This window comes from Hetaerina americana, unplaced genomic scaffold (assembly GCF_022747635.1).
Source record: "Hetaerina americana unplaced genomic scaffold, ioHetAmer1.1.p SCAF_1, whole genome shotgun sequence".
In the NCBI taxonomy this organism is placed as follows: domain Eukaryota; kingdom Metazoa; phylum Arthropoda; class Insecta; order Odonata; family Calopterygidae; genus Hetaerina; species Hetaerina americana.
Genome location: NW_027286069.1, coordinates 53228142 through 53300230, shown reverse-complemented (window position 1 = coordinate 53300230; position 72089 = coordinate 53228142). Strand labels below are relative to the sequence as shown.

Genomic DNA, 72089 nt, shown 5'->3' with positions numbered 1-72089 from the left:
TGTTTTTATCAGACTTTTATCTTATCTTCATACAGTATGTAATTATAAAAATATATTTAGCGATAAAAATGAGTGGATAGGTCAACAAATGCTGATATTTTATATGTAAAATATTTACGGTCAATGTAGTAGGTTTAATTTATTTATTCCAATCTTATGTGACCTTTGAGGGCAAAATTTTTAAAATTTTTAATTCAAGTCATTATTTCAAATACTAAAAAGTGAATTTTCGTTGGCATTTTGGCAAACATTTTTGCGTCGATGTAACATGATATATCGCGCTATTCCGCATGAAGGTCAATGGAATTTGAGATGCACAAGGCCATAAGGAAAAAATAATGAAAATAACACGCAACTATATGCCACGCATCATAAACTCCTTCTGAAGTGTTGTGATACTTATCCCATCCTTTTGGTTGCAAACAATATTTTCTTCGCTAGATAACGTCCTCCCAGTTGAAATATCCCGTGAGAAATATTTTCAGCCAAAAATAATCTTGACTATTCATCGATAACTCAAAGAAATGTTATCTAATTCTTCCCTCCCGATCTTCACTTTCTTGTCCTTTCTCAGGTTTCAGGTTGAGGTTTCATCTTAATTTCTGGCGATGATATTTCTGAACACGAAACAACGCAGCGACCGAGATATGTTCCTCCCGCGGCACCGCGTTGAGCTAGAGGACTCGCTTTCGTTTTCCTCATAAACGGTCCCCTCTTCTTGGGAAAAATCCTCGAGGTTTTTGAACGTGCGCGTAATAAAGGCATTATTCCAGAACCATTTCGGCGCGTGATGACATTTGAACGAGATGGAATTCTTTTTTAACCGCTCGAAAAAAATACATTTACATCAAGATGACTCGGGGCCCGCGGGGGGAAAAATAATGGGAGGGCTCGGGGGTCGGTGCGCGGTTGAGAGAGGAGGTGGGAGGGTGGCGGGAGACGGACGAGGATGGGAAAACATACGCTCACACGGTCCATGGCAAGGGGATGAAATACGGCGATTTTCGGGCCCCGGGTTTCAACCGTGAGAGGAGGAGAACATCTCGTATGCGCCTCAGTACTCGGGCGCACTTTCATTTAGATTTATAACGCAAACTATGGCGATCCTTCATCCTTCCCGCTCTCTGGCATCCGGCCCCTCCCCCTAACATCCTCCCTCATCGCGCTTCTCTCCTCCCTTTATTATTTCTGTTTTATTCGCATTCTCGTCCCCGAATCGCCCCCGTCTCGGAGATGCAAAAACCTATTTCTTCCGACCACCGCCCCACCAGTTTCCCCTTCCTCCCCCTCCCTCCAGGAATCGTCCACCCCTCCTTCTCTTCCACCTTTACCTCCCCGCGCCACGTCCATTCTGTCCATATCTGTGCTTCAACCCCCTCCCACCCTTTTCATATCGGTCACAAAATCGCACTCGCCTCTTCAGGATGCCATTCTCCGGCATCTATCTCCCTGCCTCGCCTGCATACCTCTCCTTCTGCTCGCAAATCTCCCTCCTCACCCTGAACCCTTCTCCTCGCGCGAAACCCGACGGAGCAACCTGAACTCCTCGGGAGTGAAGGAAGGGAAAAAAGTGGGAGGATGTAAAAGAGGGAGAGAAGGATCCTCGATAATCTCAGGCAGCCAGAGCCACCGCACAAGGTCGCAGCAACAACAGTGGTCCGAGGGAGCGTGCGAGGGGGAGGGAGTCAGAAGGGGAGGCTGCGGGAGGGGAGGCGAGGGGACAAAACCTCAAAAGGAGCTCGAGAGATGGATGGAGGGGAAGGCAGAGGAAGAGGGAGGGGTAGAGTTGAGTGCGGGTTTGAGCCGGGTAGGTTTTTGCGGGAAGTGGATGCACGAGTGAGGAGGCGTGAGGGAGGGAAAGATGGAGGGGTACTAGAGCTGGGAGAAGACCTAAGGTAAAGGAAAGAGAGAGATATGAGATAGGAGAGGCAAGATAGGGACAGGGAAGAGAAAATAGGTGGTCGGTTTACCGAGGAGACGGGAAAGCGAGCGGAAGAGGGAGTTGAAGGGCGGGAGGCGACCTGGGTTTCGGTGAGGGCGATGGGATAAGATATGCGGAAGAGATGGAGGAAAGGAGTGGACAGATGGGACGGGAAGAAGAGGAGGCGGTCCTGGTGGTGGGAGGAGGAGGTTTGAGAGAGCGGCGAAGTTAGGTTTTTCGGGAGATAGATATCGGGAGAGAGAGGGAAGAGAGATTTTGGAGGGGGAGAGCGCGTAGGAGGTTTAGGGGGAGTCGGAAAAGGTCCCAACCAGTCTTCCTTCTCATCCTCATACGTAACTCCCTTTCCTGAGTCCGCATAGTATCTTCTTACCCCCACCCCCCACTCCTCGTCCCTTCCGGCCCTAGCCACAGGGCCTCTGCACCCCCGCGGGTTCGGTCCCCTTTTTGAAGGCGATCACGCCGCGGGAGCCCCTCGAAACATCGCGCTCTTATACACCTGGCGTCGAGTTATCGGGAACACCCCATCCCATCCGCTTCTTCTCTCGGCACCCACGGCGCCATCACCGTTGCTCTTCGCCTCGCCCCCACACCCTGCGAACGTATGAGGAGGCGGCGGGAAAGTAAGGCGGGCGTTAAATTCCTCCATCCACCGACTCATCCCCTCCCCCTGTCATCAATCGCCTAATCATCGTAATTAGCCTTGTCAAGATTTGACTGGAAAGACGCCATGAAACGGACACACGATGCGTCGGAGCCAGACGGGAAGCGTTGGGGGGGGGGGGGGTCTACCCTCTACTACCCCCCGTCCTCCTCCCCACGCCTCTGGTTGCGAGGCCGAACCGGCGAGGAAGCGGGTGGGTGACGCAGGGGGTTGATGAGATGGACGGGACGATAAAACACGGGTGGAAGTGCAAATACGGGCGCCGCCGTGGGTTAAATCGTTGTCGCCCCGAAAACACGACGCTCGAACGTCTGTTCTAACAATTTATGCTTCACATATCAGCCGGTCCAATCTGCTGAATAATTTTTCATGAAAACTGGCTGTTGATCACTTTCGTCGCCCAATGGACTTTAACAGACCACCCCCCCCCCTCCCGCCCCCAAATTATGTACTTCCCGCTGAAAGTCATTTGAGTAGGTATCTTTCAAGAAGGACGTGGATGGGACGTATGCTTAAAATGGGACCGTTATTATGCTAACGCATTCTATGACCAAATAATTGCGAATTCTCACTTAATTTACGGTGGAACTGGTTTTTAATTATTCGTGACGTGAATACTTAAACTGAGCTCTCTTAGTTTGCTGGTGAGTTTTAGCGTGCATTTTTGTGCCTCAGGATATCTGAATTTCATTTTGTTTTGGGAATGAATTTATGTGGGCAATACGTTATCAGTTCAATAGTTTCAGCCTCAACTTTGTGGAAGTTCATTTTAATAAATGAAAAAGAAACACTTTGTTCCAATCCACCACTTTATTACAGGTACGACTAGTTTCGACGCTACGGGCAGGCAGGCCATACATCCTCTGGTACCTGAGGATGACGCCGTAGCGTCGAAACTAGTCGCACCTGTAATAAAGTGGTGGATTGGAACAAAGTGTTTCTTTTTCATTTATTAATACGTTATCATTTCAATTATGTGTAATCAAAAGGAATTATTTCCACGGAGTACGGTGTTTGTAGCCAAAGTTCATCATCTGAATCGTCCGAATTTTCGCGGAGAGTCTAGGCTTAAATTGGGAATCAGTAGGTTTCGTGCTTATAAGTCCATATTAAAAATATTAAAAGGTAATAAAAAGATCAAAAGCAATGCAGGAATAAAATTGAATTGCCATGTTCATTTCATCCTTCACTTGTGTTCCTAGAAGCTCTTACGCTGTTGAAAGGTTACGCTTCATTCACAGAATTCATTCCCTCTTTGGTTTATTAGCATATTTCTCCCTCTATCCGAATAAAGGTTCCTGTTTCAAAGAAAGGCGGAAAAAGCGATTGTTCCTCACTGAATTGCCCGCCATTCCCCTATCTCATTTACTTATCTCTTTTTTTTTAATTCCAGGCATCTACCGTATAAAAAGCTTGTACAATTTCTGGAAATAATTCATGTTAACCTGATATCACCTCTGTGAAAAGATTCTAGCGCTAATAATTATTCCGCAATTATAGTTGTACGGACATTATTTTCCGCTCGAACATTTTCTTTTATCTAAACTTCGCTATCAGATTTTCCCACGAACAGTAATCGCCCCATGACTTCATTCTAGAATTTTTTCGAAGGACCAGTACATCAGGATCAAGTGTGTAAGATTGTCATAATCGGTATACTTCAAAAGGGGCCAGACAGTTTGTACAACATTTTTATGTACTGTATTTTCCGATTATGACAACAAGTTTTATCGTGAATTCCGATGGCGTTTGTTGCCGCATTTTACCCAGAAAGTAGTCCGTTAGTTCTGGTCTGTCTACGGCCGAGTCCTACGCCCTGAAGTCTCGCCGAAAGTAATCACATAACTCTCATAAACGTTCCCGCACGACATCTGATTAATTTGTCTCATTTTTTTATATTTTTGGTTATTCATTCAAGACACTCTGGATCTCTTAAACTGGCACTGAACACTTCAATAGGAATATATATATATATATATATATATATATATATATATATATATATATATATATATATATATACATGATTTCGTCGACGTAACACGGAAGTGTTGAATAATTGGACAGCAGCAAACAATATAGAAACGTATAAAAATATCACTCACAGGTTTTTCTTGATCATTTCGACGGAATTCTGCTCCGTCTTCATCGGAAGAAATAGAAGTAATGACTCAGAAGTAATGACTTTGAGTCATTACTTCTATGTCTTCCGATGAAGACGGAGCTGCATTCCGTCGAAATGATCAAGAAATAACGTGTGAGTGATATTTTTATGTGTTTCTATATTGTTTGTTGCTATATATATATATATATACATATATATCCAATTTAGATAACTCAAACTCCTAATCTTCATAGCTTGACGTGTTACTGCACGTTGCTCTCCCAGAAGAAGCGAATAATTTTGAACAAGATAATCAATATTTCAACTCACTACGAGTCATTAAGGCAAATAAGCCGTTAACTAAAGCCGATATACGTACGAAAGGTAAGTACTCTATTGTAACCGTTAAAGTTTTTTGCATACTTCTAGGATACGATAGGACTGCCATATTACGTGTCAACCATCAAACGTATGAACCCAAAGTAACACAAATGACGACTGTGCCGCAAACGGAGGTAGAACCCATCTCATGAATAATACCTGCTTTTCCGGGAGTGGCCAACAATTTTCCCACACTTCGAATCAAATGCCATGAAAATGTCCAGGAAAGTTATGCTACGAAGCGCGACGCGCCCTCCCTTTATATCCGAGTGTCGTTGTACCGCGGCTTGTCAAGTGGCAATAAATTTACTAGCCTAAAACCCTGAGCGTAATTCCTGACCTACTTTATCAATCTGCATACAATGAAATGGTTAACTCTAAATTTTATTAATGGCCGATGCCCTCTCCAATGGCGTCTCTTAACCAACGCCTTCCGTTTTCAACTTTTTTTCTCCTCCCTCCCCCCGTGCCCGAGTCGAGGGGCACCAATCTTAACCCCGCCACGGGATCCACCAGAACTCCCACCCCACGGATCTCGCTCCCTCTCTTTGCCATCCTATTCAGGTTAAAGACGCCTCTCAAACGGATCCCATAAACTCCCTCGGTGCGTTTCCCTCCCCCCCATTCCCCACTCTCCTCCCCCCCCACAACCCCCCTCATACAATTCTCTCCTCGGGTGGCGTAATGAAAAGGAACGCTCCATCCCCGTGCAGTCTCATTACTTCCCCGTCAGGAAAAATTCTCCTCCTCCCTCCCGCAGAATACGTTCCCATCGGAATCCCTAGGGCGGGATGGTTCCTTGTTTAATGCTATCCGCTTCGTAATTTTTTAGCACGGGCGGACGTATTCGAGAGTAGGTATAATATCCAATGGAGCAATAAGTTTCGTGATCGAGCGGAGGGAAGATTATGTCGTTCATTGCAGTCATGCATCTCCATTCCGTCCGGGATCCCCTCCCCCTCCCCGCCAACCCACTGTGCAGAAACCCGAAAGAAGGCTTTTTCGGGCCATTGAATTAATTAACAGGGAGAATTAATTCATCTTTGGACCCGTGGAGAACTCGACAAGAAGCGGACGGAAGAACCAAGACGGCGTCAGAGGGCATTATTTATTATCCAGGTTTTAATTAATTACGTGGAGGGGCCGGGAGCTATCCGGAATCCTCCCATAAAATTCATCGGTTTCTGAGCGAAGTTTCTAGACGTATCCCCATTCTCGAGAAAGCCTGACTGATATTTTATAAAGCGGTACCAAATTGGATTGAAAAGAGGTGGGATGTGGAGTGGACCGGGAGGTGTGGTATTTACAGGTGTGTGTATATATATATATATATATATATATAGTATATATAGAGAGAGAGAGAGAGAAGGAGAGAAATATTTATACATGCATATGTGGGTCGCGGTAGTCCCGGGGTAGAGCGTTGGATTACTGACCATACAACTACAAGTCTCTCTGGGTACCCTCTACTCCACTCAGGCTATGTGATTTTTCAGGTATTAGATATTGCTGGGAAACCATAGCCGGCACAGGAAAAAGAACTGGTCCTCCTACACATATATAAACCATAAACATAGAAATCAACCCTAAGGTCGGTTTGGTAGGTGATGATCGAGTTCACCAAGTACTAAGCCCGACGGTGTGTAAAATTCACACATCAGGGTAGGGGGGGGCCAGTTCCTTTCCCTGTGCCGGAAATGGTTTCCCAGGATGATCTGGTACCCGAAAAATCACATGGAGTGGGTGGAGCTGCAGGTGCCCAGAGAGGCTTGCCCGGAAATGGAACACGGGCCCTCCGGTTAGTAGTCCAATGCTCTACCCCTGGACCCCCCCCCTAACACACATACACACATATATATCTACATAATACCCTGCAAACCGCCCCAAGGGCGAGTGGCGGGGGGTGTTAGGTCACCAACCGTAAAAAGGAACAATACCACATGCAAAACAACAACATGGAAAATTACCACCCACAGCAGCGCACACACTCATGCAAAAATCCCTTCATCCGTGTATATATATATATATATATATATATATATATATATATATATACACAGGTATATATATTTATAGGTATATATATATATATATATATATATATATATATATATATATATATATATATATATATATATATATATATATACGATTCAAGGAGAGAAAAGAAGGCGACGGGTGGGTTAGTTACCGTCCCGCGACCTATGACTTGCCTGCAGTTCGCTTACGATTTTCTAGAAATTGAATCAGACAATTCCAAAGGGGAATGAAATTTCGCAATTGCTTGTTCTGTCAGTAAGGAGAAATTAATTCATTGCGAGAGAAAAGTTTCTGTGATAGAAAAAATCGAGTTGGAGTAGGGATTCTATTACCATGTTGTAGGGTAGCTCCTTCCAGGGAGGACCACCGAATGAGTAACCTGAAATGTAGCAGCAAATGCGTTCGGCAATAATGAATTCGCATAATCCACCCGCGAGTGCTGGCGTTTTGATAAGAATTTTGAACTCCCTTCCTTGCTCTAGTCTCTAAGCGAGAGGGAGTGGGTCGGCCTAGTCGGAAGAAGTACGTAGACAAGCGGTGAGCGGAAGAAGCCATCGCTTCCCTAAAAATACAGATTCCTGGTTCTCCTCGCGAGGAAGATACTCGAGCCAACTGACGGGAGTCGGGTTTCCGTGAGCAATCCATTAACATGGAAATATTCCGATGAGAAGGTTGAGCGGAGGACGCTCTATTGACTTATGAGACAAATGTTATGCACGGGCGAGCGAACCGAAGGACGTAACCCTTTGTTGATATAAAAGAGGAGAAGAACCGGAACTTTAATAAAAAAAAGCGCCGGCGAATTCTCGTCTCCGGGGAGGTTTTTTTTTCATTTTCCCCCCACCCCCGCTTCTCCCACGGCGGCCGCCCCCTTCGATGGTTATTTTATGGAAATAAAAATGTCCCCGGGAGAAAAGTTCCAAGTGAGCGTACCCAAGTGGCATGACCTGTTAAATAACGATGCACACCACGCACCGATGGCACTCTTCTCTCCATTTCCTTCCCTCCCGTCCTCCCTCCGCACTCGCCCGACTCACTCCCGCTAACTCCCGCCTCCCCCACCGCGCGCTCACCCTCCTCCCCTGCCGTCTCTCCCTGCTCGCGACCGGCGATCCGAATGAGGGCCCGCGGAGGCCGCAGCGGCCGTGACGGGGACCGAGAGAGTTAGGGAGGGAAGAGCGGGCGGGATACGGTGTGGGGTGGATAGGGCGGCAAAGGAAGTGATTCATTCTGAGTGTCTCAATTGGCCATCCGTGGACGTGAATTCTTTCTGGTATAAACCCATAGCGACCGAGCCACTCACTCTCTGCAGCACCCACCCTTCCTCGCTCGTCTTATCGCCCGCGCCCATCCCGGTACTCCGTCGCCGACTCCCGCGGTCTCCACGCCGCTTCCCTGCCTTTATTTATCCCACGGCCATCAGGAGGATGTAATGGTGGTACCCCACCACGACCAATCCTACAGTCATTTGTTTTGCCCCCCCCTCTCTGTCTCTCTCCCTCTCTCTCTCTCGCTCCTTTTCTCTTGACTCGCTTTAGCCATTTCTCCCCCCCCTCTCTCATTCAACATCACACTCGGCCATCATTGGCCATTTTCGCAACGAGGTGACGTTAACCGAATAAACACGACTCCGCGGGAGGGCATTTTCTTCAACTGGAATTGATGGCGTGACAAGCAAATAAATAAATTGCGGTGTCCTCATCAACGGCCCTGCCCCCGTGAAGCCGTAAAAAGAACGGTCGTGGTTCATTTTGAATATTTTTATGACCCATCCGCTGAGGAGGATGTGACAGTGAAAATATTTTGAGTCAGAAACACCTAATAAACCGTGACACGGTGGTACATGTGAGCCTCTGTCCTTAGTGTTTAAAAGGGAAGCTATTTATGGCCGAGGTTTCTAGACGATCTTATCAAGCTCCCAGTGTTATGACACTTTCAAAAAGTTTGTACCAATCCGGACCGCTATACGGCCATCAGAAAGTCTCTATCTCTTCATTTAAAAATATTATGAATCGAGATCTCAATGAGAGCCAGACAGAGGACCGTAGTCAGGCGTGAAGTGGCCTGCGAAGTATTTTTTGACTGACGAGTTTTGTATGATGTCGATCATTAAAACGAAGGATACCATTCTATTTATCAAATCAATTATTTCAGCTATAGCGTAGTATCTGATGTACTTGGGTGAGTTTGTTACCCAAGTGCATCAATTTGTCACCACAATAAACTTCAACATTTGGTTTAAAAAACCTTCGCTTCACACCGGTTGTTATGTGCGCAGGTGCCAGTGGTAGTAAGCGGAAGAATTTTTGTGGGTTATCATGCATGAAAATAAATACAAGACTTGGTTAGGTTTAGGTACTTCGATTAATTCGCTTTAAATACTAAATCCAGTGTGTTTTAATACTAGCATTAAGGCAAAATGTTAACATCCAATTAAAAATTCTAGTTTGAGAATTTCGCATTTTCAGGTGCACTTTTGCATTATCTGAATCCACCTGGTTGTTAGAAAATCGGATAATTCTGCTTAGTTAAAGTAAAACGTTAATATAGCCACGTCGGTGAAATTCGAAAAGTAACAGATGGATGGCAAAATTAGATTTATATCGGTAGAAGTGAAAAATATTGATGTTGCTGCGAGAAAATCCCTATTCAAAATGTATAATGGATAGTGTCCATGACAGGTTGGCTTGGTGTTTGGATGCCAAATGTTATGTAAGAGATACAAGTTTATCAGTAAGAAGTTTAAAATTATAGCCGTATATTTTTGGTTTCAATTCTTTGCAAACCGTCGATACGACTTTTTTAAGGGTATCGAAAAACATTCCGCAAATTCATAAATTCGTGTTCCGAGTAAAGATTGTTAAGTCTCGAAAATTTACCAAAGGCCAATTCTAATAAATGGATCAATAATATTCAACAACGAAGATGATTTAAGTTATATCTAAAAACACATGTCTACATCTACATGACACGTTGAAAGTCATCACTAACTTGTGTGTCAGGGGAATATTCCACTTCAGACGTTCAACATCAAATTTAAATGTTGTAGTAAAGTTAGTTAATATGTGAGAAGTTATATAATTCAAATTATGGACATAAGTTTTACTGCAGCTTACGTGTGCAACGTTATATAAGTTTTCAATACTTCTCCACGCGCGCGAGTCTGCTTCCTGTAAGGGAAAAGGTAAAATGAGAATTAGATAAAATTATGGCCACCAACTAGACTACATCTGTGCAATGATGGATGTTGTGCTATCAATTGAACTAGATTCATCACGTCATCACCACTTTTCCCTGCTCTCCCTCAATTTATTTTTTCATTCATTCATTAGTGTCACGTCAGCGGCATTTCTAAAGAAAACAAATGACGGATAGTAATCGGCCAAGTCCAGAAACATTGGTCTGGCCATTTTTCCGACGAAATAGGTTTTTAATCCTAACCCCAGCGGGAGGTTTTTAATTCCTAACTCCCAGCGGGGAGTATCCCAGGGTCCAGCTTTCAGGTCACTTTCCGCAGCGGGGAGTCATTACATTTTCACCCTGTGCACCGTCCGAAGATGCTTATTTAATTCCAAGGCCATCGGTATCAGGTATCTTCCTTTGCACCTGGAGAAAGAAGGGAAAATGAACGTTCTGAAGTCTGACTCGAAGGCCGAGGTATTACAAACTGAACTTCTTCGTTAATCAAATTCGCACACATTACAGATTCCGGCTGCTTGGATGGTCACTCGAAAATAATGCCAGTCATTGTTATGAGCGCTGGTTGGATAGACTGTAAACTCTTCACAGAGTTTGAAGTCATACGAAGACGATTTATTCCCCAAAATTCATTCGACAAAAGACATCAAGAGACGCGAGTTGCAGAGAAAATGAAATGTAATGTTCGATCGCTTCGCTCGAATCTTTCCTAGAATAATCGAACTCGGGGACTCGGTGATTTAATCAGGGCTTCCATCACGACTCGTACTTACGTCATGAGGACTGAATGTCCCAATTTCGTCACCGCTCCTCCCACAGTGAGTATACCATAACAAAGTTATCCCCTCTAACTCAAGCGAGAGAAAAACGCACACCGATGCCCACACAGCCACACACACGCTGGATGTTTTTCTTTTGATGAACTTTAACTGAAAAGGTTTATTTTTATATCACAAAATTCGGAAACAGTTCCGCCGCGCAGGTAATCACAAAAGTTGAAACTTTATTTCCGCATTTGGTTTTAAGACCTTTAACTATTCTCATTTACCAATTTCTTATTTCGTGGCGACTACATCAATCACTAATGAAAAGTAATTTTTTTTTCATACTTTACTGGTGCGTGGGGATAATTCGAGAATGTAATTCTCTGACGAAATATTTAATTCGCTTCACTCACTTTCTTCACGAAGCAATCGTAGGGAAAAGCTGCACCATGATTTCTTTAAATTATTGAAAATTTCATTAATTTTTGTACACTGAATATTATTGAACTTCAATTACTTCTTGCCATTTTCTATATACATATCTAAAACTCATTTTATGCGTAGTGGGTAAAAGTTTTATTTGTATTTCAGCTGCTTATACATCAGCCATGCTAAATTTTTAAGAAAAATCGGACGTGAAGAAGTTTCATAAAAAGTTATGTTGGGGTGAATGTTCCTGAAATCATGCTAAATGAGATGATGGTACATTTATGTACTTCGTTCAATCTGATACGAATTCATACCAATGATATATTTCCTCACTTCCTCACAGTCGGGGTAATTATTTACGTACTTTAACTTCTGCGCCGACCTTCTGCAGAGAAAAGAGGAATAAACCTCTATATTTCAGTTGCCGAAGGAACTAGACCGAATGGTGGATAATCCGAAACCCCACCTCAAAACGTCCGCATTTAAATCCCTCCAACCGCTCCCGTGCTAAAGTGAGCCTGGAGGATAAAATAAAACAAAAACGGCCTCAAATGCCACTCCATTAATCTCCTCATCGAATACCGATTAAGTGAAACGCGCGGCCCTCCACTCAACCGCGCGCGGATTTATAGTATTTCCAGTCCAACCGAATACCATATACCACGCACAAGAGGTGAGCTGGCATATTTGAGCACTCAAGGAATCCACTTTTGTAAAAAAAAGTAATGTAAAAAAAAGGCCGACCCATTCGAGCCTCTCTCGGCGCACAAAATGCCGGACGGCCATTCCTCCGCTCATTCGCTCCGTGCAGAGAGGCTTGGGAAAGGATGGAGTACTTCGGGGTATCCAAGGGAGTCGGTACGAGATTTCCAACCGGTACGCTCCCACTCCGTTCGGTGTCGCTAGTGTGGTTTTAGGTCTGGGCTTCCCTCCTCAGGCGGTAACAAGGAAGAGGAAAAGGTTTGTAGTAGGCACGCGGGAGGGTACTTCTAGATGTGAACTGATAAAATAGAGTAAACGAGAAGTCAGAGTCGAAACTCTGGGAGGATTAAGCGGGTAAACTGATGCGAAACATTTCGAATAGCATGCCCGAGATGCTCAGAATATTGGGCATGGTGTGGACCCTGGCGATGTTAGAGAAGGTAGGAATAAAAAAATATTCATTTCAAATTGTGCATATATATATATATATATATATATATATATATACATATACATATATAAACACAGTAATCCTAGTTAGAGTTCACCCAGTAAGCCCGACGGTGTGTGAAATTCGCACATCAGCAGGGTAGGAGGCCATTTATGGTTTCCCAGGAAGATCTGGTATCCGAAAAATAACATAGCTTGGGTGGAGATGAGGGTGTCCGTAGGGGCTTATGTATGTATATGAATGCATACATATATATGTATGTATATATATATATATATATATATATATATATATATATATATATAATATCTTCGAAATGGAACGCTCTTCGGCGACACACAAATATATAAAAACACAGATGTAGATTTTTAGAATATAGAGACACATAGAAAGGACACTCACAATTTGTTATTCTACGTTTCGACAGCACGGCTGTCGTCTTCAGAAGACGACAGCCGTGCTGTCGAAACTTAAAATAACAAATTGTGAGTGTCCTTTCTTTGTGTCTCTATATTCTAAAAATCTACATCTGTGGATTTATATATATATATATATATATATATATATATATATATATATATATATATGTATTTATATATATATGTATTTATATATACATGTATGTATATATGCATACATGCATGTATTTATATAAATACATGCATGTATTTATATAAATACATGTATGTATATATGCATGCATGTGTATATATATACAAATATATATAATATATACATTCATTCATGGGGATCGAGATGATGCGGGGGCTAATGTACTGGCTTCCCACCCAGAGGGTGTGGGTTCAAATCCCGGCGGTGTTGAATATTTTTCAGAGATATCTCGATCCCTACTTGAGGCGCTTTGTGGAGGGCACTTTGAGTGAGTACGCCGTCCGTCGGATGGGACGTAAAACTGGCGCCTTGGCGCCTTTCGTAAAGAGTAGGCTAATGCCGACACCGGGTTTCTCTCCACCCTTCATCCTTTCCTGTCTATCCCCTATGGCGCAAATAACCTCAGCAGTTGGTCGCCTCCCCTAAAAACTACTACCATATTCATTCATATGGAAGTGGATTTAAGGAAAAGGGAAAGGAACACATAAAAAACGAACACAAGAGAGGTGGGGAAGTCAGAATCGAGCATACCACAAGCGCAAAATATTTACTTGAACGGGAATCGAACAACGAATCCTACTACTTGCCGGGCCGATGCTCTAACCACTTTAGCTATCGAGGAAAAGTAATGTACATTGAAATCTGCGGAGACTTTATGCAACCAAGTGCCCCGATTCTTTGGCCAAGATATGGCGCTTTGGAGCTGTTTCAACCACCAAAGGAGTAATAGAGACACACAAGAGGAAGGGACAGTAGGAAAGCAATCATACGATATCAAAAATGATAAGAGCAGTGCGTTTCTTGGCATGCATAGCCAGAAGAAAGAGACGAGCCACATTGCACAAATACGCATTCGTGTGTGAATGCATGTTTGTGTGCGTGTTCTATTGTGCCGTCCGATTATTTGCTGCTCGTGTGAGTGTTTCCGTATGATCGATATATATATATATATATATATATATATATATATATATATAAACACAGTAATCAACCCGAAGGTCGGTTTAGTTGGTGATGGTAGAGATCACCCCGTACTAAGCCCTATACGGCGTGTGAAAATTCACACATCAGGGTAGGGGGGCCAGTTCCTTTCCCTGTGTCGGTTATGGTTTCCCAGGAAGACCTGGTACCCGAAAAATCACTTTAGTTTGGGTGGAGCTGCAGGTGTACCTCGCCCGGGAATCGAACCCGGGACCCTCCGGTCAGCAGTCCAACGCTCTACCCACTGGACTACCGCGACCTATATATATATATATATATATATATATATATATATATATATATATATATATATATATATATATATATATATATATATATATATATAGATGATTTCGTCGACGTAACAGGGAAGGACCGAATGATAAATTGGACAGCAACCAACAATATAGGAACACATAAATAGAACACTCACACGTTATTTCTTGATCATTTTGACGGAATTCTGCTCCGTCTTCATCGGAAGATAGAGAAGTATTGACTTCTCTATCTTCCGATGAAGACGGAGCGGAATTCCGTCGAAATGATCAAGAGATACCGTGTGAGTGTTCTTTTTATGTGTTTTTATATTGTTTGTTGATGTCCTATATATATATATATATATATATATATATGTATAGTACAATACACAGTAACACATAATATAGAAACACAAAAAAAGAGAACACTCACACGTATTTTCTTGATATTTCGACGGAAACAATCCGTCTTCCGTTTCCGTCGAAATATCAAGAAAATACGTGTGAGTGTTCTCTTTTTTTGTGTTTCTATATTATATGTTACTGTGTATTGTACTATTCGGCACTTCCGTGTTACGTCTATGAAAGCATATACTATATATATATATATATATGTCGATTCGAAATAACCTTTCTTTAATCGTATTCTCTCATGTCGGTGGAATAATTAGCGTAATACCTGTATTATATACCTATTTTTAGTATTATTTTTTCTCCCAATCTGCATGTGTTTATATCGTATTTACATTGGTCGCAAAGTCATAGTATTTTTCACTGGAAGACTTTAATCCTTATCCTTTAAAATTTAGACGCAATGGTTTGATGGTCCAATAAGTGAATTTAATGAAATTGAAGTGTCAAGTTTCGTGCTGGTCCGCTGCAAAACAATATTTTTAATTCAAGAAAATAACTTAATTTTGCAAATTCTAACAAATACCTACGTAGATTGATTCTATGTGTGTCATTAGCCGTTTTGTACACTACGCTCAAGGTCGCGCCTGAAAATCATTTTCAGATTATCTTTTGGATTATTGATGATATTCTTATTCACAAATCCCAGCGGGTCTAGTTCAGGTTAACAACGCATCACATTTATCATTATCATTGTAATTACAATGCTACATATACAAATACTAGCTTGTTCTCTAGCTACCCATTCCCAGCTTTGAAAAAGTATGCTTCTCAAGTGGTATCCGAAAATCGAAGATATGCGTATAGAGGAGGGTTTGAAGTCACTAGCACGGAAGTACGAAGGTTCCCGTAGATCTGCGTACCTTGAACTACTAATTGCGATAGCGAAAGGAGTATCATTAGAGAGGCGTGACATATTGAATTTACTGTGACGCAGACCCTTTGTAACTATGAGTACATACTGATTCGCCATTCGCCTAAAGAGTTGTCGAAGTTAAGGAGACACGCCGAGTGAACATAATTCTCCCTTCGTCCTCATTGCGGGGGAAAACGAAATTAATGAGTAAATGTTCCTCGTGCAAAATAAAAATCCAGCTGGAGCTAAGGAGATTTTACGCAAGTTTTAGCCGTAGGAATGTGTAAAATTCAAAATTATGCATCCATATATAAAGAGATTATCCATTCCGTGAGCTCGAAATTTAAATGCACGGAAGACCGCAGAGAATTAAATGACTTGCTGATTTTCCTCCGGAACGAATTGACTCCAAATGCTCGGGTGCAAATATTTGTGTGGGCAACTATACATACAGGAGTAGTAGTGATAGTGCCTTTTACAGATTTAAAATTGGAGGTGAAACTTAACTAATGATAGAAATGAATAAATAAATTACATTAGCATTCAACAATCAATCATCAGAAAAAAAACATTATAATAATGATTCATGTAGGGGTAATAGTTTACTAATTACTAAAATTGCAACAGAAAGAATATCAGACTCATTGCTAAATTATTTGAAAATCCATTTATAGCAGTATTTACCTCGTACATTTTTAGCGTTGCCCGTAAAAAAAAATATTTCAATGGCACCGTAGTCATTCAGTCGAGAAGGGATTGATGCCCTGGATTCGTTTCGAGGTGACACTCTTTCGAGGTGAAAGCCTCTCTGGGCACCTGCAGCTCTATCCATACTATGTGATTTTTCGGGTACCAGATCTTCCTGGGAAACCATAACCGGCACAGGGAAAGGAACTACCCTACCCGAATGTGTGAATTTCACACGCCGTCGGGCTTAGTACTGGGTGAACTCTACCATCACCTACCACACCGACCTTCGGGTTGATTACTGATTTAAGAATTATATCTTTATCCATTTTAAACACGGCAACAATATCAGACGCATTATTAAAAAGCTAGCAAAATAAAATAATCATATTAACGAAATGAGTTATTCAATTTTTTTTCATTTCATGAAACTATATTCTGAAGAGGATGTCTGTTTCCTAACGTACGTTGGGAAATAAATAATTAAGTGGAAGCGTGCAAGAAGCTGCTTCTGTATTATTAACACTTTCGTTGTAACAGGGCTGACACTGAAAATAATCTTAGTTCTGGAATTGTCAGAATACGCATGTTAAGGTTGATCGATAGAAGAAAGGGAAGACGGACGAGTGAGTACGAGACGATTTCGATGATCGGAAGACTTCAGATTCGGGAAAGACGAGGAGGAAGTGTGGGAATAAGAAGAGAGATGGCGACACCATCCAGTCCCATTCATCTCTGGCCCGGAGTCCATTGACGACCTCATGTACGCACCCTTTACACTCCTCCCCGTCCCTCACCTGACCGCTCTCCTTCAAACCGCCGTGTCCACCCCCCACAAAGAACTCTACCCTTCCTTTCTATCTGTCGACCCTCCCCCCTTCCGCCTCCTCGGCGACACCTCAAGAGCAACCAACCTCCCTTGTTCCTTCCCTCCTTTTCGACGCCCTTCCGAGGGCACTTCCTCGCCCGGAGTTACCTTACCGCCATCCACCCTTCTTTCCTTCGCCCCTCTTTGATTCCCCGCCCATCCCTCCGTCTTCATCAGCACCTTTCCCCACCTTCTTCCGCTTTCTTCCCGCCTTCGCCCGTCCGTCCTCTCCGCACCCTCCTCCCCTCTCTCCCCCTTCGTCTGCAAGCGATCCCCCGGATTTCCTTTCGCTCGTTTTCCCACGGAGGATTACTTTCTCTCTCTTTTTCCCTCTTTCTCTCTCTCCCTCTCGTCTCCCTCTCATTTCCCGACTTTCCTTGTTTTTCATTATCGCCTGCAAAAATTATTTTTCTCTTTTTTTATTCTCCCCACCTCTTCCCTCCCAGCTTAAGCTGAATCGAAGAACAAAAGGCGGGAAGGTGAAAGGGAGGGGTACGCGCGGACAGAGGGAAAGGAAGGAGGGATTGTCGTTTATTTTTGTGAGATTCTTTTCTTTTGATTTCCCCTCACCTTTTGTTTTCCTTATATATTTTTTTATTTCGCGGGTCTTCATTCCCCACCTCTAATCCCTTTCGTGTTCTCTGTTTCCCAAGGCCCGACGTCCCGGCCCGGTGCCCATGCGGCGTTGGGGCCCATTCCCTCGGCGCCGTCCATAACTGACGTCAGGCACTTTGGTGGAAAGCAAAAATAAAGATGCATCTGAGTGGTCATGGTCAAAGTTTTTGGTCCTTGTGTATGACGCTCTGTGTCCTGAGGTTTTGGTTATCGGCTATCGTCGCAGTAGACGTTACGGAACCCAATCACGGCGCTCTCCATCCCTGGCAAAAGATAACAACATTGTCAAACTCGGTTATAACGAGATGTAAGAGAGAGCGAAGAGTAATCCCCGTAATGGTCATTAATCACGTTATCCGTCAAATAAACAAGTAGCAATATTTTTCATACACTTTCACTCCCTGCTTTTCTCTTTCACTAACCCACACACCCTCATATGCATGCTCAGAAATGTAAGCATACGCATAGTGATGAAAAAATAAAGACTTACGCAAGTAACGAGTTTCAAAATCAATGTGGAGGTCGACTGGTGATATTTTTAAAATGTTTAACAATTGCTATAGTCAATAATTTGGAAGAGTAGAGTAAAGAAGTAAGAGACAGGGATATGGGAAGTTAGTGCGAAAGCAATACAGCAATATGCAGCCAATAACGCCACTGCTCTTTCATTTGGCATTAACTTTGTTCATTATACTCGTGAGGCTCTCGTTTACAGCATCCTTTCAACCGTGATACCTAGCTCATAAAATTCACATGTAAATGCACTATTAAAAATGCATGACGACATCACAAGGGCTCTAAACAAGAGCTTGTCATGTTTTGATCCCGTATCTTGTTCCGAATAATTTTTCTTTAGAGAATTTTTTATCGTTCGTTTGGTTTCCCTTTTTGAGTGTCGCAATTGCTAACCCCGAAATTTGGTTTGATTGCTGATGATATAGCTCACATCGCACTTACGCCTATGGTTTTTGAAAAGCACTCATTAGGGTAGAGCGTGCCACTTTCTTTACCCGTATTCTTCCCAAGGGAGAGCTGACCCCGGAAAAATCATCAATGCGAAGCTAAGTCAACCGGATTTGAGCCCTGAGACCTACGGCCAGGAGCCGACCACTTTAACCACTGAACCACCACGCCCATTGACGCAGATGAGGAATCGATCGACCAACGCCTTTAATTCAAGAATTTCCCGCGCGATCATTAAGAATGGATCGGAAATGTGGCGTCATATTTAAGGGATTCTCGCTATATCGTAACGGGACGTGACGGGAGAGCTGACATGCAGAAGGGAGAGAAGAGTTGATGGAAGGAAAAAGCATCGTGACGTCATTTATGGGTGACACCCTAGCGTGCGTGGACTAATACGCTCCAAAGGTGTGAGGTTTCGGACGCGGGGGGGGGGGGAAGGAGTCAAGACAAATGGTTGCGGCGCGAGAACCTTGAAGTGGAGCCCCTCCCCGAAATAAGAAAGAAAAACAAAGGGAGCTTAGAGGGAACGAGAGGAGGGAATAGAGAATAATGGGGTGGAGGATGGGGGAAGGGGATGGGCATTCTCCTCCAAGAGAGGGTGAAGTTCCCGGTGGGAAGTGAAAACAAAAGGGAGTCAAGAGCAGAGGGGAGGATTTGCACCGGTTTCCTTGCACGTGAAGCGTTGTCCATCGGATCGACGGGGGATTCGTTTTTATTTTCTCGCTCCCTCGCTTGATTACGGATACGGTCGGGTCACACGACACGCTCGCCTCTTCCGCTTCCTTTGGTCGGTCACACGTTGATCGCGGTTGGAAAAAAAACCTTATTCATATGTTCGGGGGGAATACCCCAGCCACCGAGAAATTCCTCTGAAGGAGAACGCCAACGAGCATTCCTCTCTGCACAGCCGCGTCGTAAGACCCCGGACTGAGGGCTTTTGTCCGTAGGGCTAACAAAACGGCGTATCCGTGCGAGTGAAGCGTATTTAAGGCGGAATGAAAGTTACCATTTAGGGCTATGTGGAAATTCTTCGCTCAGTTGGAAAAATAATATACTTTTTCAGTGTCATGTTGCGAAAGACGAGTTTCAATTTCAACGCGCATTATCATAATCAGTTACAAATGAGGGTTATATTGGTACCAGGTAATGTTATATTAAAGATTATATCCTGTTGAATCTAAGTCGCTGGGGGAATAAAATGAGATAGTCAACACACTATTATTATGATTGCGATTCATTATCTACCAACTCTTTTAATCGTCATTTTACACTCTACTGGAATGAAATAATGTGGAAATTACTAAGTCTGTTTAACTCTTGAATGAGTTGGCTTTTAATAAAAATCATTGTTACCATGGATTTTAATCATTTTTATGTATTAATAATTTAATCCATACTACCCTACCCTTGCATACTCATTTCGCCCATATGACGTACATTGCTATTAAATTCCTGAGACCTGAACACCCCAGAAAAGGGACGGCGTGAAGGGTAACAAGGTGTGCATGCTATTCATCTCTGTGCAACGACAATTACATTTATTGCTATGAGAAAAACTATATTTTAATATATAGTTTTCTATTGCAAATGCTCACTTGGGAATAATAACATGAAGTTAGAATCTGAACTGAACGCTTTGTTTATTCTCGTATTTCCGATTTTTCCTTTTAATTTCCTCAATTTATTTATTCCATCCAATTTTTCGCGAGATTTCCGTGAGGAATGAAATCTGGAAAAAAGCACAACCTATTTTTCCTAGAAAATCTACAAAATTCATCCGCAAATAGTAATTATTACTAAAATAGCTACAGGAGCTAATAGTGCGGAATCTACGAGTACAAGGAGAGTTATGACCCGACCTCTGTACATTCAGCACTGAAATTTAGAGTCACCCAGTAGTAGATTTGTGCGTATCTCACCAAAGAATGAAAGAGATGCCAATGGACATGGTAATCTTTAAACGCTGTCCAGATAGACAAATTTACATCCGCTGCAGCTACTCTTATTCGAGTAGTTGTAGTAGTTTTAGGGGAGGCGACGGACAGCTGAGGTTATTTGCGTCAATAGGGATGGGCAGGAAAGGATGAAGGGCGGAGAGAAACCCGGCGCGGCGACGGCATTAGCCTACTCTTAACGAAAGGCGCCAAGGGGTCCGCAGCTTAACGCCCAATCCGACGGACAGCGTACTCAATCAAAGTGCCCTCCACAAAAGCTCCTCTAATAGGGATCGGGATACCACCGAAAAATATTCTATATATATTCGTTAGAGTCACCTATTCGTCAACATTTCCAAAAACATTAAATATGGGGGATCGAGATGTTGCGGTGGCTACCGTACTGGCTTCCCACCCAGAAGGCCCGGGTTCAAATCCCGTGGTGTTCGGCGGTGGTGAATATTTTTCAGAGGTATCTCGATCACTACTTGAGGTGCTTTGTGGAGGGCACTTTGAGTGAGTACGCCGTCCGTCGGATGGGACGTTGAGCTGCGGACCCCTTGGCGCCTTTCGTAAAGAGTAGGCTAATGCCGACGCCGGGTTTCTCTCCACCCTTCATCCTTTCCTGTCCATCCCCTATGGCGCAAATGACCTCAACAGTCGGTCGCCTTCACTAAATACTACTACTACTAACATTAAATATAATTCATGGCAATCTAAATAATTTGCTTGATCCTAATATTGTATCGCACTGACCAATGATCTCCGACCTCACATGTTATAGCGGAATACTCCCTGGCGAAAATTTACCGATTAAATCCTTTATTGGATAATCAATGGACCGATCAAAACAATAAAGTTTTGACTATCTCTTTGTACTCGCCCACCAATCGCGAATGGCCCAACTTCGGTCATAATATTCAAACGCCAACAATCGCGCGAAGCATCACGTGTGAAATATGAGGTTATGAAACCCCGGACGAAATTCTGTTGAAAATGGTCACACTCATTGGAAAAGATACGTGAAGTAAGTCACTGAAATTATGCCGGCAGTTACTTTAATCGATTGTAATAAAAGAGCGTTCTCGGTATGCGAGAGTAAATGTTGTTACACGAGTAAATGCTTTCCTTTCATGTCCCATTTTGTTGTTGATAATACGCTCCTTCCAATTTAATTTAGCAATCGTATTATGGGTGATAATTGACCACCGTAGCCATTCTGTTGAATGAAATTTATTTCTGCACCCTTCCTTCCCTTATGTGGAAACGCTGAAAAAAATACATTCTCATTGTGGGAGTCAGTTTTTAATCACCAGTCCCACCCAAGACTAATCACCATTTTAATTAATCGGTAGTCCGGCTTAACTGTCTAAACTTTATCGTCAACTTTCCTCGCTAATTGCTTTTTTGGCAGGTAAAAAGCTTGGACTCTGCACGCGTATGATTGAATCAAAATCATTCGGCCGGACAAAGAAAATGTTAAAAAGAATATTCAATTTCCACTTTCTATAGATGCATTAGACTCATTAATGGAGCTGTAATGAAGGGATGGATAATTTAATACGAAAAGCGCGTTTGGAAAAATGTGCAGGAACAATTATTACCAGCTGGTTGTAATCTCACAGTGTCTCTCACCTAATAACGTCATTGTTCCCCTATTTCGCTATTGATTGGTTTCAAAGCATTTCTCTCTGCTGCCCCTCCCCTCATCGAGTATAGAGGAAAGTGAGTCCGTTGTTTTCATTGTTTTCCATCGAAATAAAAAGAAAAACATTTCACTCGCCATCATCAATGAAAATTGACCGAATGCCGTACGCATCTCATTACTATTCAGCTGGACATCAAGCATTCACCAGTAAACGCATTATGGCTTAGCGGGATTTTTAATATTCTTTTGTAGGTTTTATAATAATTCCCTTGAGCTAAGCCCGCATATTTATTCAGGTTTCTGTTACCACATAATCGTAAATGAAACTATTATGTACAAAATATATGCGCACTCTTTAGTCACTCTCTGTGGACCCTTTGGAGTTTCTCTCTCGTAATCAGCATTACGCCGCGATTATTCTTTTACACTTAGTATTTCCGACAACACTGGGACTTAAGGAAAATCAATTTGAACTGAATGAAATCGTTCTATCAAATCGAGTAGAAAGTGTTTAGCGTGTTTAGTTTAAGCTTTGTCTTGCATACAATAAAATATTTCTATATTTTATAACAGGTATGCAAGACATTCTACAAATTATCAATATTGGTTATCATTCATAAAAATGTTTTGACGACGCTCCTCTTTCAATAATTGTCAATCGTTTAGCGTCTTCATGTTTGCATATTTCTTCTCTTTGCCCAATTTAATTATATCTTTCATTAATCCATCTCATGCAAGTCCTCTTTTTCTTTATAGGTCTCTTTTCAGCTCGACACTTTGCGATGGTTGCCGCAAAATAATAAATTTACCAAGAACAAATTGAGTAGTTTCAGGCGTGATTTGGTGGAAATCGAACATTTTGAATAAATTTTATTAGGGCTATTCCACTGGATAAAATTCTATACAGTGAAATAGTACTAATATCAGTTTTACAGTAAGTTTACCACGAGATGACAAAATTAGTTAAAAGAGGCACGGTAGTTCAAATTTCTCTTTATATTACCAAGAGACTCATTAATGGGCAGGTTTTCAACTTCTTAAATGAAATTTTGCCCTTAATACATCCTTCCCTTCCATGTAATTCAAAGCGATCTTCGAATATGGAATCCAACATTTAGCCATCCGCATGGAGTATAATGTATGAGCTTAGTATTGGAGTACCTAAAGCCTCATTAATGCTTCCTGGGAAACGGCATGAACTGTTGGCATAGAAAATTCACACGAACTGATGCTGTGCCTTCGCCAAACGGAGTTATTCTTAAGTAATCCACCGGTTAAGGTAGGTTTTGAATGGACACAACTGCGAAATATATATTCTTTGACTCCAAGCAAAACACAATCCAGCCAGCTACTCTACATTAAATCCTTCTATATCTGTGTGTACTTCCTTCATCCCGTCCAACATCCCTATCCTAGTCCTGCCCTTTCCTCGTTTGCCTAACATTCTCCCCTCTATTACAGTCTTCAACATCACACTGTCGATCAATACGCCCTTCATCCACCTTTCCTGCCTCTTTAGAATTTCTCTGAATAAAACCCTCTCCTCGTCCACCATACCCAATACTTCCTCATTTGTTTTCCTATCGGTCCATTTCACCTTCGCCATCCATCTCCACACTCACATTTCAAAAGCCTCCAATCTACGTCTATCCACCTGCTTCAATGACCACGTTTCCGCGCCGTACATAACTACGCTCCATATCATAGCTTTTACGAGTCTTTTCTTAATATCCTTACTCAACGTCCCGGTCATCAACTCCCTCCTCCTTGCGACAGTCTCTATGGCTAGCGCAAATCTTCTCCTTACGTCCTTACTACTTTGACCATTTTGGTTCCAAATACTTCCGAGATACGTAAACTGTTCTACCTGCTCTAGTTTTTGCCCTTTTTAAAACGGAGTATTTCCTGGTAAATTAAAGATCCCTCCCAGGAAGGAAATGCGAACTCATCCAGCTGTCTGGCGATTTTATAATTATTGTCGCCTCTCAGTTTCCATTTTTTACCACCCATATCCTGTTCTATAGTCATATCCTGTCAATATCATCAATGAAATCTGTTAGTTACACTCCGTCGCTGCTAGGTTCATAGGAAATGTACCATAAAACTGATGTATTTTTTTCCGTAAGCTGTAATTGTGAAGATTGATCATTTTAACAATCGTTGCTACTTATCTATTAAGCCACTGTGATATTTTCAGGGAAATAATTTGATCGAGGAAACGGATGCTAATAATCAACACAAGAAATGCACTCAAAAGCACTCACAACAAACCACAAAAGTAGCGTGCGAGATTTCTATGAAGTTTAGCAGAAGAGATATATAGTATTCACTGAACACTCTATATGGTCATCTAATGCATACATATTTTTGGCATGTCATCAGGAGTACTATGTGTATATTTGAAAGACATGAGTTTTTATTTTATACTTGAGCAATATGGCGCACATTATCGGCGGATATAAAACCATTGTCATGTTTACAAAAAAATGCAAGAATCTTAGAAGTAATAGAAATGGGAAATGGAACTTTTATTATTATCTACCGACTTTACTTAAAGTCATGATAGCACGTAATGATCTATATAAGAATAACTTGAGCAAAAAATACTGTTTTGGGTACAGGGTCAGCTCCAATTAGCGAGTACCTTACCCATCGGAGACTGCCCTACGCCATGGAGAAATTTTTTTTGACTTTAATAAAGTCAAAAAAAATATTAATTCTATTCCCTAAACTCATTTTTAATACCTGCTGCCCCCTCGAGCAGACATTATTCAATCTATGGTTCATCACGGTCCCTAAATTAGTTCCATTAATTTTCAAATTAGTATGATGTTGAACTTTCTTTGTGAGAAGAAAATTTTAAAAAATGCTCTTTATTTTTTGAAAAGAAGGTAAACGATTTTCGTAAAACTATTCTTTCTTCCTTTGAATATGTATATAGCCTTTAGAAAATCGCTAAATAATCATTTAATACCGCTCTATTCCACAAAAATATGTTTATTGATTCCTAAATGACGATTTTTATACCCAGCTTCCACTTTTTCGCTTTGGAAATCATCGCAGCGATGAATTAAAATTTCGCCCATAAAGTAATCACGGAGGCGTATCAATCACGACCGCCACCATGTCGTTGCTCGGAATGCTTGTATTCATCACTCCCTCATTCCCAAGACCGAATATTTGGCCGAAGGGGACGGGCACTTCTCCCTGGGAGCTCTCTAATGTGTGTTCACCCACAACATTGCCCCTCACCTAGGGTTCAGTTTGTTCCTGTTTCCTCCCTTAAAGAGCACGGTGGAGGAGGCTGAGGACGGACATTGACTGAAAACGTCGAGGAGGCGGGAGCTACGGGCACATGCAAATCGGAGCCAAGCAGCATTAATACCTTAGACGCTGCGAGAGTCGGAATATTTCCTGGGGAGGCGCCCCAATACGTGACCTTCTTTGTCCCGCAAGGCAGCCCAAAGCAATCCCCAGGGAGGGAGTAGTAGTAGTAGTGCTGGTGGTGGTAAGTATTATGTACCTAGGACGGCACGACCTGTTTCCTTCCATCCCAGTGGTCCTAACGACGGCGTAGAGGAGGTCCTCCTCCGCCTCAGGCGGCTGTCCCCTGCCCCGGCACCTCCCCCATCCCCTTTCCGCGCCGCACCCGGCCCTTTCAATATGCTCGTCTCTCAAACCGTCTTCCCCCCGTCTCCTTCTCCGCGCCTCAATGCATCCCTTTCACGCCATCCGGCGACACGGAAGCCGTGAAACTGCACGAGGTATTTCGGGTCACATCCACTCCTATCTCCATACCTCTCTCACTCTCCGTCTTTCTCTCTCTGCCCCACGTCTCTTGTCTCCCTCTCTCTCCCTCTTACACACACACACACTCGTCACCATTATATTGGTGGTCGAGGGAACCCTTCAGTCCACGGGACGTTCTACAGAATGAGGACATTTATCCATAGTTTTCTTCCTTGCATCCGACTCTGTCACGCTAAATAGTTAATGGGTATGTTATCATAGGAAAGAATTAGGAATGAGGAACACCGAAGTTAGCGTGTTTTATGTCTAAAAACAACTGCAGGATATTATCTCACAACGAAATTATGCAAGATAAAATTTTCTTTCCTTTAAACTAATCTCTTCCCACGGTGAGCGTTACTCTTATATTTTTAGATTATTCTATCGCTTGGACCTGTCCAGAACAATTCGAAGCTTGCAGTAGGTATTAGCGAAATGAGATTATAATAAGCGAAGAGGAGATGCACAATAGGACTCGAAGACCTGTTTAATTCGATTTCATATTAAATTCGATCCAACAAAAGCTAGTATTAATGCGTGTTTATGAGAGACATATGTAAGCTTTTATTCTCACAGAATGATCTGAATAATGATTTTGGAAAACCGATGGCCACAAGCACAATAAGAGATTTCGCCGCATAATATTCACTAAGAATTATTCAATGAGTTATAATCCTTGCGATGGGACGAGAATTCGCCAATTGAAATAAAATTAAAACGTACTCATTTAAAAGCTTATAATACCTGGAATGGACTCTACGCTCACCTTTCAGTGCACGTAAATGTTTTACTGTTATCACTTGCTTATAAACCATATTGAAATACATTTTCAAACCCATTACTTTTGAAAAAAGGAAAAAATGCATATATACCAAATCTTAACTTTGCAAAGGTTTGAAAAAGGACTGCGCATCAGTTTAACCAAAACACCTCGTTCAACAAAACGTCCAACGTTTATATCACCAGTCTTCTTTGCCTATATGTTCAAGTTGCTTGTTCTTTTCTTATTTTAGGCAAATATTTGTTCTTATTTATAAATATTCATATTAAACTAATTGGTGTAAATGAAGAGTGAGAAATTTCCCAGTGTTTCCACGTGTGTTTTGCAATCAATAGCTCACACATACTGCTACACGAAAATTCGAATTTCCTTAAACGTGGATCCTGACTTGCTGGCCTTCCAGCTCAATTGGAGCTCTTGAATCTTAAACCATCCGTACGACTCGCATGTTTTCTCACGCCCTTATAGCCTCGCCCCTGCTGCCTCCCTCTCCCCCCCCTCTCTCTCTCTCTCTCTCCTTCCATTCAACATTATAAAGGAAAGTCCCTTCCGATCCACCTTTTTTCCCAGCGAGATATTTCAACCTCGTTGCCCTCCCCCCACACCCTCCTTCCTCTGGACCATTGTCACCTCCCCGTTCCTCGCTTCCTCCCCAAACGCCTCTCTCCTCCTACGCCTCCCCCCCTCCTACTCACCTCCGTTTCCTCCTCCTCCCCAAACCCTTAAGCCCTTCCCGCCCTACCACCGTTCTCCCTCCTCGGTCTGGACGGGAAGCCTCCCTCCCCTTTCCCCATCCTCCCCCGCTCTCTCCCGAAGTCCGCAGAATCTCTTTTCAATGCGTATTCGATTCGACCGGTGCACTTCCCTCGGAAATTCCGATACTCTTAAAAAGAAACCACAGTCGGATGCCGCGTATTCGGATATTTTATTGAGAGAGAAGTCGAGAGCGAGGGAAAGATCCGTGCGCAAAGAGGGAGAGAGAGAGGGAGAGGGTCGAGAGAGAGATGGATATTGAGAAATGGAGCGAGTTTTGGGAGTAGCTTGCACGAATTTCGGTCGACTAGTCGCTCGATTTTTGTGCATGCCACCCTGGTTATTTATTTATGTCAGGCAGTTTGCTTCCCATCCGAACCCTGGCGAAAAAGTACTCCCATGTTTGACGTCACATATATTTGACATATTTCTCATACCTACGGGATTCCATCCACTTCTTTTGAATAGTTCCACGTTTTCCACTCAAGTTTGGATATTTGGCACATATTTTAAATGAGATATTATTTCAGTCGAAACCCATATATTGGATGCACACATGAAAATGATTTCCATTCATGCACGGCCTTGTTTGGCCTTCACATGAGATTTGAGTGTGAGCATGTCAATGTTACGTAAGACTTCGAGTCTATTCGAGCATTAAACATTTCGCGACGCCGTCTCCGCGCCCTGGAACGCCTTGAGATATATTTCCCGGCACTGAGCTGCATCAATCCGAAAAAAATGTCTCGTGCTCCCATTTGTTTCCGGCCTTTTCACAGCAGGCGCTTTGCTGCTTCGGCACACGGAAGAGGTACTCACGATGGATAATGGCCGAAATCTAGTAAACCTGGAAACGGATAGATTGCTGACTTTCTGCAAATTTTTGTTGAATTATTTTTCAATGGGATCCTTCTGAAAAAAAATTCAACACCCTGGAAAGAGATTTATACTGATCCTGAGAGAATATTTTTCCCAATGCAACCCCTTTTAGTGACTTCGTACCTCTTCGAAGTGTTGAATTCTACATTTAGCGCAAGAGCTAATTCGTTACTCTTCAATGGGCATTCCCATTAATTTGCGTACGCGTTTTGAGAGCGATCGCCCTGCAGTTTTTCTTGGATTATTTGTTTTCAGTTAAGCCTTGTGTGACACAATACCAAGAGCGAAATGAGAGAAAAATATTTTCGTCGTTTACATATTACGTCGTCTCCCTGCATGAGTAGAATTTTCAAATGCTATCTGAGGACATTATTGTGCCTACGTGTATATCGTATGTCCATGTAAAAAGATAGTTTCACGGAAAAATCTTAATAATCCGATGAAAAATGTATGATATGGAATATGTCCCATGTAAAAAGAATATCATCACAGACTTGATACAGTAATGACTAAGAAATTAAGACGCTCAAGAGGGACTTGCGGGATTCCCTGATGGCTTTCGTCCACTAAAGAGGAATGAAGAACTGTGCATCTGTATCCACATGATACCTTTCAAAACACCGGCTTGATGTTTGGCAGAGGGTGTATCCACAGCAGGTATGCAGAGTTCACGAAGATTTTAGGTCTCGTACCAAGCATGAATGACTGGTGGTTAATAAGAATTTTTGTCATATCAGGTAATGAAAACTTTCGTGTCAAATTTGTGGAGAAGGAACCATAATAATTTGAGGAGAGGTCATGAAAATAAATAAATAAACACAACAGTCCCTAAAAATTAATAATTAACAATTAATGATTTAGCTCTTGGATGGTTACAAAATGAAATCTTTGGAGCAAGCAAATGATCAATGGGCGAATTCCAGAGTGGTTTATGAGTCATCTTCTTACAGGTTTCGAAAGAGAAATTAAATTGTTTAATTTATAGACTTCACACTTTTAGGCTTTACTTCGTGGAATTGTTTGATGTCCTTATTTAAAGAGTTTGCAATTTCCCACAGTATTTATTTCACAGTACAATTCGTTTCACCGACTCGCGGCATCATCGGGTGCAAGTGACACACCCACACAGCTGTTGAATATATACGCATTTGACAGGGGAAAGGGGTAAGTTGAAGGTGGGGGGGGGTTCTGGGACTTCAAAGTCGGTGGTCGTGCCTTTTACGGTTTAAGGATGAAGACGTGGTGGCGCCTTCATTATGACTAAGCACTGGGTTTAGTCCGGGTTGATTGGGGGGGTGTGGGTAGGACTGGAAGGCTTCTTAGAACCGTTGGATTTGTTTACCCTCGGGGAGAGGGGTGGTTGTGTAGGATCGGGGGATTTTTCGGAAGTGAAAGTCGGTGTTCGAGGAAAGAGAAAACAAAACGGAAGAATGGTGTTGTTTTGGTAATGACGTTTCATAGGGTCTGGTCATGGCGTAGATGCGACTGAGTACGTTGAACCTTTGGGTTTGTTTACCCTGGAGGTATATTTTCCGGAAAAAAGAAGGGAGGGATGGGCGTTTAATTGCTCATTTGTCTTTCCTCCTCCGCAGGTACTTATAAAATTTATTTCCATTGTCTTTCGAGATTATGTTCTGTAGGAAAGTTTATTTGGCTATTTTATTTTCTCTATTTAATTCAATAATGTTTTGTAATTTATGAGCCATTCCGAGCTCCCATTCCGTTTTTCACAAGTCACCCTTAGTTTTATATATATATACCTTGCAAGCCACTGCCATAGTGTTTGGCAGGGGATGAATACACACCAGAATAGTTTTACCTGAGCATGACCCTACCGCGGTGGAACAATGTTATTATAATCCCCTATCGTTCGTGGAAAAAACGACATCTTAAATCTATCTGTTCTACACTTAATATCTCTAATTTTACTAACATGATCTCTCCTACCGTCGTGCGATGGGGGCAAGAATACATTTTCAATATCACTGCTAAAGAGTCCTCCTTCCAATTTATGCAAGAGATTTAATCTGTAATTTAACCTTCACTCCGTGAGTGATTCCCAGCCTGGCTGCTCTAATATTTTGAATACGCTACTAAATTTATCCTAACAAATTGTAGCTTTTACAAATCTATTTCCTCTACGCTGCACGATATATAATGGGACAAATACATGGGACTAATAAAGAAGAAAGTACATTTCAAAAAATATCCGGAAGTTAGCCAATTAGCATCAGATAGGGTAGGATGGAGGGCTACAGTCAACCAGTCTTAGGATTGAACGACCAATAATGAAGCATTCCCTCTACAGTTCAAAACTGAAACGATGGTAAAATAAGTTTTGCAACACTGATATACTATGCGTTAAAGAAAATAATCATTATGAGAACTAGTCTCGGTTCATGGTCATAATAATGAACGCTTACCTAAGTGAGGGAAGTAACATACAATATTGAAATATATGTACGTTCGAGACAAAAGACATCAAAGCAAATTGTAAAGAGACTACTGTACACTTACAAAAGAGCGGGATGAAAATAGATGTATCTTATTAAAATAGTAATATTTTTTCCTCATCGGTAACTTTTTTTTAAGATTAGCTTCTGCTCGAATTGCTACAATTCATTAACTGTTCACAATTATAATTATTTACCACAGTTAAAAACTGCTTACACAGGGCATTGACATGATGAGGAAAATTACGAGGTGTGTCCAAGTACTATGATCACCCAAATATTTCTCAGGAATGGAAGTACATAGCGAGATTTGGTTGGGCTTCAAATGCGCGGAAGCTCTTCGTGAAAAACGTTGCATAGATGGCTACAGTGTAAAGTGCACAGGGTTCTTATAGCTCGCGCTAAATTGTGAAGAGGTTACAATACTTAAAATTACGTCCTTTTTGTACAAGAACAACTTAATTATTCGTTTTCCCATCTGCGTGGTTGAATACTCTCCGAAATTCACCGTCACTTCGGTGAAAATGGCGGTGATGGCATGGATATGTATGGATATAGCATGGATAGGAACAATGTTCGTTCGAGGGTGCAGCAGTTCAAATAAGGGCGAACGTCGTGGGGTAACGAAACTAAGGACTCTTGACCATGGACTAGCCGGTTTTTCCAGTTGGCATAAGGGTCCCATCTGCATAATACACTGCAAACCACCGTGAAGGTGTGTGGCAGGGGGAATATACAGGGCGTTCCGGCGGTCTGGATTCTTAGTGTTGACATAATAAAAGATGTGTGCATCTATACGGATATTATGTGGAGAAGTGATAGAAGTTTCAACTTGGTGGTGCAATTAGTTTGTTAGAGAAAAGTTAGAAGATCTTAGAACTTGAAATTACCGAGTCAATTTTAAACCTAAGAAGATTCCTCATTTTTTTATAAATTGGTTTGTTTATAAGTTAAATTCTTATAAAATTGACCGACAGAGCGAAATAGCTCAAAAGTTAATTTTCAAACAACTTACGGATCTTTTATAAAAATAATTTTAAAAAAATAGACGGTGCATGTTAATTTAGAAGAATCATACCGAAATGTGAGCGGCGAGCTTTATGAGATGCAACCCGAGGATTGCAATTGGGAAGACATACAAAGTTCACGGAAGCAGAAGTTACATAAGAATATAGTACGTGCTGGGAACTGAGTTGATGATGAGGAAGGAGATGTGTGTGATGTCACCACAGAAGAAATAAAAAATATAAAAGATAAAAATACTGCTCATTCTGAAGAACAGGAATGCGATCCAAAGAGAAGTCTAAGTAGAAAAAATTGCAAGAATTCCAGGACTATGAGACGAAGGAGAAGGGTATTGAAATCCCTCCAAGAGGCTTTAGTGGCAGTGGCAAACACTCCGCATCAAACTTATAAATCACAATCTACAAAATATTTGCTATATATGTGTGAGGAAATCAGAAGATACGTAATTAATTTCATTCGGTTATGTTTCATTCAATTCAGGCAAGACATGGGATAAACGGTAAAAGAGCTTTCAAAATGTCAAGAATCTGTATGCAATCATGACCGCAATCAGTTAAAACTAACGAAGGACCAAGCTAAATTCTAGAACCCGAAGAAAGCGACAAAATACACATGACAGGCGGGGAATGGGAGCGAGCCGAACGGAGTATTTCAATCTATCCGACGTTGAGGACTGCCAGGGAAGCAGAAGACAATCGCAAAAGAAAAAGGCAAGATGTGATGATTGAGTGGAATATCGGTGGAGGTTTCACATAGTGAAAAGAGTAAGAGTGAGTGTTCTTTTAAATGTTGCCATTCTTTTCTATTTTTGTTATATTGTGTCAGCCCATTATATATATATATATATATATATATATATATATATATATATATATATATATATATATATACATATATTTATTTATTTATTTATTTATCGGAGGGACCCGGGTTCGATTACCGAGCAAGGCACTCTGGGAACCTGCAGCTCCAACCAAGCTATGTGATTTTTTCGGGTACCAGATCTTACTGGGAAACCATAACCGGTAAAGAGAAAGGAACTGGCCCCCCTACCCTGATGTGTGAATTTCACACGCCGTCGGGCTTAGTACTGGGTGAGCTCTATACCATCACCTATCAAACCGACCTTCGGTTGAATACTGTGTTTATGGTTATATATATATATATATATATATATATATATATATATATATATATATATATATATATATATATATATATATATATATATATATATGTATATATATATATATATATATATATATATATATATATATATATATATGCACCCATATAAATGTACCCTGAAAGCCACCATTTGGGTGTGTGGCAGGGGGTGAGGTAACCCCAGACCAACTTTTAGCCGAACATGACACTACCGCAGTCGGAAAATGTTCCCAAATATTCCCGATAAAGTCTTAACTATAGAAACTACAAAAGGGATTAGTGACCACATGGCAGTTATTGCTATGTTTTCGTTACATGGTGTTCGAAATAAGAAGCCGAAAAGGAAAATTTACTAATTTAAAGAAGGGGACTACAATGGCCTAAAGTGCGTGCTACAGAATCAATTAGCTAGTTTTAAGAAAGATAGGAATCACCAAAATACTGAGGATGCGTTGAATCACTTCCTTGAGATAACGCGCTCAGGAGTCAACAAGTTCATTCCCAGTAAATTTATAAAAGATAGCCCCTAGATGGTACAATGCGGGTGTTAGAAGGACATTACGGCGTCAAATGCATGCAATGTCATGCAAAAATGAAAAATATTAGAGATGATATCTCTAGCGACAAAAGGAATATGATATCACTAATGATTATACCATAACTAGGGCAAAAGCCAATAATGAATTTCGGAAACCGTTAAGCGAACTCGAAAGGAAAAGGTTAGCGGAAAATTCGAGAGATTCCAAAAGCATTTTGGTCATACGTCAGGGAAATAAGTCAACAGTTAAAACTAAAAATTACTCAAAATTGATAAAGGCGAAACATTAACCAGCAGTTTGGAAAAGGCTATTTTACAAAATTCCTTCTTTCAAAACGTCTTCACTAATCTCATAGAATACCTCCGATAACTTACAAAATCGTGCCGGCCAACCGATGCCCAAAATTGAAAATCTCATATAATGGAATAGGACGTTTGGTGAAAAATATTAAGCCTAATAAATCCTCTGGGCCCGATGAAATACTCATTCATATATTTAAGGATCTAGCTTCGGAAATCGCGCCGTATCTTGAAATAATATTTAGGATGTCGCTGGTAGATCACAAGGTTCCCACAATAGTTGCTAGTTCGTGGACACCTCGATAATCAGAAGTTATTAATGGAAAAATCGGCACCGTTTCCGAGAAGGCAGATCCTGCGTGATGCAACTTGCGAAACGAGTTTTTATACGGCGTAAGTATTATCTTTTAAATTGCTACTAATTTAACGATTATTGAGCTTAAAATCTGTCACATTTGCTTTAAATTATCAAAATTAGATGGCGCGTTAATTTCTCGAAAACATCAACTGTTCATGTTAAATTTTAACCAAAATTCTTTTTTTGAAAATCTGCGCAATTTTGATTTAAGAAAATCTTTTTATGCAACCGTTATTTTTTCCCGCTAAACTTCGAGCAGTTACAAACAATTTATCGTGGCAGTTCCCTATCAAAGTTTTTTTCATTAATACCTCACTATTAACTTTTTAGGAATAGCTGAAATATCTCAGTTACCATACAGATATATTTTCAAAATTAAAAGTTTCACTTTTCATTAGAATAGACATTTACTTCGATGAGCGATTTCCAATTATTATAATTCGTTGATTGTTACGCCATTAGTAATTAAAAGTAATTGGTAATATACCCCAATACCACACGGTATTTTGAACATTCTTAACAATCCTTCTGACTATGTTGTCGGCTACGGTCCTGCCAGGGCTCATAGACACTAGTTAACAATGTAACAAATATATTTTGCAATAGTTGGTGAAACTTACTTGACCGTCTTCCCTTTCAGAACTTAACGCCGCGCTAGACATCATACGCCATCTCGGGAAACATTTCGGAACCGGCTGCGAAGAAAACTGAATCACGAAATAGCGAAGTCCGGTGAAGGTTGTTGTGTTCTATTAAATCTAACAAAATGAGCCGAAGAAAGAAGGCTAGGGTAAGTTTTAGTTTTAAATTAATTTCAAAAAATGTCTTTTTATTATTTTTCCATTGATTTCATTTATAAAAGTAGTAAGTTCTACTATTTTTTAAAGATTTCATTCAAGACGCTATGGTCATGCCATGATGTTTATAGCGCGAAGATTGGAATCAGCACCGCAAACAATACCTTGATGTCCATTAAAATTAATTAATTTTTGCCTAAACTTTGTAAATTATATTTCGAATCTAATTTGCTTGTTTATACTGCAGAAAAACCAAGTCAAGCCTAATATATGAATTATTATAAATGAGAAGTGTAATATATCAAGCGATGAACAAAGAGCATGTTGAAAATAAATCGTCCACTCATATTGCGATTGTTACCTCTAAGCGCAATCAGTGTACAGGAATAGATATTAAATAAAGAAATTAATTCCATCTAATAGTAAGATGTTTCTGCTTTTTTTTTGGAGGTTGAGTACAGAGAGATGGAGGAGAAGTATAGTTCGATATTGGACGAAGATGAGGCTGAAGTGTCTGATAAGACAAAGGCATCTGCCGTAGGAGGAGCGTCCGGAGGAAATACCCCGGATAAAAAAAGTGGCGCTGCCGCTGCATCAGTGGCAGTTTCTGATAATGTGGGCAAGAAAGAATCAGGAGTAGCCTCTGGAGGATCTCCTGTGGTGACGACTTTGAATCCGTCTTCTGCGCCTCATCCTGCTCCTGTTACAGGGGTAGCCGGAGAAGCAAGTGCTGGTGGGCCTAAAGGAGATAAAGAAGAAGAAGTAGAACCCGACTCAGAGCAAGATGACCCCACTGGTAATACAATTAAGTTCAGGATGGTTTTTTTATTACATGCATTTCCCAAATTGACCTTTGTTTGTGTTGAATCACTACTTAGAAGGCATTTTCAATGTGTTAATCCATTACTTCCTCCATAATCTATGCCTAATGTCTTTTTTCTTCATGTTCTTCTGTTCTGTTCTTAACCATCTTATTGGTCTCTCTCCCTTTATTTATATCTCAGTTATCTTACTCGTTGTTTGGCCCTTCCGAAAATGTCCATGTTTTTCCACTCCTATTTCTTAATTCTACCAATGTATTTCATCTTTTTTACACTTTGTATGCATTTTTAATTTCTCAATATATCTCTGTGAAGTGTTCCTACTCAATCCCCTAATTTTTTTTATTATTGTGTGTTGCTGTGTTGTTTTTCTTTATTAAAAACCCTCTCTTTAAACATTTATTTCTATTTAATTGTGAATTAAGTTTGAGTTTATTTTCTGTTGCAGTAATATATGTATATGTTATATAAAAAATACAGGTGTGTGTATATATATATGTATATATATATATATGTATATATATATATATATATATATATATATATATATATATATATATATATATATATATATATATATATATATATATATATTTCATATTTGCAATTGGGGAATGATAAATTATGTTATAATGCAGAAGTATGGGAATAATTTCATCATTTTTTTAGAAATTTAGTGTCAACAAATACTTTTTTCTATTAGGTTTTCTATTATTTTTTCTATTAGGTTGTTTAACTCTTTCTAAATATTTGAATAGGTTTGGAAGGAGCTGCCTTTCAGAGTCGTCTACCTTTTGATAAGATGACTGCTACAGAAGCTGCATGTTTTCCTGATGTCACACAAGGCCCCCCACAGACTCAGAAAGTATTTCTACATATCAGAAACCGTTTGGTGAGCCTTATTATTTATATTTTCATTTTATTACTCTAGTATTTGTAATAACTTTTTAAACTAATTTTTGAATTGACATATGGCCATGGGTTTAATTTGCTGTCGATAAAATATAATATCTTAGATAGATATATAGATTTATTTGCCATAGAACAATACATAAATGTATGGGCTTCATTAAAATACAATTACATTTATAGGTGCATTAACATGCATACAAATTCATAGGAATAATAATGTACATGAAATATATGAGTTTTAAAGATTTAAAAAACAGATTTCCCTACATTGGCTCTTTCTATGTACTCTTGGGTGCTATAAAAAACATTATTTAAAAAGAAATTTTTCAGCTTTTTTTAAATTTATTTTCTTGGGGGAGGATTCGTTTTAACTCTTCAGGAAGTCGATTAAACAGCAGTCTTCCTGAAACTTCTGGAGTTTTTTGTAGTGCTGCTACTCTACAATGGCCATTATGAAAATCATCCTTACCCCTGGTGTTGTACTCGTGAACATCCCTATTTCTGACCAGTGATGGAGTTTTGGTGCAGGCGTACAAAATCACATTATACATATAGATACAGGGAATGGTCATGATTTTGTGACGTTTTAAGCACTCCCTGCAGGATTTTCTTGCATTTAGTTTAAATATAAACCTTAATGCCCGTTTTTGAAGGGTGAGTATTCTATTGATGTTTCCATGTGCTGAGCTCCCCCAGCAGAGGATGCCATATACGATGCCATATCGATATATATTGAGCTGTCTTCTCATCCAAGTACTCAAAAAGCCTCATAATCTAGATGCAAAGTGCTGTAATCATGAATGATTTGAATTGGAGAAAATGCATTTAATTTTTGAAAGTAATCCACCTGGAGGAGCTCGCATGTCATTTGCATACATGATGTACCTTATATATTGGTGTAGCTAGTCATTGGCCTTGGGGCTAGTTTTAGCTTCATTATGTGGTGAACTTTGATTGATGACTGATGCAGTTGGGTTCAACCATGTTATGCCATTGGGTTTCAACCACCCATGGGACGCAATTGGGTTCAAAATTCATTGCATTCATTAGACAAAAGCGAGTTTTCTAACTGCATGTAAAATGCCATTTTTTTCATTTTTGAATTTTACTTAGGCATATTAACTGTGGAGGTAATATATTTATTTATATAATGGGTTACTGTTTCATAAGTGAAGGCCTTATGGCAATTGCCATTGCAATCAGTGAATTATGAATTGTTGTTATTAACTATAACTGAATATGAAGTAATTTGTACTTGTTAATGATTTATGGCTCAACTTTTTGGAAGTTCATGTTCATTAAATGAAGAACAATGTATTTTTCCGCTATTCTTTATTTTGATGTGAAGTAATTTCCTGATATTAGTTGTACAAGTTGTGTAAGAACAAGTCTTTTTGATACATGACCTCATTTTGTTATTGTTGTAGATTGTAAGATAGTGTAGAATGATTTTTTGGTAGTTGACTAATTATAACAAAATGGGAGCAGTTCTTTCATCAGTTACTTCCTCAGGATCATAGTGAAATTGACAAAAAGTAGAGCAACTTAAATCAATTTCAGTGCACACCTGTAAATTCAGCATCCAGAACAGATGTTATTTATCCTTTAGGATTTATTATGACTAACATTCCTAGATTTCCTAGAAGCAAGCTCTCATTCAACTCGACTGTTTCTCTTTCTTCCCTTACTTATCCTGATTCATTGGACTAATGAAAAAATCTGTGATGCAAGAATAAAGCAAATTTAAAACAGCTAAAAAGAACTGACTCCTCTATTAATATGCTCAGGAAAGGCAATTTTTCAGTGCCATCATGGATCATTTCAAGTATTGGAAGTGATTGAACCAATGAAGACTCCTCAATTTTCTTATCACCTGTATTTCAGTTACAACTTTGGCTGGAGAATCCAAAGCAACAGCTTTTGTTTGAAAATGTTCTGCCTCAGATTGAGCCTCCATACAATAGTGATGGTCCTCTTGTGATGCGCATTCATGCATTTCTGGAGCGGCATGGATACATAAATTTTGGCATATTCAAGCGAATGAAGGTAATTTCTTTTTTAAGGTATCTTTATCAGTCATTTCAATGTACTGCCATTTATAGACTTAATTTATAGGGTTAAAATGTAAAGAAAATGTAACACTATTGAAATAATTTGATTTTGAATTGCTGTCATAAGACTTGGCCATCCATCAAATGCACTCACTTCTTACTTTATGTTTTTTTAGCAGAATTAGCGAATGAGTTACTGTATTGGGGGTTGCAGAAGTAAAGCATTATTAAAAAAATATTTTTAACCAATCACATACATTACTCCATTCTTGTGTGATAAAAAGTGCAAATATATTCCCTGATTCACGTAGGCATTTTCCGCAATATGAATTTCCTGGAGAATTCTGGTTTAATTTGTTTTCCAACCTGTGCACTGATTAAAGCTTTCTATTGTGAAAATAGCTTCAGGCTTGCTTATCACTTAGTTTTTCAAGTTGAATTATGAAAAATGTCTTAGAACTTTTAACATAAATAGCAAATCCAAAGTTGTAATTTACATGGCATACATCATTGTGAAGTTTTGAGTAATTAGCAGTTGGCAACTGGATTGTAATGAATTTCTTATTTGGAATGTTAGACATTAGATAGTTGATACTACAGATTTATTTATTTATTTTATTTGATCAAATGTGAAAATTGTACTATTTATGGACGATTCCATTTACCAGCAGCCATTGCCAGTGAAGAAACATGGAAAAATAATAGTAATTGGTGCTGGAATAGCTGGCCTAGCTGCTGCTCAACAAATGCAGCAATTTGGAATGGAAGTAGTGGTTTTGGAAGCCAGGGTAAGCAGTTTTGTTATTATACCACTAGTCATAAATGGAGTGCCTGATTTCTGTATAAATATTCTTTAGATTTATCACACTTAAAGAGTTTGAGCTTCATGGAATTGAAATATAAAAAATGCATTTGTCACCTTATTTAGTCTGGCTGGCATTTGCTTGACTGGCTACCCTTGCCGTCAGAACACGTTAAATTCATTAAAGTGCATTTTTTTTAATGGGCATGTGTACTGCCATGATATTTATTTCTTCAAGTAGAGTTCCATTAATATTATGAAGTTATTCACGATAATGGTTTCTTTAAGTTTTAGTCACTACTGCTGACTAAGGTCTGTTTTATAGGTACTTAGAGGGCCTGAGGTAACATAATTCAAATGAATAGAGAGTTAATTTTTGACGTGCTGATAAAGCCAAGGTTATACTGCAACATGAGACTGTGCTTATGAAAGTGCGGTATAGGGCACTATCATGTCCATGCTAAAGCTTGGATTTTGGTCACGTTATCTCTGAATTAGCCAGTGAATGTTATCCATTGATCTAACAGAATCTAGGGTGTGCATATTTTTATGATTCTTGTTTTTTTTCCTTAAAGAATAGTTTTGGAAGAATTAAATAAACATTTGCTTCAGTTTGGGCAATGATTGTGGCACATAGCACTTAAGATTCAGGGTTATTTTATCGAATTGGGGGTTAAAGTATTGTTTTAACTTTGCATGATTGAATTCCTCCATGATCAACTATCAATAAATTTCATATTGCCTTTTCCTTAGAATTTGAAATTGGAAAATACATGTATTTAAAAATATTTTCTATGCACTAGTCCCTGTGGCATAAATTAATAGGGTGACCTTAACTTGGTGATCACCCAGTTGTGAAAATCAGGAAAATTCTGTATTTACTCAATTTATTCAAAAATTCATGAAAATGTGATCAAAAGGAATGAATTTTATTTAAGTTAGGAATTTGATATGAAAATTGCAATTATTACCATACATCCTGGCCCATAAGGCAGGAAATGATTTTTCAGGCGAGGATTTATGAAAAATTCTCGGGTCAGGCCAAAAAGTGTTTTAATGTTAACATTTTATTGGGAGAAAAATAGAATTGTTAGCTAAAAAAGTTAGGAAATATATAAACATTTATTCGTCGTAGAATCCCAGTAATTCATCTTCACTGTTGCTAAAATCATATCTGCAGTTATTTTCACTGTGGAATTCTATAACTTTTCTTTCATATTCATGGGCAGTTTTTGTGTTGTTGTAGTTCTGGTGTGCATGCAGAGACCATATATCTTAATGAATCCTTTGCAAAATAATTTTATCCCTGAGAAATTGTCAAGTACATATTGCTAATTATCTTGCTTCAATGGGAATCATTTTTATTGAAATGGTATTCTCATTCTTCTTGTGTTTTGTCAAGTTCTTAACATGTTCCTTGAGCTTTGGCCATTTAGGAGAACTTGTACGAAAAGTTTTTTACTCCTATATGGAGTCACTAAATCAGTTTTCTGCTTCCTCCATTCTGTTATCATCTTCTCAGTCAAAAGTGGGCCAAAATGCCTTTCAGCTGCCATCTTTCCGCTTATAATTCACAACTTTGTTTCCATGCGATACTGCACGATAGTCTTTTCTCGTTGGATCCCATGCAGTCACTCTAATTTTTAACTTTTTATTCAACACTTAATTTCTGCGTGTAAAAGCAGATATGCACAATAAATGGAAAGGAACCCATTATGCATTAAATGACACTTATCATACTACTTGCAGTTGAGTGCCTGTTTACTCAGTTTTTACCTTGGAAGATACAGTGTCTGATCAGAGTGGGGGATTTCATAACATGTGAGATGAAATTAAATGTCTTACATCGTGCATGTTTAATTTATTTAGGATTTTGTATGAAGCACTGTCCAGGAAATATTAAATTGCAATGGCTTGCTACTGGCTCAAAACAGTGTATTTTTTTAATGTTATAATGGAGATAATCATTTTCTATGCCTGATTGGGGAAAAATACTCAAAAGAAAGCATTTACCATGGGAAATCAGCTTGTGGCTAATAGGATGACATCATGCCCATATATCCTATGCCCAATAGATGCAGGCTGGTTTTAGAGCACATTTTAGAGTAAAAATAGTGCATATGATGGGCCAGGAAGTACGGCATATGGTATTGGGAATACCCAATGATGATAATGCTTCTTTAGCAATGATAAAATGGTGAGACTTGGGCTGAGTGTCATGGTCACCAGTCAGGGAGGTAAGGCCTCTGGGTGCTTCATCGCACGAAATTCTTTCCCAGCAGAGTCGACAGAAGTGGAAAAGGAGATTCAGGGGATCACTGAAGTTGGAATAAGAACTTAGAATTTTAGGGAGACGAAAATTGGAAAACATTAAGAGAGAAATGGAGAAAGGAAGTATAGATATGCTGTGGATGTGTTAAATGAGATCAAGGGGAATTACTGGAGTGAAAGTTAGTTGTAGCTTTTTTAGGGGAGGCAGCTGACAGCTAAGGCCATTTGCACCATTAGGGATGAATGGGAAAGGAAGAAGAGTGGTGAGAAACCTGGCTTCGGCATTAGCCTACTCTTGACAATAAGTGCCAAGGGGTCCACAGTTTAACATCCCATCCAACGAATGGTGTACTCACTCAAAGTACTCTCCACAAAGCACCTCAAGTAGGGATTAGGATACCACTGGAAAATATCTGCCATCTCCAGGATTTGAACCCGGGAAGCAAGTACATTAGCCCACGCACCGTCTCGATCCCCCCGGAGTAATAGTTACAGCATAATTTAGAGAAGAAGAAAATCAGCAGCTTAAGTACTGAATATGAAAATGAAGAGGAATAAAGTATAAAGAAAGTAATGAAAGTAAGAAATAAAGAGTTAGTTAGTGATAGAATTTTATTGATAGAGATACAAGCAGATCTCCATCAATCTCGTAGTAAAACAGGGTTGCATGCATACAAGTAATCACCAAGAAGAAGAAATAGTTGGTACTTTATATTAGAAGAAATAATAAAAGTGAGAGGATCTGGTGAAAGAATTAGGAATAATTACTGAGAGAAAGCAGTCAAGTTCCATTGGGAATGAGTTAGATAATGAATAACACCCGGTTCAGGCACCATTACAGGTATAGGTAAACATGGAAAATGTCAAGAGAAACATGTATATATCAGTTTGATTATATCATGGATAAGCATAGATTTAGGAATAATATAATTGAAGGAATAAGTGACAATTTTTATACCTGTACATTAACAAGATGGCTTGGGTAAAGATAGCAGTAGGAGTATCAAGATGTACAATGATAGGAAGGGGAGTGAGGCATGTGTAGTGTCTGTTATTGCTGTGACTTTTTATCATAAAGGTTGAGGAAATATTGAGGGTAATTTGGGAATAGATTGAACTGGGGATGGAAGTGATCACTGACATGAATACGTAATTCATAAAGGCTTGCAGATGATAAAGCAATAATTACTCAGACAGCCAATGGACACCTATTATTGTTGAGTTCTTTACAGGGGCGATGCAAAAATAATTTGATGAAGATAACTACTAAGCAATTAAAAAATGAGATCCTGGAGATATAGGTAGTGTAATTTAAACATTAGAGCAGAAGGGAACAAACTCAAGAGTAGGTGGAGCAGGTCACGTACTTTGATGGTATTTTCAAGGATAATGGACCTAAGATTGGAGAAGTTACAAGAAGAAGAGAATTGATGAGAGGCACTCTAAGTAAAGGAGTAAGGATAGATAATTAATGCTTTTTATATGGAGCATTGTGCTTTATAGATCCAAAACTTGGTCTTGGAGGCAAGAGGATGAGCATAGATAATTGGCTTTTGAGATGTGGGTTTATGAAAATATGGCAAAATTAAATTGGGCTGAGAAGAATATGTGATGAAGTTTTAAATATGGTGGGCAAAAAGTGAAAGTTGCTTAGGGAAATTAAAAGAAGGTAGAAAATGTGAATGAAGATATATTGAAAGGTAATGGGATGTCGAGGGCTATTATAGAAAAGAGACAGTTAGAAAAGCTGGATGGGGCCATTTCATAAGTTTTGTCGGACCATGAGTTACATATCAGTTGGAACTAAAAATCTCAGTTAAAAACTTTGTTTTAAGTCCAAAATAGAATACACTGTGCTCCATAATACAATGCCTTGGTTTTGTCCTCTCTAATGTTCTTAAGCCTTCACCTTCATTATCCTTTTGTTCTGGCCCATGTAGGGTGTACACTTTCCATTGGATGGGAAATTTGATTGTGGACCCTTATGTGCCTTTAATTAAGATTCCGCTAATTCTAACCCTGGATTTCTCTCCATCTTTCCCCTATTTTAAGGAATAATATCTCTGTCCCGCTAATTTTATTCCTACCAAAGTACCCACCTTTCCCAAATGCCTCAAATGGCCTTAAATGTCAGTTGCCTCCCCTAATATCTACAAGTACTCTTAGAAAGGTAGCTAATACACCTGCCTGCTAACTCAAAGAGCAGAGATTAGCATTCTACCTCTATCAAAGGTCATGTGTGGTTTGTAGAAAACCCAGGGTTTCAGCCCCTGGGAAAACTAAAGAAAAATCAAAGGGTATCAAGATAGGATCCCAGGGGCTTTCAACCCACTGATATTTCTGGTGAAGAAAAAAAAATTATAATTCAAATGTCTTAGATGCCTAATGTTACCAATTCCAGAATGATGACCCGGAGTTTGGCCCCATAATGATTATGGTCTCTCTTGATAATAAGCCACTATTTCATGATATCTTTCTTAGATCAAAAACTCTTGGACTTTATTGCACAATGCATGTATTTATGTACTGGATTTTCAGCATCGTGTTTGACCAACATCCATGTTTGAAAATTACCAAAGTTATTGTTGAGTTTATGCCCAGATGTTTTCAATGTCCACATTAATACCTTATGGTACATTTTCTTAAACTTTTGATAAATTTTTGTGTAATTGGCTAAATCGTAAGTTGATTTGTCTTTATTCTCTAGGATCGAGTTGGTGGTCGGATTGCCACCTTCCGTAAATCATCATATATTGCTGACCTTGGTGCGATGGTAGTAACTGGCCTGGGCGGCAATCCTGTCACTGTTTTATCAAAGCAGATTAGTATGGAGCTCCACAAGATCCGTCAGAAGTGCCCACTGTATGAATCAAATGGAAACACAGTGAGTATGATGCGATATAAATCTTGCTAATGAGTTAATTATACATGAGGTTGGGTTGAAGAGCCAGTCCATAAATAAAAACTTAATAAAGTGTTATGAAATGACTAAATTTTTAGGATAAACCATTTTCATTTTTCAATGGTCTCCTTTTAGGATTAGTGTAGTTTCCAAGAAACTGTGGGAGATTCCTCAAAAGTAACATTTAATGGAGTCATCGCTAATATGCATTTCAATGCAATATTTCCAGAGTGTAAAAATTATTTGCCTTGACCAGGTTTCGAACCCGTATCCCTTGATGTCTGGTTGAGTGCATTATCCAGTTAAGCTATCAAGGCATCTTCTAATGTAGTTTGTTCAACACTGCTCCAATTTGTTGATCCCTTCCAAATAATGCAAATGTTCTCCCTCTGCAAAATAGGAGTCAAATTCCATAATCACCTCCTCGTTTAACTAAAATCTCCATCTCACCGGCCCTTTTTTTTGTTAGTGATTGGGCAACTTTTATGAATTAATTAGGTAATCTGGTTAGCTTAACAAAATGTGTCTTTATTGCTGTCATACTCTGACGTATCAATTAAAGTGAGGGCCAGAAGTCTGCCCAGATCAACCCGAGACAAATTATGGGGAACCACTTATTTACCTGAATATCAGCCTTACTTCAAATAGGGTGCTGTTTCTGTGGTGGTTTCTGTGCTGTTTCTGTTGTGCGCCCTTACGAGAGGGACTGCATGGATATGGTAGAATGTTCCTTGGTTTCAGCATATAGTGATGTATATGTGTTTCATCCACAGTGATCAAATAATACCTAATGTCCTGCAGATTTCACTGAAACAGCTGAATGCGGCAATTTCATTTTTATTCAGCTAATGTAAGGTAAAATGTAAGATAACATGGCAATCATCTTGCATGATAGCTTTCTTTTGTCCAAATGTGGTACAAAATATAATGTACCCATTCACTGGGGATGCCTATGGCGTTAGAAAACTCATGCATATTCACTCTTCTCCCATTAATTACCTTTTTTTTCAGAATATTTGTCTCATTTTCCAGGAAATCCATGTTTCTCTGGGGAAGGGTTCACTCTTAATAATTTGTAATTACAAGATGATTTATTATTGGGATTGTGTAGCCTACAATTACTCAATATTTTTCACAAATTCACTCATACTTCTGGAAAAGAGCTGGATATTATGTTATGTACCCAATATCGCAATGGAACTACAAACATCTTCTTTGTCATTGCTGAAACCTTCTGTCGAAAATCATTATGCCATGACCCACATTTATCCAAACTTATGCTTGTTTGGGAATATGGAGCACTCTGGGAAACCGAAAATATTCCCTGGAAAACTGGTATGTAAAACTGTGGCATTGAATGTGCAGGACATCCAATAAACCATCCAATTGAGAAATCTGAAGTTAGAAAACCCCTGGTGAATATAATTTCTGAGATTTTTAATAAACCGTTTTCATTGATTTCATAGAATTAACCGTAAGGTTTTTTAATCATTAAGTGTTATCTTGAGAATTATAGTATTAGAGAAGCCTTTCTCTCTCTTCACATAACTTAGGGTCAAATGTTTCTTATTCAATTTTCATTGTCCCTGTCATGAGTTTGATAAGTCTATGCACATGAGTGAGTGTATCTTTGACAAAGACTATCTTTTGACTCACAGGTTCCAAAAGATAAGGATGAAATGGTGGAGCGTGAGTTTAATAGATTACTTGAAGCCACCAGCTATCTATCGCATCAGCTGGATTTCAATTATGCAAGTGGAAGACCTGTTTCACTTGGCCAGGCATTGGAGTGGGTCATTAAGTAAGTTATTTTTATATGGATAAAAATTAGATTAATTCTTGTTTTCCCATTAACTATTTGTAATATTATCTGAAATGTCAATGTTAAAACAAATAATGCAGTTTTTTCATGAATCCTTATTATTTGAAGTCTTTTAATTAATTATATCATGTATGTCATGCATGCTTTCAGGATATAAAATGTTGCCACCACTTTATTTATGCTTCTTAAATGGATGAATTTTGTCATTTTCTTTGATAATAGTTCTATTTTTCATTATTAAATTTATCTGCAAAGAGGTTAATTCTGGGATGCAACGTAGAGGGGGATAGAATTTTTTTTGTTTTTACTTGGGGAAAGTGTAATATTTATGAAGTTTTTTTACCTCTTACTGATTCTCCATAGTCTTACGTACGCTCCATATTCTGTAAATATAAAATATTGTCATAATACTTGATATTTATGGCAAAATGAGCCTTTAAACTTCTCTGGTGGCTTCATAGCTGTTTGCCATCTTAACGTTTTCTGTAGTTGCCATGGGAGTAGCTACATTCTGGGAGATTCACTTCTGCACTACTGTTCACTCACTCAGTACTCCATTCTCTGGTTATGACCCCATAATTTAAACTTCAGGTTTGAATATACAATGTCTGCTTAGCAAAGTCACCATAAGAAATTCCAAGAAAAATATAATGCATTATACTGCAGTCCTTAACCGCAGGAATTTTCCCATATCAATTGATGCAATTAAATATATCAAAGAAAAGTTTAGAATCCCCCATCATATCAAATGGTATTGATTCTCACTTACGATATGATCATTTTTTATATTTTGTATTACATGTGCATGAAGATATATAATTAAATATATATCTCTGTTTTGATTTCAGATTACAGGAGAAAAATGTGAAAGAAAAACAGGTACAGCATTGGAAAGCTGTAATTGCATTGCAAGAAAGACTTAAAACCAATCAGCACAGGGTAAGTTAAGATCAGAGTGAGGTTTTCTTGAGTCAAAACTAAAAATTAATTATTAATCCACCCCTGTTGTATTGTTGCATCTGTGAAATGCATAAACCACTGATTATATGGGTTTAATATAACCTCAAAATTACTTTTTTAATGCTTTTTCATAACCTTTAAATTTGCTAATATGAAGAAAGCAGTACATTTTATCAATGACTCAAAAAAATTAGCAAATGAATATGCTTTTTTAAGGTAATTTTGTTTTAGTTAGCATGGTTTGATTAACACCTCTATGGGAGCCTTAAGTTGACATGGAGTAGGCAGTTTAAGGAAAGTATATTTGCTGTAATTTGTGCAGTATTTATTATCATAATCTTGTCTTTGTAAGATTGCATCATATCAGAGGTATACCTGTCTGTACGATATTTGTTAGATGTCTAGCTTCTGTGCCATCTTCATCTACGTTTAAAACACTCCTTTGTGAGATTTTGAGAAGAAATTTTTACTATTGCTTGCAGTTTATTTCTTTAAATTGGTGGTTATAACTCTGGGTGATTTTAGGTCAGGTATATCATCTAAGTAGGATAACATCTGTAATCTTTTGGAAATAAAAGTAGGAGAACTTTTGGTTATGTGACCCCGACTTTTGGTCTTTAAAATCTTTGTTTGGCTATCATGGCTTGGATATTGTCTCTTTGCTTATGGTTATGGTTGGTATCCTCCAACTTATGTATTATAATATGTGCGTATGATGTCTTATATAATGTAGCATATAGATGCGTCAATCAGTAAGTCCTAAGAAGAGAACAGAAAAACAAATTATTTGGGGAATTTTCTCTTTCAATATAATCTCCTTTTAGGTCAATGAGCTTTTCTCAGCATTTTACCAACTTTTTTAAGCCATCCAAAATGTAGGATTTTAAAAGGCCCTTAAAATAGGCATCTGTGTTAGTGATGATCTCCTTTTTCAACGTGAATCGTTTCCCGCCGACCCATTTTTTTCAAGTTTGGAAGTAAAAAAAGTCACTGATGGACAAATGTTATAAACATGGTGGCTACTGTAATAATTTGAACTTTAGTGCACTTTGATTAATCGCAGATGTGCACCCATTCATTGGCTTGATTGAATGGAATTTTTATCTTCGCCAAATGAGGACTGTTTTTCTTGATTACTTTTCTCAACCTTTGAAGTAATGATGCATAATACTCTCCATTGATCATTTGTCCTTTTTGCAAGTAATCAATGTAGATAATTCCACGTGCATTCCTGTTATCATTTCCCTCATATTCATTAGTGCTGAGAATTCCATATTTTCCTTCAAGACAAGCAAGTATATAGTTTTACTGAACAAAAATGCAACAACTAACTTATTAATTATACTGCTTTATTAATATGGCATAATTTGACAAATATGAATCCATAAATAGCAGGAGAGAGAGAGATAAGAGAGAAATAAGCAAAGAGATAATGAAAAGAAATAATAGAAAAAGAGATAATAGAGAAATAAGCTACGAGGAAAGAAGGATATAGAAGAATACAAGAGAGTAAAGAATAAGATAACAGACAAATGTAGAGAAGAAAAGGAGAGGTGGACGAAACTATGGGTGAAGGAAATAAAAGTGCATATCCAAGCAGGGAAACAAGATCTAGTCTATCGGAAAATCGAAGCTCTATGTTATCATCCAAGAATAAGGTCAACAGTGATTAATAACAAAGAGGGAAGGTTGTTAGTAGATAATGAAGAAGTGTGTGAATGATGGAAAGAATACATGGAGGAATACATAATATTGAATGTAAGGAGAAAGCAGGAACAGAAAGTGGACCCCAATCATGAAGAGGGAATTTGAGCATTTCCTCCAAAAGCTAAATGTTGGAAAAATGACAATGGTGGCTGATGTACCAGCTGAGATATTAAAAAACCTTAGAAATAAAATGTAAGAAAGACTTCAAAGTAGTTCATGAATGTTATGAAAATGGGGAGATACCTGAAGACTTTGTTAAAAGCAAAACCACAATTTTGTTAATACCAAAAGCAGGGAAAGCAATGTATCAACTACAAAACAATTGCTATTCTGTCAAATGCTTTCAAGGGTCATTTGCATACAATAGGGAACAGAATCAAAAATACAGTGGAGGAAAATGCATGAGAAGATCAATTTGCTTCCAGGAAGGTAAAAGGAAAAAGACACACTATACTGGCCCTGCACTTGATCCTAGAGAATAGGCTAGAAATGAGCAGGAAGGTTTTCCTGACCTTCAATGATCTGGAAAAAGCCTTCAGTACTGTAGATTGGAAACTTATGCGTGAAACCATGATGAGAAAAGAAATAGACTTCAAAGACAGGAAGCTTATATATCTGCTGTACCTGAACCAAAGCACTTTTATAGAACTAAAGGGATGGGAGAAAGAAGCAAAGATTAGAAAAGGAGGAAGATAAGGATGTCCACTTTGGCGATATTTATTTGAATTACACATAGAAGATGCTACAAAGACAATGAAGGAGGAAGCAAATGGTATTAAGATAAATGGAAGGAAGATACACTGCAGTAGGTTTGCAGATGATATTGTGACCCTAGTAGAATCTGCCCAAGATATGAATAGAATGCTCAAAACACTGTCCACAGCTTTGAACAAATGGTAATTGAAAATAAATGTGATGAAAATCAAAGCTATGATAGTGTCTAGAAACAGGACAGAACCCCCTGTAAATTTGTTGTCTCAGGCGTAACTTTGTGGAATTTGCATAACATATTGAAATGTAATGAAATAATTGACTTTGTAATTCCACACACTTTATTTAAAAACACACGACCCAGGTTTCGACGTTGAACGTCATCATCAGGACACCTGATGATGACGTTCAACGTCGAAACCTGGGTCGTGTGTTTTTAAATAAAGTGTGTGGAATTACAAAGTCAATTATTTCATTACATTCCCTGTAAATTTAATCATAGGGGAATCAATGATAAGCCAAGTTGAGGATTTATGCTTCCTTGGGAGCGTAATTACAAAAGACAACAGATGTACCTCTGCAGTGAAAAGAAGGATAGCTTTGGCGAAGAAGGCTTATGAAAATAAATAGAATCTTTAGGAAACAAACACATGAAATTGGATGTTAGAAAATCCTTGGGGAAACGTTCATTTGGAGTACTATATGGATGGAAAATTTGCAACATTGGGAAAGAGGAGCAAGGCTCGGTTGAAAGCAGTGGAAATGTGGATTTGGAGAAGAATAACAAGAACAAGATGGACGGACAATAAAAGCAACATGAAAATATCGAGAGAAATTAAAGTGGAAATGAATTTAATAAAAGAGATGGAAAAAAGGAAAATTGAGTTTGTTGGATATGTTCTCATGCTCTGGACAACTTCCTGGAAAATAATAGGGAAAAAGAAAGTGGAAGGAGAAGAAAGAATTTTGTAGATGATATAAAAAATACTGTGTGAGTAACAACCTTTAATGAACTGAAAAGAACAGTATTAGAGAGAGACCAATGGCTGCAACGACAAGGCTCTGCCTTTAGAAGAAGATGATGAATCCATATCAGTAATCTTTTTCTTTATTCATCCTTCAGCAATCATTTTTATTTTTTTAGCTTATCCTGACTACATGATTGGTTTAGCTTTCAGACCATATGTTCTGCTATTCAATTGATGATAGTTGTGTTCTTCTATAACCATAATTCCAACCTTAAAAAATTAGTGAAAAACAAGAATACCTTGTACTTTCCATTGCTAAAAAAACTCAAATTAATCACAAAGGTTTTAATTCTTTCTCTTCATTGAGGAGGTACATTTAAACAGTTGCATCCTTCATCTACGCATAGCTATTATATCATTTACCAACATATGTTATTATTTATGATAACAGCTGGGAAGATGCTTCGTATACTATCAGCAGCTACTAGAAAATTTGATAGTCTTGTATTATTTCTTTAACAGTTAACTTTAAAAGTGCATTTTTTTTGGTTTATGTTACTGTGAAATTGGATGGTCTTCATATTTTTATTAACGGATAACTTTTAAAGTGCATCTGTTCATTTGTTCAAATTCAGATTTCATTATGCCCCGCAAAATCTATTTATCTATCTATCTACCTGGTATCCACAAGCCACAACAATGGTGTAAGGCAGGAGATGATTACACACCGGGCATATAACATCAAATAATAAGTTTTACTTAACATTTAGTTACTGTGTGTTTTTGTAAAATTATTTAAATAATGTAGATCATGTTTTCCATAGGTACTTGCACTATGGCATTCAATTTAGATTTTAAAAGAGCTCTATGGGTCATTAGAATGCACAAGCTCTTCTACCATGTCAAGGTTTTAGTCTAATCAGAGGGGTATGTCACTTAACTTGGCAATTTATTTTTCTGTCACCTATTCTTCAAAACACATTTGTTTCATTATTAATGACCTTAAGATATCTTCCTCTGCCTTTAGACCAGATTCATGCAAATTTAAAGGGGATAAATAAAATAAATATTATGATCGTGTGAATGGTTCCGAGAATTTACAAAACTTTAAAATACAGTTATACTATTCATGTGAAATGATTCTCGATAAAGTATTTTATTTTTATTTTTGGGATTTAAAGACGATCAAGATTCTGCCTTTATGTTCAAGTTTATTTTTAAGTTCCAATAATTTATTTACTTCATCTATACAGTGAATTCAATTACCCTTTTACCTGACATTTTACAACCTTGATCAGTATGATTGCTGAAAGAACAGAATTTGCTGTGAATACCCTTGCATTCATAACTCTAACATAGTGTTACTTAGTGGATATATTTTACCTTTATCTCCTATTGTGATTTTTATTCAGTGTGAATTCACTCAAGTTTAAATGCATGTCACATGCATAATTGATTCTATAGTCTTGGGACCAGCGTGGTAGCCAATCAGCAATTCTGCTCAAATAGTCAATTTACTCTATTTATAGTTCCAGTTTGTAACCTTTTACGAGATTATGATTTGGAACCAGTCATTAAATTCTAATTAAAATATGAAATTTCAGATTTTTAATGCTATATAAAATTATTGATTGTTTTATGTATAAATAGTGCAGTCTAATATTTGGGCCATACCAATGGTTATTTTGTGATGAATCAGGTAATAGCAGTAGGTTATTAAATTTTGAAGCATGAACTAAGGACATAGAAATATTTATTAAATATCTAAGGGAAATAATTGGATTAATCTGTGATGCTGGTAAGTAAAGCGAAATATTTATGCATCTCTCATTTTTACATTATCTACTTTATTCAGATGATAGCTATGAGAGAGAAATGTGAGGAGCTAAACAAACAGTATCGAGAGCAGTGTGAGACTAAAGGCCCGAGGGACATCACTCAAGAATTTGTTTTACGCTCAAAACTGCGAGACCTCAATAATGCCTGCAGGGTAAGTAAAACATTAAAATGTTTCCTTATCAAATAGTGATTATAATTTGGATATTACTATTCATCTCGTAGTGTCTACATTATCTCTTTACTAAAAAATAGTAATGAAACATCAACCGTTCAATTTTAGCTTAAGCTGCATGTAATGAAATTTTCAATGAATTATTATTATCAGCATCAAAAATAAGTTGTTTATTACATCTCAGTTTTTAGCATTTGTGTTGATGAACATTTGATTATATTACCCCACAATTTTGGTACTAAAAGCCAGGCTGTTTTAATTGATTTAAAATAATGTGGACGTCAGGTGTAGAAATAATAATTCCTGTGAATTGTTTCTTGTTCTCTGCATTTTTGCGCATCCTCCAGGAGTGGGACCAACTATTAGAGCAACAAAAAGAGATTGAGGAGAAACTTCAAGAATTAGAAGCTTCGCCTCCAAGGTGAGTTGCATGATAGGGTTATTTTGTAGTGATTTAGAAAACAGTAATGGTATAGGTATGATACAGGTGCCTTACCAGACAAGCCAAAGAAAATAAAGTCTTTGAAACTTGTTATGGCAAATCAAATGTAAATTAGCATTTATATGTCTATTCCTATTTAACTTGGAATTGTTTAACATTATCACTTGCAACTTTTTTATCGTCAAATGAAATATTTTTAGTTTGGCATATAGTGTGCTATACTTCTCTTGTGATTTTAGCAAATATAGTTTTAGTTCTAATGTATGTAGTACTCTTTGGAGGAACTAATGTAAATAATGTTCGCAATTTGAAATCAGTTGTTGCCTAAACCTTGATTTTCTCAAGGGCCTTCTGGGAAATAAATATCCTGAGCCACAGCTGTCCCTGTGGCTCAGGATAGCAGCAGTTGTGATCCCTTGGACATGAAGAATTAGGAAACTGCAGTTTCTGTATTTTGATTAATATTTTAAAATTGATATAATTCATCTTTAATTAATGGATATAGTATGGAATAACCGTGCAATGTAAATTGCATGTATCCAATAGGGAAAATAATTGCCTGCACTGGCATGGTTATTTAAAAACTTAAAATACTTTCACAGAATCACATTTAAAGTTGTCAGCTTTTGATAATTGTCCTGGTAATTGAGATTCATTTTGTTTTACCCCTCATCTTCTCTTTTAACTTGTGATGCTGCCCATGCTTCCAAAAGTTTTCCATTTTCTAGATCAAGTAAATGAATTCCCTTGCAGTATCTGTCAGTATATGATATTGCATTTCTCTGCCAACGCAAATTATGTAATAGCAAATTAGGACAATGGAAGTAACAAAAACCAGTTTGAACTAAATAGCATAACAAATTTAGATTAAAAATTTGACTTGAATGAGCTCTTAGTGAGTTTTTTTACATATCATAAACACTTAGAACTAAGAAAAAATTAGAAAAACTTGCAATGGTTGAGAAGAGAATATTAAGAGAACAATATTTTATAATTTCACCTGTTCAAAACTAACCCGTCCCATTAATCACTCTTCCTAAAAATAAATACACCAAGTTTTTAGACTTTGTATTTAGGGTAAACATACATCCACTTAGGCTTCCCATATGATTGAACAGAAATACTAACTGTTTTATCCTTTTCTAAATTGTTCCATAATTTTGCATGCATCTAATTAAAAGTGGTGTAGACTCTATTCTCAAGAGCTGGAATTGCAGGCACCTGAAGAGCCATTCAATAATATTCATGATGGGTTTGATTTTTCTCCAAAATATCCCCTCATAACTATACCATTTTAGATATACTGTATGTAGATAGTTCAGCACCTCATCTGAAAAAAACTTGTGAAATGAATTGTATCCCGCCAAATAGGAGTGATGTAGGAAAACATCCTTTTCCTGTGTATGCCTTTTCTGCAAAGGTCATGGTAGAGTTCCTTTTGTCTTTCATCAAGGTACAATTCTTTTGGAATGGAACTAGAAAATGGGCAAGTCACTGTGCTGGTGTGAAAGCCTGGTAATGATTTGTATTTGGATAAATGTTCTGAGAGAATCATTTAGTTCTTCCTGAATTGCAGAACATAAAGCTATTTTTCAGGTGCTTCATATAATATTGTCTGGATATGTAGAAGGATTTTGAACTGAAAGAAAGTCCTTATCACATCATTGTATGTCAATGGTTGAAACCTTTGAACAGCTACCTCTCTCATTTGGTCTTCTTTTCTTTATAACTTTTCACCAAACTTGCACAGTTCTCTACCCAGCACTCCCAAGGTGTGAGCTACAGTGTTTCTTCTAACATCATTGTCAAGATTCAGAGAAGTTGCCCTTCTTTATAATTAAAATTAATTCACTGGAATTTACTAATGAGTATTTAATAATTATGAAGAAAATAGAGCCATCTTATTCATAAGATATGTAAAAAAAACCTTAAGTAAAGTTTTAAGTAAACATTCAGGGATCAATCTATACATGAGTATATACAATAAATAAATAAATTTGTACATGTATATCTAAAAACACCACAATATTCACAGTAATCAACCTGAAGGTCAGTTTGGTAGGTGATGATAGAGTTCCCCAGTACTATGCCCGACAGCGTGTAAAATTCACACATCAGGGTAGGGGGGCCAGTTCCTTTCCCTGTGCCGGTTATGGTTTCCCAGGATGGTCTGGTACCGGAAAAATCAAATAGCTTGGGGAGCTGCAGGTACCCAGAGTTGCTTGCCCGGGAATCGAACCCGGGCCCTCCGGTCAGTAGTCCAACACTCTACCCCCTGGACTACTGCGACCGACATGAATATCTATATAATAATTATATATTAATTATCATAATATTGTAATTATATATTATGCATGGGCACATGTATAATTAATTATGTTTTTATTTTATGCACATTGCTCTCACAATAAATAGTAATAATGACTAGAACAGTGAACGGACTGACACTGGCAGCTTAAGGTGCACAAATGAAATCCATAGCATTGGTAGTGTTATGTTTATCTTTCTGTTTTTGATAAATATTTGTTAATTTAATTCTAACCATCTTTCTCACAGTGATGTTTATTTGTCATCGCGGGACAGACAGATTTTGGATTGGCATTTTGCTAACTTGGAATTCGCAAATGCTACACCTCTGAGCAACCTCTCTCTCAAGCATTGGGACCAGGATGACGACTTTGAGTTCACCGGAAGTCATCTAACAGGTAATGACATGATTTCTACTATTCTATGCATAATCAAGGAAGTTCAGAGGAAAAAATTTCACTGAGAAAACATCGGTCCAAATATGTTGTTAATTGTTTTCCCAACTTGTTGATCACCGAGCCCTGATAACATTTTTCAAAGTTCATGAAACCCACAACTATTTGCTAGCAATAGTGCCGTTTTTCTTTAAATTTAATATGATATTGAATGTAAGAAATATTGTTTTTATACTTAGATTTTATTGAAACAAACTAAAAGTGGTTAAAAATTTCTTCATAAAAATAAGCAATAGTGGTTATAAAACCAAAAATATGAGGGTAAACAATAAGTAAAAAACTTGAATGAGAAGGTTGCTAATGCTTCTTTGGCTCCATCATCCTCTTTAAAATTTGGTTTAATGTTTGATAATTTTGTTTTTGTTGCTGCATATCTTTGAAAATCCAGCAGCACACAAACAAGTGGCTGCAAAGGTTAATAGAATATGAATAACCTGTTATTAAGCTAGTAGATCTGGCCAAAATATTGTTACAAAACTCCTAAATTTAGTTTCCAATTTTTAATTTGAACTCAGTTCAGGTAAAATTTTCTGTGGAACAGTTGTGCATTAGTGGGTGATTCTATTAAAAGTTACTGTTGTTGAATCTCCCACAGTTTCTTAGCCTTAAAATTTTTTTAACTATAAGCAGAAGTCTTTCTGACTTTTTTCCTCTAATATTGAAATGATTTTATGACCAAAAATATTTTTGGTTCAATAGGATCCGATATAAATCATTTAGTGATTCCAGTAAACTAGATAGATATCCAAATACACTTTAGATTCATTCAGAAAATTACTAAGGGTTAAGAAACAGTCAAAAATGTTTTGCTCTACAGCTGTGATCCAATATTGTATTTTTTGAGATGAGGCTACCAATTTATCTTTTCTTGGGAATCTGTTGACGCATTTTTCTTGTAACCTATCATCAAACATTATTCATTTAGTTTGCTAAATATATCATCAAAGTACACAAAAAAGAGTAATGAAGAGCGAAGTCAGGTTATTTAATGTTTGATAATTCTAACTTTTGGTTGATAAAAATGCCGACAGTTCTATCTGTAGTATCAAAATTTAGACAAGAATTTCGTGATAACTACCTGACTTTTGTTTGTAGAAGTGAGGTAGTGTTAAGATTACCCATATCCTCACATTAGGCTTTAAAAATATTTCAATGCGACAACTTCAGAGTGTAAAAATCATTTGCCTTGACTGGGATTCGAACCCAGATCCCTCAATATCTGGTCAAGTGCTTTAGCCATTTAAGCAATCAAGGCATCCTCTTAAACTCTGAAATTTTGGGGCTTTTAAAGAAACTGCAGTTTCTTTAGAATTTGTTTTTAAAAATATTTGTGACCGCAGGCCTTTTAAATGAAATTAGATGCACTGCTTTATCTTAAACAGAATATCATGTAACTGAAATGTTTTCTTGTTATTAATGCATGTCAGTGCAGCATATAGTGATTATTATTACAGTTTTTGCAGTATTGATGCTACTGCACTCTTCAGTCATTGTTTTTCCTGTCATATTTTTGTAATGCTCAAGCATTTTATATATTTAATCATCAAATGTCGTAGGTGTGGCATATGAGATGTTTTTTTTTCCAAAATATTGTTCAAAAAGTCGTCCATGTCTTACATTTGAAGCTTTGAACTCCTTGACTAAGAGTTCATTACTGAATTTTATTTTTACCCCAGATGGTCAGTACTACCTATTTGGACTCCAGTATACGTATTTACGTGTGCATAATATTTATTATTCAATTGAAGAATATTGTGCTTAGGGTTGTTATTATTAAGGTCATTGCTACTAATGTGATGTGAATATCGTGTTGCTCGCATCTATGATGTCGAAAGAGATGCAAGATAAAAATTAAACAAACTTCAGTGTTTTTTATCACAACTGATCATAACAAAACAGAATGTACTATTCTTATTGAGTGGAATCATTTGTTTTTACTCAAATAAAATACCAGTGCTTCCATGTGAACTGTTAAAATTTGTTTTCGTGATAGAATGAAATCATGAAATACTGAAATGAGAGTACATCTTATATACTGTCAAATACAGTAAGTTCCCTTTTAATACCATTGACAATATTGTCAAATTGTCAATATGCCTTACATAGTGTTAGAAAGAAACACAGATTCAAATTCTTTAACATAGTCCTTGCCAATTACATGTGAAATTATATATTTTACTCTTAGGTTAATTTGTGAATCACCAATGAGATATTTCTTACCAGTAATCTGGTAAAATACTTCTAGGTTTCTTCCATTTTCATTTAATTTTCTGATTCGTTTTTGTCAGCATTAAACTGTAGGAATCGTTATTGTTCTCACATTTTCTTTGAAAAAAGAAATAACTTGTTTTGTGTCAGATGATTGTTTTTCAAATAACTTCCAAAATAGTTTTGTTGGTACGAAGTAGCCATTTGCCAATTATTTGCTACATAGCCAACAGCCGTATCTGGAGCTTTATTAACGGTAATTGTTGCATTAATTATTAGTAATTGTTAACATTGAGTGTTGCATTGTGATACACATTTAGCAGATGACTCAATGAAAGTTACTGTCGTGGCATCTCCCACAGTTTCTTGGAATTTATTAACAGTATACCAAATCAATCCAAAATCCAAAAAAATCCAAAAGACAAGTGACATGTATCATAATTATGTGTTATCATTGACAAATGACCAGAACCAGAATATGTGAAATTTGGAAGATGTATTTTTTTTTTAGAATAATAAGTTGATGGTAGTACGGAGTCGGGAATATTTTTCTATAGAGCTGAGGTTTCGGCATTACCAGCAATTCCAGTTCTTTTAATTCATCATGTTTTAACCATGAATTCATTACTATGAGAATAGTTTTGAAATTCTATATTGAAAAAAATACAAGATATGTAGCAGCACATTCCGATTTAATTTAAAAAAATAAAACTACAATATTGATAACATGGAATTCAAATAAAATAAAGGCTTGCTTTGAAAATATACAATAAATATAAAACATATTTTTCTTTGGTTGAAAAATTATTTTTGGCTAATTTTAAGTTCTATTTAATTCATAGCCAAAGTTTTCAAATAACACTCAATTGTATGCGCATTTTAAATTCATATCGAACTACTGCCAAGTTTTATGTTTCTATGGGATTTGTATCATGATGTAGCTGCTGGCATGACAGATCACACCCATATTCACTCGAGTGAGCAAGCACACAGCGAGCAGGCCAGTTGCTGGCATATGATGGAGTACCATGTGTAATACGACTTTGTCAGAATGTACCTGGAATGTACTCAGCATGATTTGATGTGGTTCTGAGCACCACATGTCTGCTTCTTGCTGTGACCGGAGATACAAAAACCTATAATTTCCCCTTCATGTATAGTGTGTACAAAACAGTAAATTATTTTCAGCCTTTGTACCTATCAGCTGAGGGCAAAAGCACATCTTGATGGCAAGTAGCATAAAGTATGTCTTGGCCTTCAGACTCTCTCACAGAACCACTAAATGTTTTGGTGGAACCCCAGGGTTCAGCAGAACAAAGGAAAGCCAGCGTAGGTCAGTGAAGAGGGATAAAAGGTGGAGAAGCTATCAAGGCATAATAGGAGCAGTTTTGGATGGGGAAGAATGAAAGTTTGCAGTCAACTAATCTTTGAATTGGAGAACTAAGGATGAATCAACGTTCTTAAGCAATATTTGGAAAAATTTTAAAGTCACACCAATGTGTATAGACATTTTTAGAAATCATTTGGAGTGACCTACATGGAGATGAAGTACAAATAATTGGTTATCACTGCACCAGGATTCTACGATGTATGAAGTTGACCTGTGTTGATCTTCATGACCATGGCCTTGAATATTTAAATTGATTGGGCCTAGGAGAGGAGGTGGGTAGGTATGAAATTTGCTATGGGCTGGGGATGTTCCAAAATGGTTTAATAGTGTTCATATATTGAATGTTTCTTGGCATATATGATAATTCTGATTACACAACATGTACTGCGTTTATAAAGAGGAGCACCGGAATTCATATTTGCCTTTATGATGGGACCTCAGTAGTAGCCCTAATTATGAGGTTATATTTTTCAATGGCATTACCTATTTTATTAACTCTGCTGAATTTCTTCTCCAAGCTTTAGAGTAATCAGTGATAATTTCACTCCAGTTAGCCCTATCATATGTGCAATCTTCAATTGTGCTTGATTAACAATTGCATGTGAATTTTTTGCTATCCTCAATCCTCTTGGCTGAGTCTAGGGTTGCATTATTCTTTTGTACATTTTTCACTGTTTGCAGTTGGAGCGAAAGATTTATTTAATGTGAGAATATTCTTTACCGTATTTATTGTATTTTCCTCGTGTTCATTATTTATATTTTTGGGTAAAGATGGGTTCTTTCACCACAGTATTGTCAAACCAAATTTCATCTAAGTTTCAGGATTAACAGCCATGTTAAACGTTTTTAGCAGCCCTAATATGGTCTCTGACTAGTTCCTTTTATAGCTTTACTGTGGCGTAAAAAGGCAGGCATCTCACCTTGGAGGAACGCCTTTTGGGAGGGCAGATCCGCAATGAAATTGAAATGTAATAGGAATATCGTATATTGTTGGCCTAACAACTGAAGTGTTAAATGGTTGTGTGATGTCTGTATTAAATATGGGAACAAATGAATGCCCAAATTATGCACACTCAGTTTGCAATTAGGCCATACCATCACACATTAAATAAAAGTTAGTTGCTAATAACTTGGTCACACAAGTTATATAAACTGTGGGTACTTCATAATGCTGTAGAAGAAATTAACCTGAGGGTTTGACCTGGAAAGTGTTTTTCCATGGCATGTAATCACTCGGCTGTTGATGGGAAAGTTCGCCCATTTCTAAGTTACTTAAAAATCAATTCATTTGTATTTCCCTGAGGGGTGTAGGGTGAAATTTTTCTCATGATTCAGTTGAAATCGTGAATAGTGAGTCGCTCATTGGGATTGCAGTGGTTACAACCTTATATTTTAGTGACGTATAGAATTTCTGACCTTTCATCTCAGTTACGAAGGACAGCCAGACTATAAAAACCTTGTGAATGCTACATAAATACGCTTTTGCAGTGAAGTTATGACACATCCTTGCCCAAGGCCAATGCTTCTCCCATCGGCATCATCATAGCTTCGACGATGATGGAGCGATCGTAACGTGTCGAAATGGACTTAATGTCCGTGTAAATTCGGGGAAGTGGTGCCGCCCAAACAGACCTTTCCCCTCGTAGCCATTACGAGCGCGGCTTTTAAAACAGCAAAAACTATTTTGCTTTTAATCGTAATCTCAGAAAAATTATTTATGACGTTTTAAAGACTTCGAGTAAATTAGTTTTTTTTTAGGTATTCCGTCCCTTCAGTTTACACTGTGAACAGGGATTGTTTATTTTGTACTCGTGTGAAAATCGTGCTAATTTGCAAAATAATCACCACTCCTTTCATGCCGCAGCTGATTTACTCAAGAGCGACTTCGGAGGGAAAGGAATCCGAAATTTATTGAAATTGGTTTCCTTTCTCTGGCTGAAAAAAAAGTCGTGACTCAACTGTAACAATGAAGCTTAAGGAAAAGGGCTCCTTAAGAGATGAGGTGGTCGTGGGGTCCGGAGTGGGGAGATATAGTTTCTTATTTATACCTCAAATGGCCAGTGACAGCTCGGTTTGTTAAAATTTAAAGTCGACAAACGAGGGCCCACATCATTATTCCGGCTGCCGGCCTATTGAAGGAGGTCGAGAGGGGGTAGAAAGGGGAGAGGGAAGTGGAGCGGTGGGGAAGCGGATGGTGGTGGTATGGTGGGAGGAGAAGAGGAAATAAAAAAAGAGAGTGCTTAAAAGAAAGTGATAGAGTGAGGAAAAAATACATAAGCGGAAAGGCAATGAGTGGGACCGGCACGACGGGCGGAGAGGTGAGGGCTGGGGGAACGCATTAGATATGATATCGCCGAGGTTTGGGGTTCCCGAATGGAAGTCTGCGGCCGACCAGTCGGGTGGGGGAATGAGGCCCAGGGGTGGATGTGGAGGGAGGTTTGAAGCCGAACGGCCCGCGGAAGGGAGGGAGGGAGTGGAGGATTTTGGACGCGACGGACAGTGAGTGGACTCGAGTGGAAAGGGGTGTGCAAAGATGGGCTCGAGAGTAGACGAATGGGAGTTTTAGAGGTGCAGGGAAACTCCTTTCGGAGAGCCGGGAAGTCTGAAGTTATGGCGGCATAAACAAACGAAAGTCATTACTCATTGGAGGCGAGGGAGGGAGGTTTCGCCGTGTCCAGGAGGAGAAAGGGGTGGGAGGGTGGAAACGAGGGGGATGGGGATAAGGTTACTCCCTTCGGAGTAATTTTGGAAGGAGTTGGAAGGGGAGTGAAGGACAGGTGGGTTGGGGGTGAAGAGCGAGTGTGTGGCCGCTTTGGAATTGGGCATCGCTTATTAAACGGTTTTGGAGGAAGGGAGGCGGAGGAGAAACGGACGAAAAAAGAAAAACGACGTCACAAAAGTAAACTGCCGCCACGTTCACCGCAGTGAGGGTTTTCCTCCGTTGATTTCGCTTTTTAAGTGTTCTTTGCGGGAAGGATATTTCGTGGGAGGGGTGTGTTGAGAAAATGGGTGTGGCGCAAGGTTAATTGAAGGGGTTTGTTCTGTGGTCGACGGGTACTTTTTTATTATTTTTTAAAGCTCCTACGTCTCAAATAAAATGTCCGAATGTAACCCCCTCGACCTTTACCTCTCCCCTGGCTTATTTATTGAAAAGCCCTCCCATTTTACTTCTCTCTCTCTCTCTCTCTCTTTCCCCCTTTCCTTTGCTTTACCCTTTCCAAGAATGCGGCGATGGGTGTGGTGCAATTGGTTCTATAAGAAACGTATATTTCCTCGCCGATACAGGATTCTGTGTCAAATTGGCGCTGTGGAGTTTTATACTGCGGTCGGAGAAAAGCGTTGGATCCAGAGTCATTTGAAAACATTAATGTGTTTCATTTATCTGTTTACCGTTTCTGCCTGAGCTTGAAGTCGTTTGAATTGCTATTGAATTCTGAATTAAGAGCTCAAATCAAGAAGAATTTTCAGTGGTTGCTGTAGGTAACACGTTTGGGTTTCGTGGTGATGCCCATCTGATTTCAGAGCAGTGTAATCACTTGCTTCAGCTTGCCTCTGTTTTAGTGTGTTTCGCTGGCGATAAATTGGGATACTTAAGAAACTAGTTATTCGATCGTTACCATAATTTTGTCCGTCGATTGACAGAAAATGCTTTGAGAAATTATTTGGCTCATCGATATCCACTGAATACGCACAAACTAGTCGTGGCTTCCGGTGGAGGAATTTGTGAGATGTTATCGTAATGCCTATAGAGATAATTTGTTTTGAGAAATAAAATATACAATTGTATGAAAGGCATTTTTCGTATCATTACACCATTCATGTTTGGCATTAACACTCGTCACGAAAAAGTTATTAGTTCATTGTTACACACTCACTAATGACGGGATTTTTGCATATGATTCCAAACATATGTTTCAATATTAGTAGGTGTTACGGAGGAACTTAGAAGTATCTTTTGGTTGAAAGATATATATGGTTAATTGGCATCAATTATATGTATGTGTTTGAGTACAAGTGTGCCGAAAATATGGTAATCACGTTTGGGTAAAATGAAATATTAAGTTGAACTTAGCTATGAAAAATAAACATAGGCCGAAGTATTCCCTGCACGCTCTCTAATCTTTCGGGCCAATACAAAAATGTCGTATTTTAAGTTTGTTTAGGAAACTTCCTCCAACTGCTTTTTGTCCTTCTGCTCTGTCTTTGCATGCCTCCTTCTCCGTCACATGGCATCAAACGTGCTCTTCTGCTCTTGTTTATTCCTGCACCCCCTAGTCTTGAGAGTCCCTTCAACCACATTCACCCGCTTTTCATCCCTTTCTATCAAATCATTAGTCTTCTCTCACAGCAAATGTACATATTTGCTGAAGAGAGACAAACTTTCTCTCAATATGACAATTACAGCGAATATTACTTTTTCATACTTTTACGTCGCTGTTTCAACAAACTCGGGTAAAATACAGGACAGGAAAATTAGTTTTACAGAACATCGTTTTGAATAATCGCTCGTTTGCATGCTCTTTATTTCCTGTTCAGCATTGTGGTAATTACATGAATTAGAGAGAAGTTGGAATTGAAAATAGTTATTGATTCTCATATTTGCGTTTCTTATGAGCGTATACCATTTTTCGGGTATCGTCCTCGTGAATCCATGTTTCGTTAAGTCATCGAATTAAATTGGTTTGTGGAGGATGCAGGAGATAATGTCAGTCGGTATTGGGAGGTAATCAGTGGACTTGCTTGCCTTGAAATTTTTTCGTCTATTAAACCTGGTAAAACTTCCCCTCCGACAGGAGCCGAGAGCCCTGCCCCTCTTTGGTTCATCAGTTCTTTTCTCAAAGATTCACTTAGATTCTTTTAAATTACCAATTTGAATTTCATAACACGGGCACCTAATTTGATTAATTTCTCGCCCATGGTTTTTGAATGACTCCTAGCATTATTTCATCTGAGCAAGGATGAAACCGGACGAGTGGTAACCTCTTCGCGGTCATTTACAGAGAGTTATAGCTCTAGTTGTATATAAAATTCACAAGCCAGTGAAGAGCCGCACATAAATCGCCTTATTGAAGGCGCGAAGCAGGCTTTCGGCTGAGTTCCTTGGGCTCCTCGTTAGAAAAAAATATGGCAGTCAGCGAGTGAGTGGAAAAATGCCCCAACTCCGGCGCTAGTATGCTTAAGAGAATGGGTCTCAATTGATTTTTCGTAGTTAAAGCCCAAACGTTTATTTTGACTTATTGTCCCGGAGATTAGTTCTATTCTTATAGGAACATTCAGCCTAAATTATTTTCTATTGTTCCATTATCCTTGCTGTATTTCCTCCTTTTGTTGAAGTATGCTGTCTTGGTTCGGGTAAGTTTTTTTCGGCAGACTTCTAAACGTTGAAAAAATAGATAGGGATAGGAGAAGGTCGAAACCGTGGGCGAAATTGCTTCGTGTGTAAAATTGAGCGGCGTGCATATTTTGCAGCGTCGATACCGACAGCAGGTGCCAAAACTTTAAAGTGTTATTTCGCGGGCTCTGGTGTTCAAATTCTTCGGTAAAAAAAATTCAGTGCGTGGGTAATGATTCGCCACCGCATCCACTTTCGCAATGTCGGCCGGCCGGCCTCATTTTCACGGTCGGTATATTCATCGATAGTGGTCCGGGAGCGGAATAAAGAGGAAAAATAATCAAAGGCCTTTTCGAAATAATTGGATTTTAAGCATTCACCGCCGCCCGAGACCGTTTCGAAAAGATGCCGCGATCTGTTGCTCCAATCGCGATCTAACGATCTGGGGCCGGCCTTTATTTAGGCTGGAGTAAGAATGGAAAGGTCCTATACGTATATATCTCTCTCACTTCGTGCCGTGGAGACGGTTGGCGAACGGGGGTGGAGGGAGGCGGCGGCCGGCTTAGGACAGCCCACGCTGAGGTCTTGGGTTCGACGCAACGGACTGAAGAAAGTTGTGTCCCGAGTTCGGAATGAAGTCACTGTTGACGTTTTTTCCTTACCTTGAAAGCCACCGCAAAGGAAAGGGCCACTCTTATTCAGGATAATTGGTCATTAACAAGTGTTGGGTATTAATTGATTTTCGTGAACTTCCCGATTGTCGCACGTGATTTTTCCTGTGGTTTTGGTAACGAATTTCTTCGCAAGGGAAAAAGTGCTCTTTACATCTATCTCTTCGGCGTTAAAATTTCCCTTACCTTTTCGCCTACTAATGAAAAGGATGTAAAGCCAAATTATTCCCTCCGTGTCTGCGTCAAACTCAAATGATTTGTGTTCATCTACACAGTTTAAATCGTGTCTGTTATCTTCGTGCTTCCGGTGGCTCCCAGGCCGTGCATGCTCTCTGGTAATATTTCCATCCGTTTATAACGATTTCTTGCGAAAAGGGCAGTTTTCCCCGTATCCTGTTCGATTGCGAAATTAAGTCCGTTTGCGCAGGGTCCCTTAACGCTCGACGTGTGTGTTTAAGTTTTGGGGAAGGGGTGGAGAATTTGCGTGTGCTTTTTGGAAAGCGGTCGAGGTGGTGGAGACGAATGGCGGTTTTCATGCAGCCTTTGGGGGAGGAAGGGGGGGAGGTAGGCGGTGTTGGGGTGAGGGGTTGGCAGGGGACGCAGTCGTGCGGCGCGTCGATGGGGGGAGGGAGGGCGGAGGAGAGGATGGCGGTTGAGGAGGTGGATGTGACGATGGGATAGTGGTGGGTCCTTGAGGAGGATCTCGGCCTGAGTCCTCTCGCTTCTTTCCCTTCCTCCATTTACCCTCTCTCCCTGGAGGGAAATCTCGTCGCTGAAACGTTTATTATGTCTTGAAAATTCTCTTGGCCTCTGTAATCAAGCGAAATTATTTTCAATGGCTGAATCAAATAATTAGCGAAGTCGTTATCCTCAAATTAACGATGGTATGAATGGATCAAACTCAATGAGAAGGAAATGTACTGAATTTAGAGTATACGGACGGATCGCCGTGATTACCTTGCTGGAAATTCAATCTAATTAACTTTGGTATACTCGGTCAGAACAAGTTGGAAATCCCCGTTCGAGGAAGTATGATGATCATGCGCCCCCTGTTGAGTAGAAGCGGTTTCTTCAGATCGTTGATGAAATAAGTATTAATAAAGTCAGATTAAAGGCAAATTATCGATGATTCCTTCAAAGGGCTATTCTAGAAAAGTGTTGTTAGTATTGAGCTCAGAAGAGGTGAAACTGCTCATTTTTAAAAGATTTTTATCATTTGAGTTTGTTCCGTGTTTATTTAAGTCTTTAAGAGTCTGTTTAACAAAATTAAGTATTACCATTTGAAAATTATTAATCACGTGGTCCTATAAAATGGCAAAAAGACGGTTTTATAGTACATTATCTGATGTACTTAACTCTATCTGACCTTAATTCATGATAATGCCAAATGCATGAGTTATCGAAAGATTCCAGTTATCTAGTTAACGTGAAGGTACATGTCAGACCTATATTTTTTGCTCAAATAGGTAATTCAGAATAGTTATCTTTTAGTTATTTATTATCGAAATTACCTCTGGTGAACATTAATAAAAATATGGTCGCTCATAAAAAACGTCTTGAATTCGAATAGCGAGTACGTACGTATTTGCTTAATAATAGGCGTTATTCAGTGGTGTAAGTTTCCTGTCGGATGTAAGGAAGCACATTAAAAATGCATATTTTACATCTCACGGAGATTTTAATTCAAGGTTTGAGATTTTTTACAATATTATATGCAAATTCCCTACGCTCAAAAATGCCACCGAGTTTTGAAACATTGCGCGCTAAAACTAGTTTTCAGTCATTTGGTACACATCACTTCCCGATTGGCGACTTTGCCTTTTGAAAATTTATAAACGTACGGCCGTTCACTCTGTAAAATTTATCTCTAATATTTTTTCATAAATACCCACGCCTGGAATAAGTCGTTCTTCAGAGTTGATAAGTGGAGGATCACAAAATAAGACTTAGGCTCGGTACGTCTCTTGGATACCCCTGACTTACCTGTAGCTCATATGCTAGTCATGGAGTGACATCTTCTTAGCCTATGAGAGAATATCGTCATGATTGGTGATTTCTTTCTAAGGTACATTGTAGCTTTGCGAACATTTTGCCTGTGGGGAAACTGAAATTGAAAATTGCATTTTGCTGATGTATGGTAATTTAATCGATTCTGCTAGCAGTCAGTTCATAATATCATGTTCTTAAATGGCTTCTCATACTACTCACTCAGTGTCTCACAGCTTATCCGTTACTCCATCGTTGTACTCTTAAAAGAGTTCAATAGGGATCGATCAGGTTATATGAATGTGCCAGCTGTCAATTGATAGTAAACTGGCTTCGATTTGGGTTCATAGAAGCTTTCTGGTTTGCAATATGAACAGATTGAAGGCACTTCAGTACCCAAGCCAAAATTTCCATTCCGCTCTGGAGTTGCACATAAATTGCTCACAATTGTTGGCAAGTGTTCAGGACTGCCACCAAAAATTCCGCGTCCCCAATTCGCCGAATCAACCCTTGATTGGTTGCCTTTCTGTCCCTCAGCGTCAGAAGTTACTCTCTCTCTCCCCCTCTCCCACCAATTCTCTTCTTTTGTACCGGCTTGGGAACGAAATAACTGTGGCTTCGCCGCCGTGCCCTGGGCGCACCAATTTTCCAATTATCACGGCGCTGCCGAGGCTTGCTCTGTTAAGGCGTAATTTCACGCTCGTTTTCACTGATAATGATTTCATTCATGCGCATTTTTCTTTGCAAGTTTTTATTTTTCATTTATATCGATTAAAGGGCGTCCCGTTTTCGTGATTATCGGGGAACGCTAACTAAAAAATTATGCAAGTCCTTGTTGTTTCGGTGTCTATTTATTTGTAGGTCTATCGCGTAATCATATACCATTCCGCGAGAAATTTGAGTGGCGTTCTTTTTTGCTGACCGAAAAACCATGGCCTTGAAGCAAATATGCTGTTATTTTAACCATTCAAGTAAATGTTATTCTGGCACTGAAATTGACGTTTTGAATTGTATTAATTTCAATAAGTTCTTACCGGAAAAAATATGGCACATCGATTTTTCCGCCTAAAACTTATTTTCATGCAATGTATCCACCTATTGAAGGTTGGTTTTGGGACTCTCCCTAAAAATTATCGTCTACGTATCGCGGAAATGTTTTTTTGTTAGTAATACGGTATTTCCTTCATTTTTCCGTATTTTTTCGTAACTTCCACCTACATTTCCTTCGCTAAGAAACTTATTCTCTTCCTTCTTCTACCCAGCTCATCCGGCATTCTCCATTCTATCACCGCTTTCAACATCCCACTTCAAGCTTTCAGTAGTTCCTCTTCCCACTTTGTCTGATTTCCCCCGGCAACCTCTACATCCTCCGTATTTAAAACTTCATATTTTGTCGTTCGCTCCAAAATATTCACTCTTAAATGATGATTAACTATTTGGCTGGAATAATTTGTCATTGTTGCTATTACATGGTGTATCGGCCTCCAGAGACTTCTTTTGGTCTGTTATGCTTAGCATCCCGTTAATTCGTTGTTTCGTTGCAAGTTTCCGATTTTCCCGATCAGGTGTGTATTGTCATCAGTTCTCAAGTAGTCCGTCACCGCTAGAGTTTGCATCCATTACCGAAGGTCTCAGACCTGCGAGTATCCGGACCTCAGAACTCGTAGAAGCATCTAGAAGTAGGTAGAATTGATTTTCCGCCCTCGAGTGGCCTTAAATATTTTGTGAAACATCGACTTTCAACAACGACGATCAACCATATGGTTGATCCATCATCTAACTCGCGCCATTGATTAGTCGGCACTTGTCTACTGGGGGTACATCCATAAGGATAGCAGTCCAATAGACCAGCAATTCCTTTCCCTTCACTTAAAGTAATTGAACTGAAGAAGTTAATGGGTGTTTCCATGGGATTGACAAGACGTGATGGTTTTCACACGCCACGAGTGTTAGTGCCGCCATAAACACACCACAATGGCGCCAATAAAACTGGCTCTTCTGAAAGGGGGGGGGGTCAACCTCAGCCTCATCTTTCTCCTATGGAGCTCCTTCCATTCCCCAAATCTTCTCCTCCTTTCCCCCGCCACCTCGAGTTCAAATCTTCGGTCAAAGCGGGAAGTGGTGGAAGCGGTGGCAGGAGAGAAGGCGAGGAAGGGTGGAGGATATCTCGCAATGGTGTCCTCCCCCGCCTCAAATCTTCTCCTCCTTCCTCTTGCCTCTCCCTTGGTGGATGGACAAACACTTGCCCCGTCGGAGCATAAATCTCCCAGCGGAGAGGGACAAGGATTTGTGGAGTGCAGACAACTGGCCAGTATCTTTTTTCGGGGAGGTGGAAGAAGAAGTCGGATGGGCCGGATGATGATGAGGCCGAGGGGAGCTTTCACGCACCGGGGAACCATGGAGGGGTCCTTCCTATGTGGTGTGAGGTGGGCGGGAGTGGCGGGAAAATATGGCGAAATTTCGGGATTAGGGCGTGAAGAAATGGGGACCTTCTAATGAGGCATTAGGCGAAAATTGCTCGAGTATAGTGTGTCCTTTCCATGTTTCCCACCCCGTTGCCTGCTCACCCCAGCAATCCTTTATGTTTAATTCTCGGCGTGATGTTTTTTTTCGTCCCCACGAGGTGAATATCGGCATCGTGATGAACATCATTCTCCAAGGTCTCACCTTGTACACGTTGGTTCTAAGATTCCACAAAACAGGTTGATTCCTAAGTTGAAGATTTTTTCTCGTTTTTATGCGTTTATAAACAGATTCAAATCGAGCTAATCAATTAAATGAAAACTAAATTTTTCGTGTCGTAAATAACTACCAACGGCTTGAGAATTTTTCAAACATGATCAACAGGGAGATTGTGTAACTTTTAGCCGCATCACAAACTCCAACAACTACAAACTTAAATTGATTACGATGGTAGAGTTATACACATTGTAAGCTTTAATTGCGATTTCAATCGCGCCAAAGTATTGCAACAGGTGTTTGGCATCTCTGTTTTGAGTGTGTGGCCGAAAATTTCATCCCATCACTTTTGTTGCGGTTATTGTGGGATTTCGTACAGATTCATCCGTAAGAATTTTAATCACTTGAGTACACGGATTTAGTTATCAATCGCACTTGATTCTCACCCGTAATCTGGATCCCTGGAAGGTCACTTGAATAGATTCTTTCAACAGGAAATTTCGTCCATTTTCGCAGTATTTCTCCATAAACATAAATGTACCACTTTATTCAAAGATTATGAGATACGAAATCAGACGAAGAAAGATATTTTTCGCAGGAATCTTCTAAAATCCTTGATAAACGGCAATGGGAAAAATGTTAATAAAATCTTGGAAGAAAGCATGAAGTTGAACAGTAAAATCTGGCACTGTGGATAATAAAATTTATTTCAACGGGAAAGAGGAAGTAAGCAATTGAAGAAAAAATTACTCATCTGAATTAAATATGTATGGCTATTCAAGGGATGTTTTTTAACTAGCTGCTTTCATTGTGCTATGTATTCTGCAATATGGCGAAGAAACGTGCGTCAAATGTATGTATATTGAAGGGCCATTGGTACATTTAAGCAGGCCAACCGAATGTCGCCCAACGATACAATGCACATGGCAACATTCTACGGTTGCTCTACCACTTGATTAGTAATCGTTAGGTGCCTACTACGAGTATATGAGTGAGAATACCACAATACTCCACTGTAGAAATGATTTATTTTCAGTAGCACCAGGTGCTAACCGAAATTCTCCTGTGCTTTATTTTTTTCACGAATTTGTATTTCCGTTTTTCCTGAAAACTAGCGAGAAATAAATGCAAAAAGATGTCATTGTATATATGATTAAAATTCATCATGGTACTTAAAAAGGTCAACAACTCCAAAGCTCTCGACCTTGATAAACTCCCTGCCGTAGGCGAGTTCTTTATTTAGGTGAGCCATCAAAATTTGTAAAACTGTCTTTATTAATTAGTTGTCTACCTATGAGTGTCTATGCTATGAGAGAAAATTCTTCCTGCAAAT

General features: G+C 38.9%; 1 protein-coding gene across 1 annotated transcript; it reads left to right on the top strand.

The window, feature by feature from the left end:
* Positions 1-35273: 35273 nt before the first annotated feature.
* LOC139697071 (lysine-specific histone demethylase 1A-like) lies at positions 35274-59734 on the top strand. Its single transcript, XM_071596107.1, has 12 exons — positions 35274-35341; positions 35799-36144; positions 36928-37061; positions 38966-39127; positions 39801-39920; positions 44913-45089; positions 46766-46908; positions 47778-47868; positions 53131-53265; positions 53634-53707; positions 56285-56433; positions 59640-59734. The coding sequence occupies exons 1-12, from the start codon at positions 35318-35320 to the stop codon at positions 59732-59734; spliced, it is 1650 nt and encodes a 549-aa protein (XP_071452208.1). The 5' UTR covers positions 35274-35317.
* The last annotated feature ends 12355 nt before the right edge of the window (positions 59735-72089 follow it).

Bases quoted from the DNA above. Each gene is read 5' to 3' on its own strand.
- LOC139697071 (XM_071596107.1), top strand. From the start codon at position 35,318: ATGAGCCGAAGAAAGAAGGCTAGG. The intron at 39,921-44,912 runs GTAAGCAGTTTT...TTTATTCTCTAG, and splicing joins TAGTGGTTTTGGAAGCCAGG to GATCGAGTTGGTGGTCGGAT. The intron at 45,090-46,765 runs GTGAGTATGATG...TTTGACTCACAG, and splicing joins ATGAATCAAATGGAAACACA to GTTCCAAAAGATAAGGATGA.